The sequence below is a fragment of the Cannabis sativa genome, chromosome 5 (assembly GCF_029168945.1).
Source record: "Cannabis sativa cultivar Pink pepper isolate KNU-18-1 chromosome 5, ASM2916894v1, whole genome shotgun sequence".
NCBI classification, from domain to species: Eukaryota; Viridiplantae; Streptophyta; class Magnoliopsida; order Rosales; family Cannabaceae; genus Cannabis; species Cannabis sativa.
Window position 1 is genome coordinate 13539603 of NC_083605.1, and position 72089 is coordinate 13611691.

Below are 72089 nucleotides of genomic sequence, written 5' to 3' on the forward strand. Positions count from 1 at the left end.
GGTATTTCAACAAACTGATACAGTGTCCCGTTTAGGCGAGAGTCAAAGCATCATCCATTGAATAGAGTTGTCAGCTCATCTAAAATGATAACCATTCTAGAAACCTTTTATTCGATCAAGATTGGAATTCAGCGTTGTCCCGTTTAGGCGAGAGTCAAGGCAATTCTATCTTATGAGCTTCCACCATTGTTTCATAACTTGCAAGTCAAGTATGGTCGCCACCATTAGGGTGATCTATACCATACAAAACACTTACAAATTACTTATCATGCGAGGTTAAACAGTGCGAAATTGCTAATGAACGTTCCTCCATTAGGGAGGATTACTCACTAAAACAAACGCGGTGTAAAACCCACAATGGAGATCGAATGTCTCTTGATTAAAAGCTCATTATTTAAAAATAATATATGTATTTTGTATAATCATTTAAATTCGATATTATAATAATGAAAAATTACAAACTAAAGTTGGTTTAAATAAAAAATCAACTTTAATTAATTTTCAATTATTATTTAAATTGAAAAATAAATTCAAATAAATATCGAACAAGTTCCATAATATAATAATGAAAAATTACAAATCAAAATTGATTTAAATAAAAAATCAACTTTAATTAATTTTCAATTATTAATTAAATTCAAAAAATAAATTTGAATAATAATGGAACAAACTTGAAAATATCTTGTTTAAGTTGTTTTAGAAGAATCTAAAAAATCAACTTAAATATCTTTCAAATCAGATTTAATTAAATTTAAAATTAAGTTGTAACCACTTAATTTTGAAGATATTCCATTTTAAGTTAATATTCGAAAAGATATTAACCTAAAAAATATCTAAAATATTCCATTTTAAGTTAATATTCGAAAAGATATTAACTTAAAAAATATCTAAAGAATCTTAATAACCAATGCCTAAAATTCCTCAACTTAATTTTGAAATTTTGAATTCAAAAGATATTCAGATTTAAGTTGGTTAGTTGTAGATAACTAAATATCAACTTAAATAGGAATATTTAATGAAAAATTTAAATTAAGTTCCAGAAAGAATCTAGATGGTTATTATTCTATATTTAATTAAATACAAGAAAATACATATAGTTTAGCTTAGAATATAAAATTCTTTAAACTATGATTTTCTAAATTAATTTCAAAATAAATGAAATTAATTATGTTGCTAATCAATTTTAATTAGGTTAAACTAGTGTAATTAACCTTGTACAGTCATTCAAATCATGCAAATGGGCCTTCACAATTGGGGTGGTTCATGTGAGGGGGTGCTGGGTTCAGTATGTCGTACCCATTTCTATGGCTCCCAACTCTCACACAAGGCCCAAAAGAGAGGAATTTAACCTTAATAAGAATAACTGTTATTAATTGAATAGGCCCAAAAACTAAATGGGCCTAAATAAATTCTATCAAGAACTATGATAATTTATTTTAGCAACAACAACCTATATGCATCTATAATAAAATTAAACACATAGGCTCACACAGGCACACTTTGGATGGGTCCTATCATGTTGCTAGGTCATACACAGATGAAAGAAGATTGTAAATTATACCTGTTACAAATTATTATCTTGACCAAGGGAGCCATCAGATCATTAGATCTGGCAAAAGGTAACCATGGCTATTTGCAATCAAGTAATAATAGGTTTTGAAAACTTACACACAAGTTAAAACACACACTCCTGCAACAAGGTTAGTTGGATAGTTTGATGTAGGACTTATTTAATTTTTAAATTAAATATTTAATTTCGAAAATAATTAATTAAATAAATAAAAAAAATTTCGAAAAATTTTAAAAAAAAATTCGAAATTTTTAAATAAAAAAAATTTAAAAAAATAAACCTACAATTTTTGAAAAATTAGGTTTCAACCAACCTAAATATCATTTCAAAAATTTGCTAATATTTTTAAATTTTAAATGTTATTTTATAAATAAAAATTAAATAAAAAATTAGAAAAGATAAATAAATATCTTTTTCAAATTTTAAATGTAATTTAAATAAATAAAATAACAAAATTTAAAAAATTAGCAAAATATCTTATATCATTTAAATATTACATGATTATAAATATCTTATTTTTAAATTTAAAATAAGATAAGATATAATCAAATTTTAAAATAAGATAGATATTTTAAGCAAGAAGATAGATACTAATTCTATTCAAATTCAAATTACACTAATATCTTAAATTAAATTTAAAAAATATTAAATTAATTCAAAATGATAATTAGAATTGAATTAGGAATAGTGATAGTATAAATACAAAACTATACCAAAAATCGGAAGTTAATTCCATGAAAAAGCATGAAAAATCGAAGAAAAACAAAAAAATTCGAAACTGTACGGACAGATTTGCGATCGCAGGAAAATATCAGCACAGCCCCGAATTTTTTTCAAATCTTCAAAAAATAATAACTAATTCAAATAAAATCCAAATTAAGTTCTGTAAAAGGCTAACTTGCTTAATTGTTTCCATACTATCCAATAAAAATAATTCCAGAGATAAAATCGCAATTATTTTTCACGAAAATTTCACAAACATCAATCAATCATCAAATAACACTCAATACAACATGATACCATCCAAAGAACATACAAACAATCGTTTTAAAGTCCAAATTTCTTGCAAGTAAATCAATTACCATGGCTCTGAGGCCAGTTGTTGGAAATTATTTTACCAGGATCTTAGATCTACTCACAAGTATGTTTATTAACATCCTAAATAAGAACTTTCTAAAACGATAAATTAAACACATATAAAGTTTAGGAAACCTTACATTGGGTGCAGCGGAATTAAATGACTCCTTCCATTCAGATCTCTAACCCTTGAATCTTTTCTGTAGCAGAGTATTATCAAGATCTGAACCTGGATCTCTTTCTCTGAATCCTTGATGCTGAATCTCCTTTGCTGATGATCTTTCTTCACGATCTTCCTCACTATGATTGAGGTATTGCTTGATGTGTGTGGGCACTACTCTAATCACTAAAGTAATTTCGAAATTCAAAGGAAGAAGCAAGAGAGAGAGTGGCGGCTAGAGAAGAGAGAGTGGAGGCTTAGGTTTTTCTGATTCAGAAAGTGTAATTTTCCTGAAGCCTTCACTATCTATTCATAGCATTCCACTAGGGTTAGATTTGAATTATATGGCATTAAAATAATGAAAAAATCAACTTAAAATACCTATAAAGGTGGCCGGCCATGGCTAGGTGGACTGGGCCTTGATTTTTGCAATTTTGCAATTTTAACACCTTTTGTATCTGATTTTCTCAAAAATGCCAATATCCTAATTCAATCATTTAAATGCCAATTCTAACTATTTAATAACTATAAATAATTATTAAATAATATTGTCATTTATCATATTTATTAATTGAACCATACAAAGTATCATAATTAACAAATATGCCCCTATTAACTCTTTCTTTACAATTTTGCCCTTACTTAGTGAAAATTTCACAAATAGACATAGTCTAATTCGTGAATTATAATTGATTAATCAAAACCAATTACATGAGTCTTACAAACAATATTATCTCAACTAGTGGGGGGACCATGGGTCTATATAACCGAGCTTCCAATAAGTAGATCAAGAATTTAGCACTAAAATTCACTAACTTATTAATTCTTCTTCGTTGAATCCACGCAAAGAACTTAGAATTGCACTCTCAGTATATAGAATGCTCTATATGTTCCACCATATAGACACATCATTAGTTATCCATTGTTATAATCCTAATGTGATTAATGATCCTCTATATGAATGATCTACACAGTAAAGGGATTAAATTACCGTAACACCCTACCATGTATTTTATCCTTAAAACACTTGACCCCGTATAAATGATATTTCAGCTTATGTGAAATGAGATCTCCACCATTTATTTTGGTTTGGTCAAGCTCGAAGGAGATCATCCTTTGCTTACTATTCGCCAGATAGAAGCTATAGATTCCATGTTTATGCTAGCGCTCCCACTCAATTGCACTACCGTGTTCCCAAAATGTACGTATCACCCTGACCTAAAAGTAGGCTTAACTAACAAATCAAAGAACACGAATAGCCTTTCAAGATTGAGCCTAATCATAACAGGATTAAGATCATTTGATCTAGGATCAACTTGGCGATATTGACTTGAATAGATTTTACGGTAAGTTTAATTAAATCTAAATCAAAGTTCAATATCGGTCCCTTCCGATGCATACTCCATGCATCCAACCTGAGCTTTACTTTAACCAATGTTCTGGAAAGAACATAGTATTTCTCCAAATACAAGTAAACTCTTGTTGTAGATTATCATATCAGTAAAACCCTGTGTCTGATAAATCTAGGAAACTTTATTCACATAGTCATGTTTACTTTCCAATGTGATGACAGCACAATAAACATGATCAAGTATGTGAAAAGGGTTTAAGATGAATTTATAAATCAATTAGACAAGCAATTGATAAAGTGAGCCAAAACATACACAAATGAATGAAAAATACTTCTGTTTCTTTATTGATGTTGAATAAAATAGATTACATTGAAATAGAGTTTTATTTAGGGCATAAAACCTAACAAATTTATAATCTAATTATAATGGAAAATTTTATTAATAAAACATGATAAAACCTCCAATATTAAAATTAATATTTTCTACTAATTTGTACAAAATAATACCATTATTTTTCTAAACTACTCAAAGAAGCCAAACCGGTGCGATAGAAACCCACCCCAAACGCAGGCAACTCTCTCTCAATCACCCATATGTTTCTCCCTCTCTCTCTCTCTCTCTCTCTCTCTCTCTCTCTCTCTCTCTCTCTCTCTCTCTCTCTCTCTCTCTCTCTCTCTCCATTTCCCGCAGGCGACCCACGACGATGAAGAGAACCAGGACGACCCACAAAGAACCACATCGACCCACGACCACGAACCACCAAGAGAACTCGGAGTCAAACCGTCGCCACCACCAAGCTCAGTAAAAAAAGTAAGTTTTTTTTTTAAATAAAAAATTAGAATTTTCATAGATTTGGATGCAAATTTGTGTATGATCTTCAGATTAGTTGAATTGTTGTAGATTTTGGATAATGTGTATTTTTCTGCATGTTCATCAGTGGTGTCTATTTGTTTTAACAATGTTATCGATGAGATATTAATAGGTTATCAATATAATGTCGACCAAAATTGAAAGTAGTTTGAGCTTAAGAATTTTTTGTGTTGTTACTGTATATCGATAGGTTATCGACATGTTGTCGATTGTTTGTTGACATTTGATTAGGATATATTTTTGAAAGAATTTATTTGTTATATCGATAAGATGTCGAAGGTGTATCGATAGGATGTCGACACTATAAGTACAATAATTTTTTAACCTAATTTGTCGATAATTTGTCAACAGGATGTCGATATGTTGTCGACAATGTGATTTGATTGTTTTCTGTCATTTCTAAGTGTGATAATATTGATAGAATATCGACATGATGTCAACATTTTGTCGACAATTTTTTTTAGGGCATCAGTGATATTTTTTTTGTTATATATTTTTTTAGATGGCTCCACGACTCATAGTTCTAGCATCCAAGCATTTTACTGGCCGCGTGACATATAGAAGCACCAGTGCTTTTGCAAAAATCAAATCTCAGTTTGAGGAGTACAATTTGAATAACACGGTGAAAAAAAGCGGTTTCGACAACTTTTGAAATGTCGTACCCCTGACATTCTCCTCAGTGTTATTTCACCAAGTCATGTTGCACAAGATGAAGGTTGATGTTAAGGAGGATTTGCACATGCGGTTTTACATTGGTCGAAAGGAGCTCAGATTTAGAGTGGTTGAATTTGCGCTCATTACAGGCATGAACTTCTCCTCGGGGCCAACGATAGAGGAGAAGGCTGCACAGGTTGCCCGCTCGGGACCAGACTGATTGATCAACAAATATTTCAACCGATCTGATAGTGTGAAGACAGAAGCACTCCAAGATAAGTTCACGATCTGTCAGAACTCGGAAGACTTGTACAAGCTTGGCTTGTGCTTGTTTGTTGAGGTAGTAATACTGGGTCGTGAGGCTAACACGTTGATTACGGCTGACATACTTAGATATGTCGAAGATCTCGAGTTCTTGTTCTGGATTCCTTAGAGGAAGCACTCATTCGCTAGACTTATGCACTCGCTTTAGAAGGACATGTTGAAACAGAAGGCCAACTATGAGAAGAAGTTGAGTTTGGAAGTACAACATGAGTGTAAATAATAGCTTATGGCTTCGCACCTGCAGTACAATATTGGGCGTTGAGACTATTTTAGAGGTTGGGAAGAGGTATGGCACGAATCATGGGATTCGATTTCCCAGAATGCTTAGCTGGACGAGCAAGAGTGATATAGTGAAGAAGGACCTTTGTGTATTATTTTCTAGACGGGTATGAATTTCTCTTATGTTCATAGTAATTATTTAAGATAAATGTTTGTAATAAATGCTACATCATTTTTCTCTTTTGTTTTTTGAATCTCAAACATCTTAAAGTGATGAAAGGGTCTAAAATTTGATATGGAGTATTTTATTATGGTTGAATAGTGAAATTTCCCATTATAAATTCCAGCTCATGTTCTAGAACATTATATAACATGTTCTAAACTCAAATAGATATTCCCTGTGCTAATTACATCCTAAAGCTAAAAGTAATCAAGAGAATGTAAAAAAGACAAGTGAAGAAATAGAAAATGGAGGTATAGATACTACTAGTAAATGTAATCATATTTTACTTTTCAATTGAGAAATTAATTAGTATTCGACTTAGAAGAATATGGCTTTTATTTTTTCTACTATCTACTCTACTTATTAGACTTAACAAAATTTACCCATGTATGACTAAGACTCTGCTGCTAGTAACATTTACATCTGATGTTTGATTAGTAAAGGGTGTCACTTTAAACATCTATCCTTCCTTTACTTGTGACTGTGACCAAGATATGGAGTATCTGGAGCTCTGTATCTTTGATCAAATTGCAAGAACGAAGCTGAATGTGAATGTTGGATATCAAGATCCATTTCCTACAGTGAAAACAAAATAAACAAATTATAATTCGTACATAGGGTTTCAAAAGAAAAAATAGAAAATAATTTGCAAGTCAGTTCTCATTTTTCGATTTCCTACTTTTGATTACCTGCCTCAGCTGCGTAGTGTTTGATACAGATTCTGGATACGTATTATGGATTAGTGGATCCTGCATGAAGAATATGAAAGTCACATATAACAACCTTACTTCAAAATTCAAATTATATTTTATGCTCGAAATAGGGTTCAACAAACAGCTAGCTCACCTGTAATAGTTGGGATTGGCTGGGTGAATCCTGTTGGTTAGCATAAAAGTTTGGTGGTTGGTACAAATTACTATTGGTTTGCAGGTCAATAACATGATTTGGCTGTTCATACATGCTCTTAACCACCTGATTTGCTTCAAAATTGTATAAACCCTGCATGTTCATATGGAAGATAGGATACATAAAATTTATAACCAAATATGGAAGTAACAGTCCTAGCAAATTAGTACCTGCATAATGTGATTTCCTGTTGTGGCTGAAGGTGAAACATAAACAGCCAGGGAGTTAGAAATACAGCTAATAGTACTTTGAGGAAGCACTTCTACATTCGAAATTCCTTCTGTAGCAGAGCTTTTTTCATTTAAAATAGTTAGTTGATCTCTATCCAATACCGCTCTCTCCCCGTGGTTTGCTTTATTGTTATCCTTATCGTCAATTGCATTTCCATCTATGAAAACCTGTGATTGTTCATTTTCAGAGGCATTTGCGCCCATGCAACTTGAAGTTACTCCTTGAGCTTCTTCAGGTTTTAATCTCAATATTTTCTCAACCCCTTCTATCACTTCATCAAGATGTCTATATGCGTATACATATGCTTCTTCAGATTCAGAAGCCCTAGCAGACAAGGTTAGAATTTTGTGGCACAAATCCTTGTAACGGTTTGCTACAATAGTTTTAGGATTATCATGGGTGGGGGGGAGTTCCTTGCACTCTTTCATGCTCCCTAACCTTGCATCTTTTGTCCACCTCTTCAATATATATGTGGAGGGAACTACTTTTATATTTCTGTGGTCAAGAACTTTCAATGCATGACTACACAGGAATCCAACACATTCAAACTTTCTACAATTGCATATCACCGTATCATCCTCAGAGTTAAACGTAACGTTGTATTCTCGACTTTGCCCGAATTTCTTAGTTTTGTACTCAAATGATGGTCCATTCTCACTCCACTGGTTAACAACAACATTTAAACACTTCTCATATCCTTGCTGAAAAACTTCAAATGCCCTTGGGGTGTAAACATCACTTGCATGCTTCAGGATAACCACATTCCCCATAAGTTTTGGCATACATCTATCCATTTCATCACTAGCTTCTGTTTCTTTGTACCGTTGCTCATCTACCACCCTCTCGAAGTGCTTAAAAAATTGAAGCACATCAAGACTAGAATTTAGGTAGTCTCTCAAATTATTAAATAAACTTTCACCAAGATGTGAGCCCTTTGTGTCAATAAAAAATGAATTTTTGCAATATACCACAGCCCATTTTTCTTGTTCTCTAAACATCCACTTTAGCCACTCATTTTGTTGAAGACTATACTTTTCCAACATGGTCTCCCACGTATGAACGAAGTCCTCTTCATCCTTCGAATCATAAATACAGCTCTTTAAATCATTAGCAAATGATTGAGCATCTTTTACAGCACGACTCAGGTTTTTGACAGCATTCTCATACATTTGCCACACACAAACACAATGGTTCGTTTCTGGCAAGACTGACTGGATTGCCTCGATAATTGCCGCATCCTGATCAGTGTGTATGGTCTTTGGAGTCTTTCCAGACATAATCTCTAGAAAAGTTCGAAGAAACCATTTATAAGATTCCACAGTGTCATCATATAAAAGCGCAGCAGCAAAGATTACCACTTGTTTGTGATGATTCACTCCTATAAACTGTACAAATGGAAAATGGTCTGCCTTTGTTCTGCAAACTGTGTCGAAACAAACAACATCACCAAAGTGGTCATAATCTGATACCATATTATCATCAGCCCAGAAAATATTACTCAATTTATCATCAATATCAAGCTGTAATGCATACAAGAATGATGGATTTTCAAAATGTTGCCTTTGAAAATAATGCATCAAGCGTGCTGCATCTCCCTCTTTCATATCTCGTGTTCTTTCCGTTCTGAGATAATTATCAAAATTGAAAGAAAAATCATCTAGAGAATCTCGGACTCTAAACTGCCTACTCATAGAAACAGATGCTTCTTTTGACTGTGGTCTAAAATCTTCTATCAAATCAGCTGCAGTATATTGATCTACACTTAATTCTCTTTGCAGTGGAAATGTTTGGACATTACACGGACTGACATTATCATGATTGTGTTGAGCTTCGAAATGTGTGACACGGTATTTACCATCAGGTTGACGAGTAATAATCATATGTGCCAAGCAACCAGTTCTTGTTTCCTTCCGATGTTTCCTCACATTTACATCTCTTCTGTCTTTCCGACGATAACCCTCCTTAGAACAGGTGAACTTCCTAGATACCACCTGACCATGTACCTTACTCCTATTTACCCAGTCTTTTCTAACACTAAACCCAACCAACCTAGCATATTTGTTGTAGAATTTGTAGGCATGTTCATCAGAATCGAACTCTGTGCCAATTTGTAATATTGAATCTACACCAACTTCATCTTTTGAGGAAAAAGTGGAGTGAGTACTGCAACTAGCATGTGCCACTTTTTGACTGCGATTGTCCTGCTCCACATTCAAGTCCAAATCATTTGATGTTTTAAGTTGGACATCCATGTTTTCTTGATGAAGAGTACCAAAATCGTCATTATCACTGTCCATTGACCTTCAGTTTAAACAACTTACATTGTCATAGCAGTACAGTTTTAAAAGAGAGAAAGTATGCAAAACATTGGGTCTATAAGGACAAATGCATAAGAGTTTATAGTTTGTAAAGTAAAAGAGTATAGCAATCACAATACAATAGTACTACAATTCTTGTATGTCTGTAAAGTCTATTTGCATATAACCATTAGCAGGAAAAGGAGATCAAAGTGAAAACAATATGGAAAAAAAGGTTATTTCTCTGTTAGTACTTAATAGTATATGCAGCAAAAACATTATAACTGTCAAAGATCACTCATTTTACAAGGAGAGATAAATAATTCATGCCTTACAAGCCAAGAAATGAAAGCTTTGTGTTTTCTTATTTAATATTTCTTCTTCCTACTTTAATATGTAATATGAAGAGAAATATAATATTGCCCATAGGATGAGCAAAAAAATTTCCAATGGGACTATCTTTCAGATATTTTCGTTCACCAATTTTACATGATATCCAACCATTTGTATTCCTATAATTTAACATCCAAAATTTGCAAAACTTACATCTCGAACATCAATTTTGGAAGAAAAAAAAACGAATTTTCCTTATTATAACCATACTAATTCCATAAATATTATCTTAGTTCACAAGCTTTAAAGTTTAAACCTCTACTTTCTCAATCATTCCTTAATTGGTGGAAGACATAATTTATTGATTAGAGCTATAACTATAACAGTTCATTGTGAAACAAATTTCAAGAAGGACTGAGCAAAAGGAAAAGAAAATTCCTCTAAAGAAAAAAGAAGCTTTGAGATTGGGCTTAGTATTCATACTAAAGCCATAACCAGTTTCGAACCAAAAATTAAGACACAACCTCACAATGTGTTAGGAAATAAACGAAAGGCACATCTCAATAGACTTGTTATGTTTATAGATAAGAAGATGAGGCAGAAAATCCCAAACAAGAATACTGTAGAATTAGGATGGAGTACCTCAAATGTTTGAGCTTGGAACCGAATTAGGTTTTGGGTCGTTTTCGGGTAGCGGAGCTAGTAGCCATGGGAACTAATCGTTCTTTCTTCCGACAACAGAGACAAGGACCCAGAAAGTGAAACACACACTTGATTTAGGTTGGGCTGTTTTGTCCTCTAAAAGGAAAATAGCTGAGATGTAAAATAGCTCAAAACTTTGGAAATTATTTTGTTTTCAAAAATTAAAGTAAAATTTTTGTTTTTAAAATTTTACTTTTAAAAAATAAAAAAAGTGTTCTATAATTATTTTTGTTTTTTAATTTAAAAATAAAAAAAAATGTTTCAGTAAATTTTATTTTCATTTGTTGATTTTAGTTAAATCGGATCTGGAAATGGGTTCGAAGTTGGGATTGGGGGCGGGTCCAAGTTTGGGACTAGATCTCGGTTCGGTTTTCAACGTTTAAGTTGGGGTCAGAGTCCTAAATATTAATTAAAAAAACTGTTTAAAAAATTTTTGAAAGTTTTTTTTTAAAAAAAAAAAAAAATTAGATTCTTTATTACGAAATTGAAAAATAAAAACAGTTTTATATAACATGATTTGAAAAATATTTTTACTATTCTAATATTAAAAATAAAAAATTAATTAAAAAAGTGTTACCAAACACACCCTAAAATGTTCACTTTTAAAAAAAAAATTAATAAAAAAACTAAATATAATAAATTAGTTAATAAAAATTATAACATATTTACTATATGTTGATTGGATTTTTAGCTAAACGACGCGGAGTCGTAATAAATGAGATTTAAACTAAAATCGTAACAATAAATGAAATTAATGACACCGAAATTTACAATAAATATAAAGAAAGACACTGGAGACAGGCTTTTGAATGCAAAGAATGAAAAAGTTTTTTCTCTAAGTGCTCAAAATTGCAGATTTCTTTCCCAGGTCATGGGTGACCCCTTATATAGAGGAAAGGGTCGGTGCTTCTCGCTTTAGGAGACGCGACCAACGCGGAGCTATCTTAACTGTCTCCTTGATTTTTGGAGGTAGTTGAAGTCTAATTTTTATGATAATATCCTGCTATTTCGTGGGTTGATAACTGTCTTTGAGCTTTTCGTGAGATTTGAACATTTGAAATAGTCACTGACGATGAGGGTCTCCTAAGGGTGTAACATGGTTGTTGACCACCTTCGTGGATAGAAGCCAATACTTTGGGGTGACACCCCCAAGACCCAACTTGGGGAAGGTGACAATTGTCATCTCGAGGTGACCCTCGAGACCCCTTGTACGTTGTTAGTAGTCATACTGTCGTGTGGATGTCCCCATATACCTTTGAGAATGTCATTATGTCTATGGTGGGGGTAATATCATCTACCCCTTAGACTAACTTTGTATGTAGGTGTGTGGTGATTGTTCATCTCACTTATGAAGGTGTTAATCCATCATTTTTCCTTCTTGGAGACACCCACCTTACTCAAGTTAGGGGTAAGGATGACAGTCTAACTTCCATTCTAACGGTCATGACCACCCTTCATGATTAACGGTTACTCCAACAGTCATGACTTTACAAATTCTTCATTAATTTAGCCCTAGTATTTTCGTGCCACGTGTTGTTACTCTTGACACGTCATCATCGTTAAAATTTGGATAAACATTTGCTCTCAAGTTTTTAGCGGTATGACCATACATTAGGAACTTTCATGTGTAATCCGGATCTCGCTTTAGTTGTTGGCGACTTGGCGCTGCAGCACTGAAAATACTACGCATATACTAAAATTACATTCCAAAAACCCAAAAAATACTTTTCTCAACTATTACACTTTTCCCAAGAAAAATAAATTACAAGGAAGAAAGAAATTATTTACAAGGAAATAACTTACAAAAAAATAATTAAATTGTCTTTTAGCCCCCAAATGGTAGAGAGAGGTTATAATAGCAATTTTGAGGTAAATGGCGTTTTTTTTTTTTTTTTTTTTTTGGTAAAAAAAGCCTTATGTAGATGAAGAGTAAAAACCCTTGAAAATCATAACATTTAAAAAATTACAAATTTTTTCCATTCTTGACTACCATTTCGGGTTGGGCATATCCTTCACCATTGGAGGAGATTTTGAAGCTCTTGATTGATTCTTGGAAGCTTGGTGGATCATCTCTTCATTGTGCGTAAGTCTACAATATTTTTATAGCAATTTTTTGCATGGAAATCATGTTTTTGTGATACTTTTGAAACTTTTTTTTGACATTTCTTGCTATGGCCGAAAATGGTGTGATTGATTGGGATTTTTTGATTTTTTTGATGAAATGTGAGTGTAACGTCCTTTCCAACAGGGACGCCATGTGTGTGCTTTTATAAATTTTCTTACTAATTTATATAATTATATCAAAAAGTGTGGTTAATTAAAATTTTGCCATTTAAAACAAACTCATAAAATTTCTTCTTCTTTTTTTTTTTTTTTTTTATAAAAGATAAGTACTAACATCTACGGGGACCCCCTGTTATCAAAACATTTACAATCTGGATTAAGAGTACTTTTACAAAATAAGTTTATATTTCAAAATACAATCAAAATAGAACATCCTGTCCACCCAGCTGATATGTACACTGCTGTTGCGACCTCAGACTCATGACTGCTCAACTTTGGCCTTCCCTTTACCTACACCATATAGCATCTGTGAGTCACAGAGAATTAACAAGAAAAGTGATTAAATCTATAAAGAATATAAAATTCATTTAATCACATCATACAAAACATGCTTAAACAATTACACAATCTTGGTACTTCATAAAGTACTCTTACCACTCGTTAACCACGAGCTACGTATGTCACCATCGTTGCCTGGTACAGCAAATGATAAGTAAGAAATCTATCTGCGGTTTCAAGAGTAATTACTGGTAACGGTTATGACCGTTTTCAACCCTCGGTCATAACCGAGGCTTAGCAAACATATATTCAGGTTCTCGATTATAATCGAGACTATAACAACACAATGGTTAATTGCTTGACCCTAAGTGATGCATAATACTTTTCTTACCTCTATCCAGAAATCAGGTGTGTGGGCCGACTTGAGTAGAAACAAAGCTGGGTGATCCCGTTCCTATGTCACGATAACCAAAACTCAATGAATGTCTTAAATCAAAACTCTGGACAAAACCCTAAATCTGACATCTAACATAACCTAACTTCCAACAATCCCAAAATAGGCTACACAATACCTAAATAACCTAAAACATGTGATAGGTACCACCCCAAGCCAAAAACATGTTTTGAAGAAAACCTAGGAATTCCCCCTGCAGGTCAACCGGTGGACCGGTTTTGGTGCACCAAAACCAACCGGTCGACCGATTCTAGCAGACCAAAAAACTTGGGTTTCTTCCTCAATTTCGACCTAAACCTCCTCCAAACCTAATCAAACTTTCCATAATAATGTAATATCACAAATACAACATATTTCAAGCACTAATTTACAACAATTCAACAATTAAGTTAAAATTGCATACTCAAGTGAATTAAATGTTGGAATTTTATTTTACCAGGATCTTAGATCTACTCACAAGTATGTTTATTAACATCCTAAATATGAACTTTCTAAAACGATGAAATAAACACATATAAAGTTTAAGAAACCTTACATTGGGTGCAGCGGAATATAATGACTCCTTCCGTTCAGATATCTAGCCCTTGATTCCTTTCTGTAGCAGAGCATTATCAATATCTGAACCTGGATCTCTTTCTCTGAATCTTTGATGCTGAATCTCCTTTGCTGATAATCTTTCTTCACGATCTTCCTCACTATGATTGAGGTATCACTTGATGTGTGTGGGCACTACTCTAATCACTAAGAGAGGTTCGAAATATTGAGGAAGAAAAGAGAGAGAGAGTGGCGGCTAGAGAAGAGAGTGGAGGCTCAGGTTTTTCGATCTCGTAAAGTGTGTTATTTTCCTGAAGCCTTCACTATCTATTTATAGCATTCCTCTAGGGTTTGATTTGAATTATATGGCATTAAAATAATGAAAAAAATCATTTAAAAAAGCTACAAAGGTGGCCGACCATACACTTAATGGATTGGGCCTTGGGCTTTGCAATTTTGCAATTTTAACACCTTTTGTATCTGATTTTCTCAAAAATGCCAATTTCCTAATTCAATCATTTAAATGCCAATTCTAACTATTTAATAACTATAAATAATTATTAAATAATATTGTCATTTATCATATTTATTAATTGAACCATACAAAGTATCATAATTAACAAATATGCCCCTATAAACTCTTTCTTTACAATTTCGCCCTTACTTAGTGAAAATTTCACAAATAGACATAGTCTAATTTGTGAATTATAATTGATTAATCAAAACCAATTACATGAGTCTTACAAGCAATATTATCTCAACTAGTGGGGGGACCATGGGTCTATATAACCGAGCTTCCAATAAGTAGATCAAGAATTTAGCACTAAAATTCACTAACTTATTAATTCTTCGTTGAATCCACGCATAGAACTCGAATTGCACTCTCGGTATATAGAATGCTCTATATGTTCCACCATATAGACACATCATTAGTTATCCATTGTTATAATCCTAATGTGATCAATGATCCTCTATATGAATGATCTACACTGTAAAGGGATTAAATTACCGTTACACCCTACAATGTATTTATTCCTTAAAACACTTGACCCCGTATAAATGATATTTCAGCTAATGTGAAATGAGTACTCCACCATTTATGTTCGTTTGGTCAAGCTCGAAGGAGATCATCCTTTGCTTACTATTCGCCAGATAGAAGCTATAGATTCCATGTTTATGATAGCGCTCCCACTCAATTGCACTACCGTGTTCCCAAAATGTACGTATCACCCTGACCTAAAAGTAGGCTTAACTAACAAATCAAAGAACACGAATAGCCTCTCGAGATTGAGCCTAAACATATCAGGATTAAGATCATTTGATCTAGGATCAACTAGGCGATATCGACTTGAATAGATATTACGGTAAGTTTAATAAATCTAAGTCAAAGTTCAATATCGGTCCCTTCCGATGCATACTCCATGCATCCAACCTGAGCTTTACTTTAACCAATGTTCTGGAAAGAACATAGTATTTCTCCAAATACAAGTAAACTCTTGTTGTAGATTATCATATCGGTAAAACCACGTGTCCGATAAATCTAGGAAACTTTATTCACATAGTCATGTTTACTTTCCAATGTGTTGACGGCACAATAAACGGGATCAAGTATGTGAAAAGGGTTTCGTATGAATTTATACATTATGTACATATAATCATGAAATAAATCATGTGAACCATGCAACATTAAATGTTATTTCTGATCTATATTAATAAGTAAATCTGATTATATTGAAATGAGTTTTATTTAGGGCATAAAACCCAACAAACTCCCACTTGCACTAATATAAAACAAAAAGTGCGTTTTCAAATAATCTCAACACCTTGATATACAAATCAAGTGTAGTAGTAGTAAACTCCTCGTAATAGGATCTGAAAGGTTGAATTAAACACAACCTTTTCTCCACCATTACTCTTCCTTTAATCACAAAATCATTGATAATGTGAAATTCCTCTCTATATGTTTACTCTCTTGGGATACTGGATTCTATACCTTTGACAACTACTTTTGGTTAATCAGGAAATTAACACTAGTAGTTTAAGGCAATTTGGAATGGTGCCAAAGATGTATAGAACTTTCCTTAGACTGAATAAGTAACTTTCCTGCAGCTTTAACATTCAGTCCCTTTCTGGTAGACCTAGAGACTTCGTATAGGTTTTTACACTTCTCCAAAATCACTATTCCACCCCCGCAGTAATCACCATCTTATCAGAAATATTTACTAGCACATAGGCAAATTTCGAAATCTGATATGGTGTAGTCTAAGAGTTTTAAACACACCCTTATAGACTAACATATAGTTCCTCTTCTTAATCTTAAAATTTACTTGATTGTCTTCCAATGTTCTTCTCCTGGATTAATCTGATACCTACTCATTACTCCCACTCAACAAGAGTGTCTGGTCTAAGGCATACAAAAGCATATCTAAGACCTCTCACTGTTGATGTAAGAAATTCTTTCATGGCTTTATCTTTTCTGGAATAGTTAAGACTTTTCCTTAGATAAATAAAATCTATACCTAAGAAGTTGTGAAGCTTCTATAGATTGCCATTAGAAAGAAAATGCTTCAGCATCTTACTAAAGTAAGTTGCTTGCATTAGAGTAAGTAATTACCAGGTATACCACAAGCCATAGGTTTAGATAAACTCAAACCTATAATACTAGGAACAGAAGTTTTGTTAAGTCCATAGAATAGACTTATTAACGAAAATTTCCTTTTATGTCCTTGTAATAGAAAACTTTAGGTCATTCCATGTGAATGGATTAAACCATAGTTCTATTGGCTTTCTTCTTAGTTTCTTATCTTGACAATCCATTACTTGTTTAAACTCACAATGGATTTTAATCACTAGTGTCTCCCAAGTCATAAGAAGGTGAGTTCCTAGAAACTCTCCCACTACGACAAGGTACCGCGAATTATGTCGAAGAAAACTAAATGGTATTAACCTCTTTGGTTGTGACAAGACAACAGAGGCAGTGGGATCATCATATGTCATATAAAATGATAGAACACTTTTGGAATCAAGAATTAAATATCTCCTTTGTTTGCTACTTGTTTTCCAGACTTAGTCATTTTCTTAGAAAATTAGTATTTGTTTGAACAAACACTTTCTTATCTATTGACAATGGGATGGTCCACCCCTAATCACTTAGAATAGCTAAGAAACCATGGTTAACAGTTCTAGCTTTTCTTAAGATTTTGATTAGGTCATCCATGAATCTAGTAATGATTTACATTAAGTATACAACCATTACATCATTCTGAAATTGTATTACCATAGAAGGATTTAGGCAACGACTAGTAACTAATCATCAACATGCAACTCGAAATTTCTGGGGAGGTAAGTTTGGATATAATTCAAAAATCAATTTAATGATCTTTGAACTGCATATCTACTAACTATTTCTCCACCCCTATCAGTTCGCAAGATCTTTAACCACATACCTTAATGGTGTTTAACCATTGCTAGAAATTGATGAAATTTTTCAAACATTTCAAATTTCTTTGCATAAGGTATAATCTAGAGTTATCGTTTTAAGAATACAACGAAAAACTCATATCCACCCCTGAATGTACATCCATCTGCGAATGAGATGAACTACTTTCAGTGGATATAGGCATATTAACTCTTTGCAGAGATTGATCTTGTCAAATCCATTATGAACAAGATACAAATACCATAGATTAAGAAAATGTGGTAGTGTCTATGATGACATAGGTTTAGTTACATCAAAGAGTTCTCAGAATACTTCAAGTGGATCCTGGTCACAGAATACCTAACTCATATTCCATACAGTTTTAATCCATTAATAGAAGATGGATATTAAACACTTGAAAAAGTGTAACTGTATTGTATTCTGGAATTAGAAATATAAGAAAATTTCTATTTGGAATCTAAAATTAAAGTCAAAGACTTAAATTTATACCAAATATTATGAGTAATTCTATCTTGGACCGACTACTAATACAAACTCTAAGTCAGATTTGCCCATACAAGTAGGAGATTTCTAAGATTGAGGATTTATATCAATTGGGAATAGAATTTCGGGGTTATAATCATATGCGTCATTTAATTTCTTAAGAGAAAATATAATGACATGAAATGATTCATAGACCATTCATCCAATGATATATTTGAAAGCTAATTCGAAATGAATAAGCTAAGAGGAATTAGGATAATTTCGTTTAAAATAAGAATCCAACGATGCTTCGATTAGCGAAAGTCAAAGTAATCTTATTTATATAATCTTCTTGTTTTATATCGTAAAAATACTAGTCTAAGGTGTCATCAATTGATGAACAAATTAGATGTCGCATATACAATATTCATCTTTCGAGATCTAACACTATTATGTATGTCTAATGGTGAAAATCCACTAGGGATTTATCTCATTAGATAAACAAGCCAAGTTAGACCAACAATGAAGATTCGAAATTAAACTACAACTTAATAACAGAAAATAACATGGTTCAATATAAATTCATACACAATTCGTAAATTATAAACATATAGTAAGTAGGAATGACAAGTGAAAATACTAAAACTTACAATCCTAAATAATTTCCAAGGTTTTCAACAAACCGATATCAGTGTCCCGTTTAGGCGAGAGTCAAAGCTACCATTCATTGAATAGAGTTGTCAGCTCGTCTAAAATGTTAAACATTCTAGCAACCTTTTATTCGATCAAGATTGGAATTCAGCGTTGTCCCGTTTAGGCGAGAGTCAAGGCAATTCTATCTTATGAGCTTCCACCATTGTTTCATAATTTGCAAGTCAAGTATGGTCGCCACCATTAGGGTGATCCATACCATACAAAACACTTACAAACTACTTATCATGCGAGGTTAAACGGTGCGAAATTGCTAATGAACGTTCCTCCATTAGGGAGGATTACTCACTAAAACAAACGCGTGTAAAACCCACAATGGAGATCGAATGTCTCTTGATAATAAAGCTCATTATTTAAAAAGAGTTGTATTTTCTTTTATTCTCTTTATTTATTCTATTTATTTTAAATATATATTTATTTATTTAAAATTTCCAATTTAGAATGAAAAATTCTAAATATAAATTTTAATTTAATATTTATAAATTTTACTTAGATGGATATGAAAATAACATGAATTATTTCCATCTTAGTAATAATTTCCAATAAATATTTAGAAAAAATATTTAAGTTGTTACAAAATTAATTTAAATTAATTTACAACTCAAATTTAATTTTCTATAAATATATATTGCATTTCGAAAAATTAAAGTATATAAGAATACAATTTTCGAAAAATGCATATTAAAATAAAAAATAAATCCTGGAAAAATTATTCTAATTTAATGTTGGCCCAAAATTAATTAATAAAATTAATTTACAACAAAAAATATAATTTTCCTATTTAATTAAATATATAAGAAAAATTACAAATATTTAAGTATGATGATGAAAATCAACTTAAATATTAATTTTCTATTTAATTAAATACACTAGAAAAATACTTCAAGCAAAAATATCACCTATCTAGATTTTCCTTTGACTAATTAATTCTATTTCTAATAATATACTTTAATTCAATTTATTTTAAATTAATCAATAAATGAAAAAATCATTGATTTAAGTTGATCCAAGAATTAATTAAAATAATTAATTTACAACTTAATCTATTTTTCAAGATAAAATTCGAAATTCTAGCATTTAAGAAATACAATTTCGAAAATTGATTAATAAAATAAAGAAAAAATATATTTTGAAAATTATTTAAATTTAGTTAAAAAAAATAAATTTCAACTAAAAATAATTTTCTATTTAATTAAATGTCATGAAAAAGAAATATTTAAGTATGATGATAAAAATCAACTTAGATATTTAATTTTCAAATTAATTAAATGTATTAAATTCAAGAAATAAATAATTAAGTGTAGAGAAGGCTTAATTATTAATCTCTAGTTTAATACTAGGAAAAAATATATTTAAAATAAATTGTACCAAAATTAATTAATAAATAATTAATTTCACAATTTATAATATTTTCCTATTTAATATTAGAAATAATAAGTAGTCTATAAATAACTATCTAGAAAATATCTTATTTGACTAAGTATCTTTTCCACAAAATTTGAAAAAATATCTAATTTAAGTTGTACTAGAAAAATCTAGAACTTAAATATTTTCAAATTTAAATTTAATTAAATATCAAAAATTAAGTTGTAACCACTTAATTTGAAAATATTCCATTTTAAGTTAATATTTGAAAAGATATTAACTTAAAAAAATATCTAAAGAATCTTAATAACCAATGCCTAAAATTCCTCAACTTAATTTTGAAATTTTGAATTCAAAAGATATTCGCATTTAAGTTGGTTAGTTGAAGATAACTAAATATCAACTTAAATAGGAATATTTAATGAAAAATTTAAATTAAGTTCCGTAAAGAATCTAGATGGTTATAATTCTATATTTAATTAAATACAAGAAAATACATATAGTTTAGCTTAGAATATAAAATTCCTTAAACTATATTTTTCTTAAATTAATTTCAAAATAAATGAAATTAATTATGTTGCTAATCAATTTTATTAGGTTAAACTAGTTTAATTAACCTAGTACGATCATTCAAATCGTGCAAATGGGCCTTCACAATTGGGGTGGTTTGTGTGAGGGGGTGCTGGGTTCAGTATGTCGTACCCACTTCTATGGCTCCCAACTCTCACACAAGGCCCAAAAGAGAGGAATTTAACCTTAATAAGAACAACTGTTATTAATTGAATAAGCCCAAAACTAAATGGGCCTAAATAAAATCTATCAATGACTATGACATTTTATTTAGCAACATTAACCTATATGCATCTATAATAAAATTAAACACATAGGCTCACACAGGCACACTTTGGATGGGTCCTATCATGTTGCTAGGTCATACACAGATGAAAGAAGATTGTAAAATTTACCTGTTACAAATTATTAACTTGACCAAGGGAGCCATCAGATCATTAGATCTGGCAAAAAGTAACCATGGCTATTTGCAATCAAGTAATAATAGGTTTTAAAAACTTACACATAAGCTAAAACACATACTCCTGCAACAAGGTTAGTTGGATAGTTGGATGTAGGATTTATTTAATTTTAAATTAAATATTTAATTTCGAAAATAATTAATTAAATAAAAAAATAATTTTTCGAAAAATTTAAAAAAAATTTGAAAAATTCGATTTTTAAAAAATTTAAATTTAAAATTAAACCTACAATTTTTGAAAAATTAGGTTTCAACCAACCTAAATATCATTTCAAAAAAAAATTTGCTAACTACTTTTAAATTTTAAATGTTATTTTATAAATAAAAATTAAATAAAAAATTAAAAAAGATAAATAAATATCTTTTTCAAATTTTAAATGTAATTTAAATAAATAAAATAACAAAATTTAAAAAAATTAGCAAAATATCTTATATCATTTAAAAATTACATGATTATAAATATCTTATTTTAAATTTAAATATGGTCAAAATATCTAAAAAGATTTAATTAAAAAATCTTAAAAGATAAGATATTTTTAAAATATCTTAAAAGATATTATAAATATCTTAAAATATCTGACCTTAAATTTAAAAAAAAATATAATCAAATTTAAAAATAAGATAGATTTTTAAGCAAAAAGATAAATACTAATTCTATTCAAATTCAAATTACACTAATATCTTGAATTAAATTAAAAAAAAATTAAATTAATTCAAAATGATAATTAGAATTGAATTAGGAATAGTAATAGTATATATACAAAACCATACAAAAAATTGGAAGTTAATTCCATGAAAAAGTATGAAAAATTGAAGAAAATTGAAAAAATTCGAAACTGTACGGACAGTTCTCATGATCATGTTAAAACTATCAAGACAAATGTACCCCCGATTTTGTCAAATCTTCAAAAAATCATAACTAATTCAAATAAAATCCAAATTGAGTTCTGTAAAAGGCTAACTTGCTTAATTTTTTCCATACTATCCAACAAAAATAATGCCAGAACCGAAATAACAATTATTTTTCACGAAAATTTCACAATCATCAATCAATCATCAAATAACACTCAATACAACATGATACCATCCAAAGAACATACAAACAATCGTTTTAAAGTCCAAATTACATGTAAGTAAATCAATTACCATGGCTCTGAGGCCAGTTGTTGGAATTTTATTTTACCAGGATCTTAGATCTACTCACAAGTATGTTTATTAACATCCTAAATATGAACTTTCTAAAACGATGAAATAAACACATATAAAGTTTAAGAAACCTTACATTGGGTGCAGCGGAATATAATGACTCCTTCCGTTCAGATATCTAGCCCTTGATTCCTTTCTGTAGCAGAGCATTATCAATATCTGAACCTGGATCTCTTTCTCTGAATCTTTGATGCTGAATCTCCTTTGCTGATAATCTTTCTTCACGATCTTCCTCACTATGATTGAGGTATCACTTGATGTGTGTGGGCACTACTCTAATCACTAAGAGAGGTTCGAAATATTGAGGAAGAAAAGAGAGAGAGAGTGGCGGCTAGAGAAGAGAGTGAAGGCTCAGGTTTTTCTGATTCAGAAAGTGTGTTATTTTCCTGAAGCCTTCACTATCTATTTATAGCATTCCTCTAGGGTTTGATTTGAATTATATGGCATTAAAATAATGAAAAAATCATTTAAAAAAGCTACAAAGGTGGCCGACCATACACTTAATGGATTGGGCCTTGGGCTTTGCAATTTTGCAATTTTAACACCTTTTGTATCTGATTTTCTCAAAAATGCCAATTTCCTAATTCAATCATTTAAATGCCAATTCTAACTATTTAATAACTATAAATAATTATTAAATAATATTGTCATTTATCATATTTATTAATTGAACCATACAAAGTATCATAATTAACAAATATGCCCCTATAAACTCTTTCTTTACAATTTCGCCCTTACTTAGTGAAAATTTCACAAATAGACATAGTCTAATTTGTGAATTATAATTGATTAATCAAAACCAATTACATGAGTCTTACAAGCAATATTATCTCAACTAGTGGGGGGACCATGGGTCTATATAACCGAGCTTCCAATAAGTAGATCAAGAATTTAGCACTAAAATTCACTAACTTATTAATTCTTCGTTGAATCCACGCATAGAACTCGTAATTGCACTCTCGGTATATAGAATGCTCTATATGTTCCACCATATAGACACATCATTAGTTATCCATTGTTATAATCCTAATGTGATCAATGATCCTCTATATGAATGATCTACACTGTAAAGGGATTAAATTACCGTTACACCCTACAATGTATTTATTCCTTAAAACACTTGACCCCGTATAAATGATATTTCAGCTAATGTGAAATGAGTACTCCACCATTTATGTTCGTTTGGTCAAGCTCGAAGGAGATCATCCTTTGCTTACTATTCGCCAGATAGAAGCTATAGATTCCATGTTTATGATAGCGCTCCCACTCAATTGCACTACCGTGTTCCCAAAATGTACGTATCACCCTGACCTAAAAGTAGGCTTAACTAACAAATCAAAGAACACGAATAGCCTCTCGAGATTGAGCCTAAACATATCAGGATTAAGATCATTTGATCTAGGATCAACTAGGCGATATCGACTTGAATAGATATTACGGTAAGTTTAATAAATCTAAGTCAAAGTTCAATATCGGTCCCTTCCGATGCATACTCCATGCATCCAACCTGAGCTTTACTTTAACCAATGTTCTGGAAAGAACATAGTATTTCTCCAAATACAAGTAAACTCTTGTTGTAGATTATCATATCAGTAAAACCCTGTGTCTGATAAATCTAGGAAACTTTATTCACATAGTCATGTTTACTTTCCAATGTGTTGACGGCACAATAAACAGGATCAAGTATGTGAAAAGGGTTTCAGATGAATTTATACATTATGTACATATAATCATGAAATAAATCATGTGAACCATGCAACATTAAATGTTATTTCTGATCTATATTAATAAGTAAATCTGATTATATTGAAATGAGTTTTATTTAGGGCATAAAACCCAACATTAAAACCTATCTAAACTTTATTTAATTCAACCCAAACCAAGCTGCCATAACAAAATCACTCAATCCCAACGCTAACCTACTCTAATACAGACCTATAAACTCAACCTTAACTCATATAAATCCTACAGCCAATAAGTCATAAAACTCTAACCCTAAACCAACCTAACAACTAAGAAAACTTAAATTCATGAAGCAAGAAACTTACCCCAAAGCTTCTAGGCTGAATTGAATAAAGATGTGCTAGAAATCAAAGAGAATTTGATGAGAAATCCCCTGCTTCTAGGCTGGTTCTTGGCTGCTCGAAGGAGGGAGAGGGAGAATATGAATGTAATGTTCTTGTTTCTTCTAATCTTTTCTATGTTATTACTACTATTATTATTATTTTTTATTTTATTATTAACTTAATAAAGACAGTAAAGTTTAGCCACTAATGCATATAAGACAAAGAAAATATCTAACATCTCCAAATGACCATTTTACCCTTCAAGTTAGCCTTAAACCTAAACACACTCAGGTGCAGTTTGGTAGTTCTAGCTAGTCCCGCCAAATCAATAATCTAACATTCTAAAGTAGTCTAGTATAATTTCCATTTCGATTCGTATTTCATCATCGTGACATTTCCGACCACTCTGCCAAGTTTCCACGGTTGCCTAGCCCGAAAAATATTTTATTCCAGAAATGGTATCTACGATACCCATACATCCCAATAAAATCTCTGTTACGCTTTATTTAATCATTTATTAAATTCACACTAATTAACCTAAGTAAGATCATAATCTCACCTCAATACCAGAATAATTACATATCTAATACAATATGTCCAAGTAAATACCATATTATTTTTCCGAGATATTACAACTATCCCCTCCTTATAGAAATTTTGTCCTCAAAATTTACCTGAATAGCTCGAGATACTGCTCTCACATCTGCGACTCTAACTCCCAAGTCGCCTCTTTAACCTTGTTGTTCCGCCACAGCACTTTAACTAGCAGAATAGTCTTGTTCTGCAATACCTTTTCCTTCCTGTCAAAGATCCGAACTAGTTATTCTTCATATGATAGGTCAGTTTGAAGCTCGATGTCCTCATAACTTAAAATATGAGTTGTATCAGACACATACTTTCGAAGCATTGAAACGTGGAATACATTGTGAGCCTCAGATAGAGCAGGAGGTAATGTTAGCCGATAAGCTACCTGACCTACTCTTTCGAGAATCTCGAATGAGCCAATAAATTTGGGACTCAATTTCCCCTTCTTTCCAAACCTCCGAATTCCCTTCATTGAGGAAACCCGTAGGAAAACAAAAGCCCCAACCTGGAATTCAATATCTCTATGCTTTGGATCTGCGTAGCTTTTCTGTCTACTCTGTGAGGCAAGCATACGAGCTTGAATCTTTTCAATGGCCTCACTCGTTCTTTCAACAACCTCGGGTCCAAGATACCTACGTTCACCGGCTTCATCCCGGTGAATTGGCAAACGACACTTCCTCCCATAAAGCATCTCATATGGAGTCATACCAATAACACTCTGATAATTATTGTTATAAGAAAACTCGATCAGAGGAAGATACTTGTTCCAAGAACCTTCAAAATCCATTATACACACTTTCAAAATATCCTCAAGTATCTGAATAGTCCTCTCAGATTGACCATCGGTTTGAGGATGAAAAGCTCTACTAAACTTTAACTTAGTACCCATTGCTCCCTGCAAGCTTTCCCAGAACTTGGATGTAAACTTTGGATCTCGATCTAAAACTATTGACTTTGGGGCACCATGAAACCAAATTATCCCCTTGATGTATAAATCAGCATACTGGTCCACTGTATACATTGTCCCCACTGGTAAAAAGTATGCTGACTTTGTATATCAATCCACAATCACCCAAATAGAGTCATAATACCCCATCGTTCTTGGCAAACCCACCACAAAATCCATGGTGATGTCTTCCCACTTCCACTCAGAAATCTTCAGAGGCTAAAGCGAACCCGCCGGCCTCTGATGTTCTGTCTTGATTTGCTGACAAGTTAAGCATCTCGACATGTACTCAACAATGTCATCCTTCATACCTGACCACCAGTACATGGCCTTCACATCATGATACATTTTAGTTGTCCCTGGGTGTAAAGAGTACGGTGTGGTATGAGACCCATCAAGAATCTCCTGTCTGATACTTTTGTCGATCGGTACACAAATCCTGCTCTTGTATCGTAATAACCCATCAGATAAAAGTGAAAAGTCTTTCGCCGATCAAGTTTCCAACTTTTCTTTGTACCCCTGTAGCTCTGAATCATTTTGCTGGGTCGTTCTAACTCTTTCTAGCAAATCAGACTACGTGGTAATGTTAGCAAGTTTTCCGACCACAAACTCAATTCCCGCTCTGGTCATATCTTCAGCCAACTTTGCTGAAATCTTCTTTAATTCATAAACTTGCCCTGGGCCTTTTCGACTAAGAGCATCCACTACCACATTTGCTTTTTCAGGGTGGTAGAGAATCTCGCAGTCATAATCTTTGACCAGTTTTAACCATAGCCATTGCCTCATATTTTAAACCCTTCTGAGTGAAAAAGTACTTGAGGCTCTTGTGATCGGTATAAATCTCACACTTTTTATCATATAGATAATGACGCCAAACTCTTAGTGCAAAAATGACTGCTGCCAGTTCAATATCATAGGTAGGATACCACTGCTCATACTCTTTTAAGACAACCTAAAAACCAAGAATGAATTTTTATGTATTGAAATACATGAGTGGCATTGTTGCACATGCAAACCCTAACCATTATTTAAACTATCAAATAATTGTAAGTTTTAATTATTAGTTATCTTATTTATTATATTAACAAATAATAATATATATACTAATATACATATATACTTCTTTTTACAGTTTGGGGAAAAGAAGACATATGATGCAAAAATTAAATTATTACTGTTACAGTGCAAGTGGATAGAACAATTGCTGGTAGTGATTCACGAAGGCTTGGACGATTGATGCTGAAATGTATAAGAATTTATCTTCCCTAGCTTATTTTTGTAGGTTAACTTGTAATTTTTATATGTTTAATTAGATATATTAGCTTGTTAACACTTGGACTAATTTTAAAATATATTTGTGTAATATAATTGTAAATTTTTAATTGCTTTCATGAAATTAATTTAAGTATATTGGGTAGTCATGAAATTAATTTAAATAATATTTAATTTAATTTAAATAATAAATATTTAATTTAAGTAAATTACATTTTTGAATTTATACTAGATTTTAAATTAGAAAAATAAATTAATTTTTAACACTATGACGTCGATTTTTAACCCTATGTCGTCGATTCTGATTACACTATGGCATCACTTATTACATAATAACCGAATATGATTTTGGTTATGTTTGATTCTACAGCGTCCTCTAGATTAGCGTCAGTAGCGAATTTTACTAAAATTGATGCCGAAAAGGGTTAAAAACTGCCTTTAAAACTCATAATTAATTATAGTAGTGACATATCAATACCAAAAATCATATCAATACTCAACCTAAAAAAGGGCCACATAAATAGACAAACAGAAACGACTTCGACTTTCGTAATTCTTGATGATTCCGTAATTTGACTTCGTCCCTTGTTGATTTCGGCTCACTCCGGCTTCTATTTTGACTTTGGCTTCAAATTTGGCTTCGACCTCGCCATCCGTTCTGTGACATTAATAATCAGGTTGATGATTAGGGAAATTTGATGAAGAAGTTTCAAGAGCGGACGTCACCGACTCTGATTTCGCGATCTTGAACGAATGAGCTCTCCTCTTTTTTAGTTTTTTATTTCAATTATTAATTTACTATTATTAGTTTAATTCTAATTAGTATTTTTATGGGATTAGAATTATAAGGAGTACATTCATTAATTGATTGTAAATGTTGTGATTGTGTTTTATGTGTTGAAACTAATTAAGATTTTCCATTAGTCTTGTCTTTTGACATGGTTCTTTAGTCTTTCTCTTTAGTTTTTTCTGGTTCGATTCTTGTTGGTTATTGTCTTCTATTTTTGCTTTCGGGATTCTGCTGGTTGTGGTACGATTATGGAGGACGGTACAAGGGTGCATATTTCTATTGAGGATGAGGAGGATGCTATCTTATCTTATGATGGTAGTGCTACGGATGGTAATGACTATGATGATAGGTGGTGTATCGTTGGAAGGTTCTTGACTGAAAGAAAAATTGATTTTGAGGCTATGAAACATATGATGGCTTCATTGTGGCAGCCGGGGAAAAGGATGTTTGTCAAGGAGTTGGATACTAATTGCTATCTCTTTCAATTTTATCATGAGATTGACATCCAAAGTATGATGAATCGATGCGCTTGGACTTTTAATAGGTTCTTGTTAATCTTCAAAAGGTTGCAGCGGGGGGAGGATCCAAGATTAGTTACCTTGAATGAAGTTGATATGTGGGTGCAATTGCATGATCTTAGATCGGGTTTGAAACTGCTACAGTGGTTAAGGATGTCGCAAACTATATTGGGCAGTTTGTTTAATCGGATGAAAGGAATTTCATGGGCTTATGGTGGGATTATCTTCGTGTTCGTGTGACTTTAAATGTTACGAATCCATTAAGGAGACGTATGAAGCTTCGCAATACTGCCGGGATCGATTTATGGACTAACTTTAAGTATGAACATCTCCTCACTTTCTACTTTATTTGTGGAATTATAGGGCATTCTGAAAGATTTTATCCACGGTGTTTCGAGGTTGGAGAGAGTCAGATAATCAAGTCGTATGGGGAATGGATGTGAGTGAGACATATACGTAAAAACCACATGATCGGAGCTAAATGGCTCAAGCAGTTTAATGCTACCATGGACGACGATTCTGTAGCAAAAACCACGGGTCATGGTGAGGTGTCTCGGTCAACGATGACAATGGTTGAGGGGAATCGTGGTGTGCTGGGGTGAGCTTCGATGATAGTAGAGGTAACTTCGGGGCAACGTGAGGCAGGGATAGGATCATCAAAGGTTGTAAGTGGGGACCCTATAATTGTGGAAGATATTTTACCAACTGCTAAGAATAAGAAAATATCTAATCATATCAATGAGGAGGCTTGTCTTTTGGTTCTTGATACGAAGAGGAGAAGAATGGTTTTGGAAGATATTGATGGGGCCCATGTGAAGGGTGATGTGGCAACGGGTCAAGAGGTAAATGGTTCAAAAAACTTGAGTTTGGTGGGTACTGGTGTCCAGGCCCACTAATCATTATGAATATTTTATCTTGGAATTGCCATGGGCTTGGGAACGCATGGACTTTAAAATTCCTTAAGGATCTTGTGATCCAAAAGAAGCCCAGTATTCTGTTTCTCTGTGAGACTCTCTCCAATCATTCTCAGATGGAGAGAGTGCGCGTGACGTTGGGATTTGATGGCATGATAGTCATAGATGTCAATGGTAGGAGTGGAGGTATTGCGTTGTTATGGAAAATTGAGGATGAAGTGTCTTTGCTTGGGTTTTCTAATGCTTATATAGATGTGAGAGTTGCTTTTGAAGGTGTGCAGGAATTGTTGGAATAATTTTACCAGGATCTAGATTTACTAACAAGTATGTTTTATTAACATCCTAATATGAATTTCTAAAACAATGAAATAAACACATAAAAGTTATCAGAAACCTTATAGTGATTGCAGCGGAATATAATGACTCCTTCCATTCAGATCTCTAGCCCTTGATTCCTTTCTGTAGCAGAGCATTATCAAGATCTGAACCTGGATCTCTTTCTCTCCTTCTTGAGCCCGATTCTCATTCTTGTTGATTGGATTCTGTTAGGATTTATAAAACACTCAAAGAAATATATAAATCACAGATCCAAACATATTCCTAAAAGTGCTTTAATATAGAAAACCCTAAATCATAAATCTATAAAGCCTTTGCTAAATTAAAGAAGAAGAAGATGATAAAATATGAGCGGAAGCACTAACCTGAAGCCATTGTTGGAGATTGTAGAGAAGGTTTTGATCTTCCAAGAATACACTATTTTCTAGAGTATTTTCTCTGATGGGGAAGGAGAGAATACAGAACCCTAGTGTTTCTTGGGGACCACTACCTATTTATAGAGTCATCTTAGAATAACTCTTGGGTATTTATAATTTGGCCCCTCAACAAATTATAAATTAACTTATGGTATCTACACATTAATTCCATGACACTTTAATACCCTTTTGATACCCATAACATAATTGGTCACTTAATTTCGTATCACACTTTATAATAGCATATACATTATACATATGTGCCCACAAAGGATTTTTTAATCCAACAATCTCCCACTTGGGCAACATATGTTACCTGATAAATGTATAACCTTATGAGCTCAAAATTTGCTATTATGTAAAGGTATTCACAACAATCTCGTCCATCAACTATACCCATATAGGATCAAAGCGATTTTCGTCATATCAATCATGACTAAACCCATCAATGGTCACATATACAAATATAGCCAAATGACATAGATCAATCATGGATGTGTAGCATGGAAATTACATGCAATGTGAACCGAACATGCCTATTTCCAACTGGTCCTCCTTAAACCAAAGTGAGGTCAAACTTAAACATAACAAAACAGAGTGAATAAACTGAAAACTTTATTTCTGATCAGAAAATAACCAAATACATAAATGTCTTAAACAAACATAAAGCAAAGAAAATACAAACTCCCACTAAATCATGATATCCTCAAGCAATACTACACCCATATGAGCAGTGTGCTCATGAAAGACCTTGGGTGGTAATCCTTTTGTGAGCGGATCCGCTATCATGGAGTTTGTCCCAATATGCTCTATGGAAATCTGTCCACTCTGCACTCTTTCTTTCACAACTAGGAACTTTATGTCAATATGCTTTGACTTGGATGAGCTCCTATTGTTGTTGGAATACAGCACTGCTGATTTATTGTCACAAAATATCTTAAGTGGTCTTTCAACATTCTCCAAAACACGCAGCCTAGTGACAAAGTTTCTCAGCCATATTCCCTGATCCTGATTTGATGCCTCATAACACGCTACGAATTCTACTGCCATGGTGGAAGAAGCTACAAGTGTCTGTTTGACACTTTTCCAGGATATAGCTCCTCCACCCAACAAGAAAATGTAGCCTAATGTAGACCTTCTGCTATCTTGGCATCCAGCGAAATCAGAATCAGAATACCCTACGACCTCCAAATGATCTGATTTCCTGTATGTGAGCATGTAATCTTTTGTTCTCTGAAGATACCTCATAACCCTCTTGGCTGCTATCCAATGGTCCATACCAGGGTTGCTTAAATATCTGCCTAACATCCCAACAATGTACGCAATATCTGGACGCGTACATACCTGAAGATACATTAGACTCCCTACAACTGATGCATAGGGAATCTTTTTCATTTCCTGAATTTCAAGGCTGCTTTTAGGGCATTGTCTAAGACTGAATTTGTCTCCTTTAGCAACAGGGGTATCACCTGGTCTACAATCTTGCATGCCAAATCTTTTGAGTACTTTATCGATATAGCTCTTTTGTGATAATCCAAGAATACCCCGAGAACGATCTCGACGTATTTGAATTCCTAATACAAAAGAGGCGTCACCAAGATCTTTCATCTCAAATTGCTTAGATAAAAATCTCTTGGTTTCGTGCAATAAGCCTATATCATTAGTAGCAAGCAATATGTCATCGACATATAGAACCAGAAATATGTATTTACTCCCACTGAACTTGTGATATACACAATCATCAATAATATTCATCTCAAAACCAAATGAGATAATTACTTGATGAAACTTGTGATACCACTGACGAGAAGCTTGCTTGAGTCCATAGATGGATTTCTTTAATTTGCAAACCATATTCTTTGGGTCACCAACCATAAAGTTTTCTGGTTGCTCCATATAAATTGTCTCATCAATGTCGCCATTGAGAAACGCTGTTTTAACATCCATTTGATGTAACTCAAGGTCAAAATGAGCAACAAGTGCCAATATTATCCTAAAAGAGTCTTTCGATGAAACCGGAGAGAAAGTCTCTGTATAATCAATGCCTTGTTTCTGAGTATAGCCTTTTGCTACAAGACGTGCCTTAAATCTCACCACATTACCATATTCATCCTTCTTGGTTTTAAGTAACCACTTACAACCAATTGGTTTTACACCTTCTGGTAATGGGACAACTTCCCAAACTTTATTGTCTTGCATAGACTTATTCTCTTCATCCATGGCATCAATCCACTTTTGAGAGTTAGAACTTTTCATGGCCTGATGCAAGTTGATTGGATCATCTTCCATCATTCTAATTTCATCCTCATGTTCTTGAAGAAATACAAAATAGTCATCTGAAATAGCATTTCTTCTCTCTCTTGTGGACCTCCTTAATGGCTCTTGTTCTTGAGGGTGTTGAATTTGTTCTTCTGGAACAATAGCCTCATTTTGATTTGGGAGTTGTTCAACATTATCTTGTTGAGGTTCCGGATTCATTTCTTGATCAATGACAGGTGTGGAAGCCTGAACATTGTCTAAAATGATAGTAGGAACTGAGTTTGAATTCAATTCCTCCTCAAAAACAATGTCTCTAACCTTATTTCTCCCCCCAAATTCAACATCCTCAAAAAATGTTGCAGTTCCCGTCTCAAAAATATTTCTGACAGTGGGATCATAAAACTTATAGCCCCTAGATCGCTCAGAATAACCAATAAAGTAGCTGCTAACTGTTTTGGAGTCCAATTTATTTGGGAAATTTACACCCACTACTGTTTTTTCCCATTTTATTACATTTATACTGTTGCACGGCAAATACAACATTTATACTGTTTTTTTTTTTTTTGGCAGTTTACTGCCTTTTAAACTTTAGCCGTGTGTTTGATTTTCATTGCCACTTGTCACGATAGGGTTTTGCCACGTTTTTTTTTTTTAAAAAAAAAAAATTAATTGTTTTGATTTGACGGTTATGTGTTCTGATCAAAAAGTGTTGTATTTATGTATTTTTCTTTTATTTTTTTATATTATTTTCGAATCTAAATTTTGTAATTGGTATTCTCTCTCACCTCAACTGTTCATCTTCTTCCCCATTTTCAGTTTGCTTAGACGGTTGTAATAGTGGGTAGTTTTTTCATTTTAAAAAATTTCAAATCCCATCCCACTATCTTAAACTTCCCTCTCATTTTCCCTCCCATTTTTATTATTTTTGTCTATAAATACCTTCATAGTTCTTCATAATGGCCGTTACTCGTTCATCACCATCTCCGGCCAAAGTTACAAAACCTACAAAACAATCGCAGAAAACCAGACCCAAATCAAAAATGGGTAAAAAAAATCTGAAAGAGAACCCTCCTAGCCCCACTTCCCCTTCTGTTAAAAGAAAAACCATTGCTGGACCTTCGAAGAACACTCGAGGAAAAAGACCTCGAACTGTTGTTGAAAATTCAGACTCAGATTTTGAGTTGGATTCTGAATTTCTTAAGTCGCCTGTTTCTGTTAAGGTATTTTACTATTTATCTGTTGTTGTTTTTGAGGTTTTTTGTTTTTTTGTTAAATTCGATATTTGAGGTTCATATATCTGGGTATTTGTTTGTTTTTGTTTATGTATTTGTAATTGTTTTATATATATTGTTCGATTTATTTATGTGTTTTTGTTAATTTTTTATTTGTTGTTTTGTTGGTGTTGTTATTTTTTATTTTAGGGCAAGGGTAAATCCCCTGTGAAGGTGTTGCCATCATCAGGTGTTTCTGAAGAAATTCCTGTTAATAGGATTGTTGAGGTTTGTCATGTTATGCATTCTGTTCTATGTTTTTTTGTTGTTTTTTTGTTGTTGTTATTTTCGTAGTGTTTTTTGGTGTTTTATCAGTGTTTTCATTGTTCTGTTTTTTAGGATTGGGAATGCAAGTACACTCGATCTCAATTTTATCATTCTAGAGTAGTAACATCTGGTTATTACTCTGTACTTGGTGACATTAAGAGAATTTTAACTGAAAGCCAATTGGAAATTTTTTCAAAATCTGTGTTTGGTTATTTTCTTCGAATTCCTGAGTACATAATTCATTACCAATTGCTGCATTGTTTGCTGTTGAGGGAGGTTCAGCAGCCTAATGGGTTGGAGTTTTGGGTTTGTGTCCAAGGGAAATACCTTAGGTTTAGTATCGAAGAGTTTGCGTTGGTCACGGGGTTAGATTGTCATGTTGATTCTGATTTTTATCAGTTTAAGCAAGATGATAATGAATTGGTCAAATCTTGTTTTAAGGGGTACAAAAAAATTACCAAGGGTGCTATTCAGACTGCTTTTATTGCTGACAATCTTAAGGATAACGACGATCTTGCAGTCAAGTTGGCTGTATTGTATTTTGTGCAGTGTTATTTGTTAGGTGGTCCCCCGGGTAAAGTTGTTTCGTCTGAGGAAATAGATGTTGTGGATAGTGGTCGATATAATGAATTTGGGTGGGGCAAGCATTGTTTTGATATCACTATGCATTCTTTGAAGGGTAAGATAGATTCTGGTTATAAGAGGGTAGTTCGTAGTGACGAGGATGGTGGGTATTACAGGTTATTGGGTTTTCCTTTGGCTATTCAATTCTGGTTTTTCGATTGTTGCCCGTATGTTATTGGGAAACTATCCTTGTACTCAAATGTTGGCATTCCAAGGATTTTGAATTGGCCTAAATTACCCAAGGACAAGGAGGGTATGGTGAAAATGGATGTCATGAACACCCTCATTTTCGATCGGTCTTTGAAAGAGGTAATCCTGTTGTTTTTTATTATTTTTCCACTGTTGTTTTAATGTTGTTTTTGTATACATTATTTATACTTTATGTTTTTATTGTTGTTGTTATTTTATAATTTCAGTTTCATGTGCATATTGTTTTTTGTTGGTTTTTGTTGTTTCAGTTAAAATTAAGAAACCTCACTCCAACTTCCGTTGAGAGATTGAGTTTGAGCCTCACTGATTTTTTCTCTGGTGAGACTACTCCCGAGGCTGTGAAATTCAAAATTAAAGGTGGTTCCAAGCCTGCTGGTCAACCTGGCTTGATGGGTTCTTCTTCATCAACTGCTCATGAGAATGTCTCCCGAGTTGAGTTTGAGGAATTTAAAAAGTGTTTATCTGTTGTTGTCAGCCAGCAAGGGATTCTTATGAAATCTGTTGCTGAGATGAACAAGAAGCTGGACATTCTTATTGAGGTTTTTTTTTTTTAAATTGTCATTACTTTTTCTGTTATTTTTTTAGTAGTGTTTTTATGTTGTTTTATACAGTTACTTAATTTTTTTTTCTCAGTCATCCCAAGGTGGTCCCACTCACAATGGATCTCAGTCTGAAGATGCTCTTCGTACTTCAGAAAATGAGGATGATGAAGATTCCACTTCGGAGGAAGACGAGGATGATAAATTCGACGATGACAAAGGAGATGATCATCATGACGATGAAACTGATGATGATGATGATGATCTGGGTGGAGATGGTGTTGGTGCTGGTCAGGATGAGGCTCACACGGGCGATGTTCGTAACGATGAGGGTGTTGTTGTCCCCGCGGTTGTTTCGAGGGATGATGATACCGGCAAGGTCGATGATGCCAAGAATTCTGACCCTGTGGAACCTATTGCAGAGATCAAACAGGTGTGTTTCTTGTTTGGACATCATTTTTGGTTTGTGCTTTTTTTTGTGTGTTTCTGTGTTTTGTGTTTGTTTTAATAGTGTTTTACTGTTTTTTTTGTTATCAGCCTGATCAGTCTCAAGGTGGGGAGGAGAACATTGATGTTGATGCAACAATTGCATCTGCTGTTAAAGCTGTGGAGAATTTGGTTTGTGTTTATGTTTTTTTTTTATATTTGTATTTATTTGGTATTATATTGTTGTTTTTATGGTGTTTTTATTGTACTGTTTGAAATTTAAAAATAAGTCTTTTTATTTATCCTTTCTCTTTTTTAGATTGGTTCCTCAACTCATGCCCCTGCTCCTGTTGAGACTTCTGAGAAGACTGATCTTGAAATGGTTGTTTTTCAAGAGACTCCTATTTTACGTCCTCAAAAGAGGGATCGGAAGAAAGGAGCTGTTTTGAAATCCCCATTCATTGAGCTTGCTTCTGGTGCATCTAAATCAGGTTCATCCTCGGTTTCTCCTGATGATTCGTGTATAAGGTCGTTAAATATGTGCGTGGTTTGTGCCCGTTGGACAACAAGATTGGTGAACCCGTTGATCCGCAATTGGAAGAAATTTGAGTTTGTCAAGTGGGTTGATTCGGGTCTTAGAAAGCATAAATCTAAGTAAGTATTTTTGTAGGTGTTTTCAGTTGTATATCTGTTATTGTTGTCTATTTATTTTTTATTTTTTCATTTCTGTTTTGATATTTTTTTATTTGTTTTTTTTTTAGCACAACAACTAATGTGTATTGTAAGGGTAAGGACACTATATTTCCGCCATTTCGTTTTGGTGTTGAGGACATCAGCAACAAGATGTGGTTTCACAACCTTGCCTACCCTAATTGTTTCCTTACCAATTTACGTAAGTTTTTATTTTATTATTATTATTATTTTACATATTATTTTTTTTATATATTTTTTTTTTAATGTTTTTAAGTGTTGTTCGTTAGTTTTTTATAAGTTTGAATGTTTTTTCACTTACTTTTTTATCTCGTTTGTTCACACATTGACATCATTTTCTATTATCTTCGTAAGAAAATAATGTACTCACCGAGCCGAAAATCAAAGTCACCACAACCGATTGCCTCTTTTGTTCTAGCATAACAACTTTGTATGAGAGGTTTGTTGGAGAAAAACAACGATATATCGGTGTTGTCTCTTTCTCACAATGTGGCCCAGTACATTCAAGGTGGTAAGATATTATGTGCCACTCCTTGGCATTTGGTTGATCATGTTGTTATGCCTATCAATGTAAAATTACAGGATCATTGGATTTGTGGTCGTCTTAACATAGTTGACAGGCGCATATATCTGTACAATTCACTGCGTTCTGGGAGGTATATGACTGCTGCCAAAGAGGCTTGCAAGCCTTTCTCTGTTATTTTACCATATTACTTCTCTATGTTAGACTTCAAAGGCCTTCGCAACGAAACTAAGTTTAGCACTATGGAACCGTTCCCTATTGTTGCTGTTGATGATTTACCCGAGCATGTCACAGCGTAAGTTTTATGTTTAGTGTTCAATGTTTTTTCACTGGTTGTTTGTATTTTTATTTTTTTGTTGTTGACTTTGTTTTTTATCAGTGTTCTCATAGTGTCTTTTTTTGTGTTTTATTGTTTTTTTTTCCAGTGATTGTGGTGTTTTTGTTGCATCATTTGCTGAGTATTTCATTGATGGCAAACCCATCCCATCCTCTGATTTTGATGTGGAAATTCACCGCGATCGTTTGGCTGCGTTATTTTATCATTATGGGATGAAGAAGCAAACTGAGAACATTGAAAGTGAATCCGAGGCCCCTCCCAGCCTTCCCAAGAAGTGATTTGCTTTTTCAATCAGACTGTCATTGTTCTTATAGTTTTTTAATGTTGTTTTAATGTTTTTCATGTTGTTTTTCGTAAACAAACATTGGTGTTCTGCTGTTTTTCCTTACGCTTTGTGTGGACAATATGTAATCTTTTATTTTTGTATGTTTTTTCTTATTATTTTTATGTACAAACAAGTTGGTATGTTAAAGTTGTTTGTTTTTTCATTTCACATCCATTCTTTTTTTGTTTATTTTTTCTTATAGTTTCTCTATTTTTTTGAATCCAAATATTCATTTCAGTATTAAAAACACAAACTGTTTCAATAACAAACTTCATATATATATTCAATTTAGTATCCAACATCTTTTAATATCCAATCTAGAGTATCAACAATTCCCAATGTAATCAATGTTTTCCCTGTGTATTTCAGAAATTTAAATTCCTCAATATCTAATTCTCATAACGTATGTGTAGTTTTCTTTTGTTTTTCCACTGTTGTTCTGTTGTTGTTTTTATTCCCTTCTACGTCTTCTGCTGCATGTTCTTTTGTTAGGCCCCAGTTCACCACATTTGCTGCACTTGTTGTGTTGATCCCTTTCCCATCCAGCCTTCCTTCTTAATGTTTTTGGTCTTCCTGATTTTACTCTTTCATGTGGAGGCAAGACTGTAATATTTTTCACTTCTTCCGGTACCTCCCATTCACTTTGGTGTCCTATTGGGTAAACTGTCCCTGAATAAGTTGCCAGCCAATTTTTTTTTGTGTAGTAATCAACAAGAGGTGTACGGGTCCATGTTCATCTCCCTCATCACGGCCACTGCGTGCCCGCATGGCATTTCATCTATTTGGAACCTGTTGCACGTGCATGTTCTTTTTTCTAGGTCTACTTCCCACGATTCTTTCATTCTTGTTACCTCAAACAAGTAATCTGTTGTTGCTTTAACCTGTTTTAAATTTTATTGAAAAAAAAAAATCAAACATAGCTGTAATTCCTACAACAACAATACAAAACTATTGAAACAGCACTACAACAACACTACAACACTACAAAAAAAACATAATTAATATTTTACCTTCAGATTCAATGAGTATGTGTAATTTTTCAACAGTATGTCTTCTCCAGTTGGTGATAGCTTAGTGAAGGTGTTTTGTGCTTTTGTCCTATTAGTATGCGTCCATTGTTGCACCAATGCTCTCAAGCATTCTAGCAGCGTTGTAATTGGTAGCTCCCTTGCTGCCAAATTTGCAGCGTTCAGTGATTCTGATATGTTTGAGGTCATTGTGGAATACCTCTTGTTTTGGCTATGAATTCTTGACCACTTTTCATACCCGATTTTTTTGAGGTAAGGTCTTATGCGTTTGTCCAATCCATCCAATTCAGCCATGTGGAACTCGAATTGCTTTTCTGTGTAGGCTTTCACTGCTCCAAAGAATGGCAGATTGTATTTGGCAGCATGTTGTTTGAAGCTTGTTTTAAGGTTGCTCAAAATGTGGTAACCGCAGTAACTGTGTGCAATTTCTGGATAGATTTCTCTCGCTGCTTTGATGAGGCTTTCATTTCTGTCTGAAATTAGGCATTGGTGTTCCCGTACACCATACGCTTCTTTAAATTTTTTGAAGAACCATTTCCAAGATTGGTCATTCTCAGAATCTGCAACACAAAACGCTAGTGGAAAAATATGACCTGCTGCATCTTGTGTGCATGCGCACAACAAAGTTCCCCCATAAGCTGCTTTGAGGAACGTTCCGTCCACAACAACTATCGGTCTGCATGCTCCCCACCCTTTTATGGATGCATCCAACGCCATGAAAACAAAGAGCAAGCTGTTGTCTTCTGCCGTTTTCAGATCCACAAATGATCCAGGGTTTGTTTTTTCCACCATGTGTAAGAAACTCGGTATTAGAGCATACGAGTCACTAGCATTACCTCTCAAGTCGTTTACTGCATGTTCCTTACTTCTCCAAGCTTTCATATAGTTCATTTTGATGCCAAATCTGTATTTCAACTCCCCTTTTATGTCCATCGCTGTTGCCTTGGTCTTTATGTTCAAGAACTTCGGTTTTATGCATTCCCCTATCAGTTTCGATGTTGCTTGCCTTTGGTCTTCATGCCTTATATTTATGGGGCATGTGTGCATATTTGAGAACCTATTGAAACAAAAAAAAAACAACAAAAACAACATTAAAAAACTATTAAAACAAACCTGTTGCAGATACCAATCATGTGTATTTCAGTACAAATTGTGAAAACAGGTCATTTGTTAAGGCTGACAACAAAAACAACATTAAAAAACTATTAAAAACCAACCTCCTGATTATGAATGTGTTTGTTGGCCCATTTCTCGATGCTCTTAGTGACCAATTGCAGCTTTCGTAAACACATTTCAGACTGTATTCTTGAGAGCAGGACTTCCACACTTTGTACTGAAAGTTGTTTTTGATTGCGTAGTAGCTGAGGACATTTTTTAGAGTTTCTTTGTCTTTGTATGCCTGTCCTTTTTCCACTTCGGGGTGTTGCTTGTCTGTTATTAACTTTGCATTGTTGATGTCAATTTCTGGATCCAGTTTTTTACTGGTGTTTTCAAGTTGTTCTACCATTTCTTCAAGAACTGTGATTTGCATAGTCAATTATGTCGAATTTGTCCTCCTCATCTTCTATTGTTTCTGACTTTTCCCCTTCTTCCGTTTGCTGTCCCGTTGTGTATGATTCTGTTGTTGTTATGTTGTTTTCAAGCGTTGTTGTGTTGTTTTCGATCATTGCCACATTATATTCATTCGGTGTTGTTGTGGATATCGAATTTGGTGTTGCAGCACGTGTTGTGTTGTTGTTTTGCTGGTTCACACATAGTGGATATGTCGTGAAATCTGTTTCCTTCATTTTCAATTCCAAGTAAAAGTAGAGGCTTCGATCGTTGCATATTTTGATCGGTGGTATTCCTTCTTTAGCTTGGTACTGTATTTGTAGTGTTGTGCTGGTGTTTTCGCACCCCAATGAAGTAACCAGTATTTGCAGTAGCTCTTCGTACTTGCATTTTGTTGGTATGAATTCTCCACTAGCCACATAGTTCTCATAATTGTGATCTTCATTCCATTGTCCATTGCTCTTGATGAGTACTGGTAGACGTTCCATTACCTGTCATTCCAGGGTCTTATTTAATGTTAAAATAATTGTACAACAACAATAAAACAATAGCAAAACAACAAAAAAAAAATCAACAAAAAAAAAAATAAAATAACAACAATAAAACAACACAAAAACAACCAAACAGAAATACCCATTATTTTTTTTTAAGTTTTTATTATTATATTTGTCTGATACATATATGTATGAATGTTGTTGTAGTACTGACCGCAAAACAACATTTGAACAACCCTGATGTTGTGTTTGAATAATTGTACCAATTTATCGATTTTTTTTTTTCGAAATCATTTTGTGTTGCAAACGTCAAATTAACAATAGAACAACCCTCATTTATGTTTTTGCATCATAAATTAAAGAATATCACAGTTGTGTTTTCGTTTTTTTGTTTAAAACTTCAGATCTAAATCTTGTTTTTTTTTTATTTTTAATTTTTTTTGGTTTCTTAAGAATTAAATTATTTTTTGGGTTTGTTGTGTTTACCTCTGTTATTTTGTTGGGACAGTTTTCTGTACGTCTTGTTCTTCAATTCTGATTCCTTTTCAAAAAACTCTTCGCCGGATTTAATGGTTTTTTCTTGGTGATTTCCGTCTCCGGCGTCTCCTCACACACGAACAAGGTTGTTTCCCGTGTGTTTTACTGTTCACAGTAGAAATGAAATGATGTTGGGCTTGGGCAGTACAAAAGTAATGAAATTGGGCTGGGGCAGTATAAATGTTGTTTTTGCCGTGTCCCAGTATAAATGTAAAGTTTTGGTCCAAAAGCAGTATTTTTGTAAAATTCCCATTTATTTTCATGTGGCCTATAAGGCCTTGCCTCAGCTGGACATCCCCAAATGTGGAAATGCTTTAGACTAGGCTTTCGACCTGTCCAAAGCTCATAAGGTGTTTTTGCAACTGCTTTACTTGGTACTCTATTCAGAATGTAAGCTGCTGTCTTTAATGCTTCTCCCCAGAGGGACTCAGGTAAGGTAGAATGAGCGATCATGCTCCTTACCATATCCTTAAGAGTCCTATTTCGTCTCTCAGCAACACCATTCATGCTAGGTGATCCTGGCATGGTGTACTGTGGGACAATACCACATTCCTCTAGGAATTTAGCAAATGGTCCTGGACGTTGTTCACCTGAGCCATCATATCTACCGTAGTACTCACCACCACGATCAGATTTGACGTTCTTAATCCTTTTGTTGAGTTGATTCTCAACTTCAGCTTTGTAAGCTTTGAACACGTCCACAGACTGAGATTTTTCATGAATGAGATATAGGTACCCATAACGTGAGTAATCGTCTATGAATGATATAAAATATTGTTGACCATTCCAAGATGCCGTAGGGAATGGCCCACAAATATCTGTGTGAATCAATTCTAAGACTTCTGAAGCTCTATTGGCACCTAATCTCTTAGTTTTGGTCTGTTTTCCCTTGATACAATCTACACAGACATTGAAATCTGTGAAGTCAAGAGACTCTAAAATGTCATCAGAAACAAGACGCTCAATTCTACCTCTTGAGATATGACCTAAGCGTTTATGCCATAATGACGCTGAATTTTCTTTATTTAATTTGCGTTTAGTACCTCGTGATTCCACATGCAAGGTTTCATTATAGGATGCAATTGTTTCTAACAAATAAAGATTGTCATAAGTATTCAAATAACCAGTTCCAATAATATTTGAATTTAAAGACAAAGTAAACTGATTGTTTCCAAATGAACAACAATATCCAAATTTGTCCAACAAAGAAACAGAAACTAAATTCCGCCTAAAAGACGGCACAACAAAAGTGTCTTTCAAATCCAAATAAGAACCAGTTCCTAATAACAATCTGAAATGCCCAATTGCTTCCACTTCCACCGATTGACCATTGCCCACAAAGATGTATCTTTCACCATCACTTGGCTTTCGGTAGCTCAGGCAACCCTGCATAGAAACACTTATGTGAGTAGTAGCACCGGAATCTATCCACCAAGTGTTTCTAGGTACCGAAACTAAATTAACCTCGTAACGTACCAAAGCAAGATTAATACCTTTCTTTACACGCCATGCGTGATATTTGGCACAATCTTTCTTCACATGTCCAGGTTGGTCACAAAAGAAACAACCCTTAGAATCCTGTTGTTGTTTCTTTTGAACTGGACCCTTAGCAGCTTCATTCTCAAATTTCCTTTTCTTGCCCTTATCCTTAGGAGTAGTGGCCAAATGAGCACTTTCGGTTTTGTCCTTTTTCAACCTTTCTTCCTCTTGCACACAATGAGAAATAAGCTCGTTGAGAGTCCATTTCTCCTTTTGACAGTTGTAACTAATTTTAAATTGGTTAAACTGTGGAGGAAGCGTTAACAAAACCATGAGTACAAGTACATCATCTGAAAGCTCAATTTTAAGTGTCCTTAATCTTGAGACAATATGATGCATTTCCATAATGTACTCCCTTACATTTCCTTGACCCTTATACTTCATGTTCATTAAAGAACCAAGAAGTGTTGTCATTTCAACCTTATCGTTTTTAGCAAAACGTTCCTCAATTTGTTCAAGGAAATTTTTAGCCATAGTAACCCCTTCGGATTCTGTGCCCCAAAAGGCTTCTGGAATGCTGTGTTTCATAATCATTAGACTCATGCGATTTGAACGATCCCACCTCTCAAATTCCCTTTTATCATCATGGGAACTTTCCTTAGTGAGAGGTGCAGGTTGTTCATTCCTTAGTGCATGGTCTAAATCCATACATCCCAGAACTATAAGTAGGTTCCTTTTCCAATCCTTGAAATTGGTCCCATTAAGCATAGCAGAAGATGAACTAGCTGAATATAGAACAAATAAAACAAGCTCACATTAATATGCATAATTAAACAATAAATTCAAAATTTGGTTAATCCCATCTCAAGATACCAAACACACATTAATATCAAGTCTTTGGACAGTAATATTAACTGTAAGCGGTACTCTCGGTGTAGCAATCAAATATTGACAATAAAACTGTGTCAAACAATAGATTAATCTTTGGACTAACGTATTGCTCACACAAAATACCTTATAATTGTCACACATTTATCGCCACAGGTATGTTTGAAATCTAGCAAAATATTCACTTACCTTTGGGCTAGTCAATATAAGCATCAATTACAAACACACAACCAACCTAATATTTAAATAAATTAATCTACACAAAAGAGGTCACTTTGGCGACGTATTGTTTTAATTAATTTATTCAAAATATTAGTCCTAAACCAACACCAAAATTTAAATTTAATTGTTTCCAAAATATCTTAATTAAAATAAATTGTACCTTAGCATATATACTGTAATATATAATAACAAAAATAAAACTGTATATGTATATAAAATAGGTAAGCTAAAAAAAGATTATATATTTATATATACAAACTTATGATCTTGCTTTCAATTGCAAGAAAGGCCACATTAACATTATATATGTACATATCTTACTGAAGCCATTTAACCGCAGGAAGGAAAAGAAAAAAATAAATAAATAAAATAACATCAGGAAGATGCAATTCAAAAAACTGAATAGATATTATATAAACCTGACATACATGTAGCCGAACATACATATATGGGGAAGTTACATACACATATATCCAAGCCAAAATAGTACACACATATATAAAATATGACTCAATGATCCGAAACTGGTAAAGCATAACAGTCAACGACAATCAACAAAATATATATATTCACTTTTAATTGTATATAACACCACCCAACACAAAATTAATCACCCAAAATATTTACACCATACGGAAGAATAGAAAATTTATGATCAAGAAACCTTAATTTAAAAAATCCCAAATTTCATAAACAAAATCATCAGATCTTCAATCAATTTAACAAAGGTGGCTCTGGTACCATTTGTTAGGATTTATAAAACACTCAAAGAAATATATAAATCACAGATCCAAACATATTCCTAAAAGTGCTTTAATATAGAAAACCCTAAATCATAAATCTATAAAGCATTTGCTAAATTAAAGAAGAAGAAGATGATAAAATATGAGCGGAAGCACTAACCTGAAGCCATTGTTGGAGATTGTAGAGAAGGTTTTGATCTTCCAAGAATACACTATTTTCTAGAGTATTTTCTCTGATGGGGAAGGAGAGAATACAGAACCCTAGTGTTTCTTGGGGACCACTACCTATTTATAGAGTCATCTTAGAATAACTCTTGGGTATTTATAATTTGGCCCCTCAACAAATTATAAATTAACTTATGGTATCTACACATTAATTCCATGACACTTTAATACCCTTTTGATACCCATAACATAATTGGTCACTTAATTTCGTATCACACTTTATAATAGCATATACATTATACATATGTGCCCACAAAGGATTTTTTAATCCAACAGATTCTTCATAGTCTTACACACTATGATTGAGATACCACTTGATGTGTGTGGGTACTCACTCTATCACTCAAGGAATGAAAATATGAAGAGAAGAGAATGTGGTTTCGGCTTAATAGAAAGAAGGCTCAGGAAAATTTTTCTGAAAGTGAAATTTCATCAAAAAATCTCTTAAGTGTGAGCCATCACTATCTATTTATAGGTAACCACCTAGGTTTAGGTTAGATTTATTTGGCATTAAAATAATGAAAAATTAAATGGTAAAATCTACACTAAGTGGCCGGCCAAGGAATGGATAATGGGCCCCATTTTGCAATTTTGCCATTTTGTCATTTTCCCATCTTATTTTCTCAAAAATGTTAATTTTCCAATTTAACCACTTAAATGCCAATTTCAATTATTTAATAGCTAAAAAGTAATTATTAAATAATATTGTCATTTAATATATTTATTAATTAGACTTAATAAAGTCTCTTAATTAATAAATAAGACTCAGGATCTCTTTTCTTCACATTTAAGCCATTGCTTAGTGAAATTTCATAAACTAGACATACTCTAATTATAGAATTATAATTGATTAACTAAAATTAATTAACTGAGTCTTACAAGCAGTATGGTCTCAACTAGTATGGGGACCATGGGCCTATATAACCGAGCTTCCAATAAGCAGATCTAGAATTTACCAAGTAAATCCACTAACTTATTGATTCCTCATTGCATCCACTCATAGAACTCAGAATTGCACTCTCAGTTACATAGAATGCTCTATATGTTCCACGATATAGATACGATATTAATTATCCATTGTTATAATCTCAATAATCAATGATCCTCTATAGATGATCTACATTGCATAGGGATAAAATTACAGTTACACCCTTTCGATGTATTTATCCTTAAAACACGTGACCACCTATAAATGATATTTTAGTGAAATAATATAATCACTAAAATGAGATCCCAATCATTTATCTCTATTCATCCAAACTCGAAGGAAATCATTGTTTCACTTCTAAATACATATAGATGGAATCTATATTTAGTGCTCCCACTCAATTGTACTATCGTGTTCCCAAAATGTACGTATCACCCTGACCAAAAAGTAGGCTTAACTAACAAATCAAAGAACACAAATAACACTCTTGAGATCGAACATAATCATGTTAGGATTAAGATCATTTGATCTAGGATCAACTAGGTGATATTGAATTGAATAGATTTCACGGTAAATTTATCATATCTAATCAAAGCTCAATATCGGTCCCTTCCAATTTATACTCCATACATCCGACACTGGTAAACTTTGCCAATGCCCTGGAAAGGACATAACACTTATCCATGGTGTAAGCATACCTATCACTGATTATCATGCCAGTCTAGATCCAGTGAACTGACAAATCAGGGAATTAAACTTTTGAACATATAATCATGATTATATTCCACTGTGCTGACAACACTATAATCATGTACAAATACATATGTTCTGGACCTAATAGAATTTATAATCATGAAATAAATCATGTGAACCATGCAACATAAAATGATTTCTGATCTTTATTAACTAGTAAATCTGATTATATTGAAATGAGTTTTATTTAGGGCACAAAACCCAACAGGAATGGCATTACACTGGTGTGTATGGGGAACCGAATAGGAGTAGGCGTGCTTCTACTTGGAACCTGTTACGTACTCTTGCTAATCGTTCTAATCTACCATGGTGTGTGATGGGTGATCTTAACAATGTTTTATCTCATGATGACAAAAGGAGCAGTAATAAGTACCCTGATTTTTTAATCCAAGGCTTTCAACAATCTTTGGTTGATAGTGGACTTCAAGACATGGAGTTATGTGTTATCCATTTACTTGGGAGCGTGGGAGGGGGGGGGGGGGTACTAATCATTGGATCGAAGTGCGTTTGGATAGGGGGCTAGCTAATCTTGCTTGGTTGAACTTGTTCACTTCTGCTAAGCTCCACAATCTTGAAACTTCAACTTCAGACCATGCTCCGATTCTTATGGTCATGGTTCCTGCTGCTGGCCACAATTTTTGGAAGTGGTTTCGGTTTGAAAATGCATGGTTGAGGGACCCTCTTTGTTATCAGATTGTTAAAGATAGTTGGGAGATTTGTGGGGCTGATGATGTGATGAATAAAATTCAGTTTTGTGGGGAAAAGCTGGCCGATTGGGTTAAGGAGGTTACTGGGAACTTTAAGGAAAGATTAAAAAAGTGTACAAATGAGATGCAAAGGTGGAAATTGGGTCGAGATGAAGTCTCCGTTGCCAATTACAAACAAGCAAAGAGAAATTTGGCTGAAGGTATGTGCAAAGGGAAGTTTTCTGGCGTCAAAGATCGAAGCAATTATGGATGCAAGAAGGAGACAATTAAAGCAAATATTTTCATGCTTATGAAACTATAAGACGAAGAAATAATTTTGTGGCAAAACTTAAAGACCATTCTGGTGCGTGGGTTGACTGGGATAGTGGTTTGGACTAACTTATGGTTTCTTATTTTAACGAACTTTTTTTATCTTCTCAAACTGATTGGAGAGAAGTCACAAGCAGTGTGCAAACTCGTGTATCATCGCAGCAGAATGCCGAGTTGTTGCTACCGGTTTTAGATGAGGAGGTTTGCAAACCTTTGTTCCAAATGCATCCTGATGAATCCTCAGGGCCCGACAGTATGACCCCTGGCTTTTTTCAGAAGTGTTGGCCGATTGTTAAAGATGATATCATCAATATGGTCAAGCAATTTTTTAATAATGGGTTTCTTCCTATAGATCTTAACAAAACCATTTTGGTCTTAATTCCTAAGAAGAAGCAGCCTATGGATATGGTGGATTTAAGACCAATTGCTTTATGCAATGTGTTGTATAAGATTGTGTCCAAAGTGGTTGCTAATAGACTCAAGAGTGTTATGTCGTCTATCATATCCCATACTCAAAGTGCATTTTTATAAGGCCGCTTCATCTCAGATAAAATCATGATTGCCTATGAGATTATGCATCATTTAAAGAGAAAACGAAGAGGGACGGATGGTTATATGGCACTTAAACTTGATGCTAGCAAAGCGTATGATAAGCTTGAGTGTGATTACCTCCGTGCTATGATGGTAATCGTGGGCTTTGATGGTCGTTGGATTAACTTAGTTATGCAATGTGTGTCTTCTATTTCCTATACCATTTCACACGGAGGGAAGGAATTGGGGCCCGTTGTTGCTCAAAGAGGATTACGTCAAGGTGATCCTTTATTACCATATTTGTATATTCTTTATGCTGAAGGTTTCTCTAGTTTGTTGCGTAGTTATGAATAAAGTGGTTTACTCACGGGGTGTAAAATTGCTCGAGCTGCGCCGATAATCTCTCATATGCTTTTTGCTGACGATAGCTATATTACCTGTAAGGCAACTGAGGAGGAAGCGTAGAATGTGAAGGAGCTGGGTACTTATGAAGTGGTTTCAAGACAAAGAATTAATTTCACTAAGTCTTCTGAGTTTTATAGCAATAATACTGGTAATGAGGTGCGAGATTCTATCTGTGCTATGCTGGAAATTTATGAGGCTGATGAAAATCACTAATACTAGGGCCTACCTTGTTTGGTTGGGAATAATAAGAATGCTATCCTTGATTTTATTAAGGATAACCTTCGAAAGAGAATTCAAGGTTGGGAAGGGCGTATTTTGTCTCGTGCGGGAAAGGAGGTATTGCTGAAATCTATTGCTCAAGCATTGCCGAATTGTGCTATGAATGTATTTCTCTTGCCTTTAGACACTTGTAAGGAGTTAGAGCGGCTTATGGCTAAGTTTTGGTGGCATTCAGATTCGAGTAGTGGTAAAGGTATTAATTGGATGAGTTGGAGCAGTTGTGTCGCCATAAACATACAGGGGGACTGAGTTTTCGAAGCTTGAGAGACTTTAATTTGGCTCTTCTGGAGAAACAATATTGGTGATTGTTGGTTAATGATGAATCTTTAGTTAGTAGGATCTATAAGGCAAAATATTATGCTCATGGTAATTTGGTTTCTGCTGAATTGGGAGATAATCCTAGTTTCATCTAGTGAAGTATTCTTGAAGCTAAAGATCTAGTACATTCTTGTGCTCAAAGAACAATCGCTAATGGGGAAAATGTATCCATTCTTGCAGATCCTTGGCTTCCACATAGTTCTAATAGCTATGTCGTTATAAGGCATCTTGCTCTTGTGAACAAATCGGTCAGCTGCCTCTTTCAAGTTGACACTCGCGCTTGGGACAAGGATGTTGTGAGAGACTTGTTTGTTTCACGTGATTAGGACCTTATTTTGTCCATTCAACTTAGTGATTCGGCCGTAAATGATGGTTGGAGCTGGAGACTTGAGACTTGTGGAAATTATTTGGTTAAAAGTGTCTATAAATTTTTGCAAGAATCTAAAGGTTCTTGGTGTCGTGATGCCAATACTTATTTTTGGAAGCGCCTTTCGTCGTTACAAATACCTCTTAAGATCAATAACTTCTTATAGAGGGCTGCTTCGAGTGGGCTTCTAACTTGTTTCCAGCTCCAAAAATGTCATGTTCTCGTCAATGCCGACTGTCCGCTATGCAACTCTCATGCAAAAATCGTTCAACATGCGTTGGTGGAGTGTGAGTTTTCTAAAGCTGCTTGGAATCTCAGCATGGTCCACGTCAGGGCTGGGGCTGCAACATTCAGCAGTTGGCTGTTGGGGATCTTTGACAGAGGGCACGAAGATGAAATGGAGGAAGTGGCTGTGGTGAATTGGGCTATTCGGCGCGCACGGAATGAATTTGTTTGGCAAAAGAAGAGTTGGTCTGCATCAAATATTGTTGCATCAGCTAGAAACATGCTTGATCAGTACAAATTTTCTCAAGGAAGGAAGGGTCTTTCGTTGTCTTCGCTGCATGATGGGGGTGAAATCTTGAGCGTTGGATTGCACCTGAGTTAAACAAGATCAAAGTTAATGTTGATGGGGCTTTATTTGAACAAGAGGGGCGCTTTGGCATGGGTTGTGTAGCTCAGAATCATCATGGTGCTATGGTAGAAGCCGTCAAGAAGGGGAAGATTGGTTGTGTTCAACCCGAAATTGCTGAGATAATAGGCATTAAAGAAGCTTTGAGTTAGATTGCAACTCATTCGTGGGATAGAGTCATGTTGAAAACAAATAGCTTGGTGTGTGTCCAAGCGATTCAGAGCGGTATTTTTATGCCTTCACAGTTTGGTCTTATTGTTCAAGATGTTCAAAATTTGCTTTTGGCTTTATCTTTTGTTGATTTGTGTTTTGTAAAACGATCTGCAAATAAGTTGACTCATTGCTTAGCAAGAGACTCTTGTTTCTCTACGGGTTGTGTACTTCAGCTGGAGGATTGTTCCTTTGAAGTGCATTCTATTGTTTTGAACGAATTTATTAATTAATAAATCTTATGATTTTTATTCAAAGAAATATATTTTGCTAAATTTTTACATTTATACTCCAATACATAAATATAAAATTAAATCTACCACTTAATGTTCTTTCAATATTCTTCTTCCCAACAAGCACCTTTAGATTCTTGCAAGAATTTATCAACACTTTTAACCGAATAATTCCCACAAGTCTCAAGTCTCCAATTCCAACCATCATTTACGACCGAATCACTAAGCTCAATGGACAAAATAAGGTCCTGATCACGTGAAACAAACAAGTCTCTCACAACATCCTCATCCTAAGCGAGAGTGTCAACTTGAAAGAGGTAGCTGACTGATTTGTTCACAAGAGCAGGGTGCCTTGTAACGACATAGCTGTTAGAACTATGTGGAAGCCAAGGAAATGCAAGAATGGATACGTTTTCCACATTAGGGATTGTTCTTTGAGCACAAGAATGTACTAGATCTTTAGCTTTAAGAATACTTCGCCAGATGAAACTAGGATTATCTCCCAATTCAGTAGAAAACAAGTTGCCATGAGCATAATATTTTGCCTTATAGATCCTACTAACTAAAGAGTCAGCATTAACCAACAGCTGTCAATATTGTTTCCCCAGAAGAGCCAAATTAAAGTCTCTGAAGCTTTAGAAACCCAGTCCTCCTGCATGTTTATGACGACACAACTGCTCCCAACTCATCCAATTAATACCTTTACCACTTCTCAAATCTGAATACCACCAAAACTTAGCCATAAGCCGCTCTAACTCCTTACAAGTGTCTAAAGGCAAGAGAAATACACTCATAGCATAATTCGACAATGCTTGAGCAATAGATTTCAGCAATACCTCCTTTCTCGCACGAGACAAAATACAACCTTTCCAACCTTAAATTCTCTTCCGAAGTTTATCCTTAAGAAAGCCAAGGATTCCCAACCTTGAATTCTCTTCCGAAGCTTATCCTTAAGAAAGCCAAGGATAACATTCTTATTCCTCCCAATCGAACAAGAAGGCCCAGATAATAGCCATTTTCATCTACCTCATAAATTTCCAGTATAGAACAGATAGAATCTCGCACCTCACTATCAGTATTATTGCTATAAACCACAAAAGACTTAGTGAAATAAATTCTTTATCCTGAAGCCACCTCATAAGTACGTAACAGCTCCTTCACATTGTACGCTTCCTCCTCAGTGGCCTTACAATAAATGTAGCTATCATCAGCAAAGAACATATGAGAGATTACCGGTGCACCTCGATCAATTTTACATCCCCTGAGTAAATCACTTTGTTCATAACTACGCAACAAACTAGAGAAACCTTTAGCACAAAGAATAAACAGATATGGTGATAAAGGATCACCTTAACGTAATCCTCTTTAAGCAACAATGGGCCCCAACTCCTTCCCTCCGTGTGAAATAGTATAGGAAACAGAAGAAACACATTGCATAACTAAGTTAATCCAACGACCATCAAAACTCATTCTTACAATCATAGCACGGAGGTAACCCCACTCAAGCTTATCATACGCTTTGCTAACATCAAGTTTAAGTGTCATATAACCATTCTTCCCTCTTTGTTTTCTCTTTAAATGATGCATAATCTCATAGGCAATCATGATGTAATCTGAGATTAAGCGGCCTTGTAAAAATGCACTTTGAGTATCGAATATGATAGACGGCATAACACTCTTGAGTCTATTAGCAACCACTTTGGACACAATCTTGTACAACACATTGCATAAAGTAATTAGTCTTAAATCCCTCATATCCATAGGCTGCTTCTTCTTAGGAATTAAGACCAAAATGGGTTTGTTAAGATCTACAGGAAGAAACCCATTATGAAAAAATTGCTTGACTATATTGATGATATCATCTTTAGCAATCGGCCAACACTTCTGAAAAAAGCCAGCGGTCATACCGTCGGGCCCTGGAGATTTATCCAGATGCATTTGGAACAAAGCTTTGCGAACCTCCTCATCTGAAATCGGTAGTAACAACTCGGCATTCTGCTGTAATGATACACGAGTTTGCACATTGCTTATGACTTCTCTCCAATCGGTTTGAGAAGATAAAAAAATTCGTTGAAATAAGAAACCATAAGTTGGTCCAAACCACTATCCCAGTCAACCCACGCACCAGAATGGTCCTTAAGTTTTGCTACAAAATTATTTCTTCGTCTTGTAGTTGCAGAAGCATAAAAATATTTGCTATTATTGTCTCCTTCTTGCAACCATAATTGAGCAAAATATATTATTTATTGACTTTTTGTGTCAAATATGGATCAATTTTAACATCTTTCATTAGAAATAATCTTATATATCATGAATTAACTTATTTATTTAATTCGCCTGCTATTATATTTTTTTTAAAATAATTACTCAAAAAAATTCAAAATACTTAAAATAAATCAATGAGTGATGAATTGGCAATTAATTAATAACAAATTATTCGTTATTCTAGATTATTTCTTAAAATGATGTATACAATATTATAGAGATTCTAGATGTATAAAGCTAATTTAGCATAGTTGTACTCATAGAAAAAGTAGTTTTTTCTTTAGTTTTTATTTTTACACTTAAAACAGTTTTTTTTTTATTATTTTTACGGAATTCCATACAGAAATCCCTATAACAACTAACAGAGCAATCTAAATTGCAACCAAAATACATATAGCAATTCACATAGAAACTACCGGAGCAACCCAAACCGTAAATTTGAAAAAAAAAAGTTAAGAAATAGTATGTGAGGTAATTCTTTTTTTATATATATATATATTAAAAAAAGTAATTGTAGTTGTATTGTGAGAAAAAACAACTGTGGCAGAACTTAGAAAAAGTTGAGTTAAGTATTTGGTAAATTATAAATTTTAAAGTATTCTAAGTTGTTGATATTCTATTATAATAGTAATGATAATTCTATAATTTAATTTACTATAATCACAAATATATAAATAATTATGCTATATAATAATTTTGTCAGTTACTAACTAAAGTGTTGGACTTTGGTTAGTATGGGTTGTTTTGAATTATTGTTCTTCTTTTATTGTTTTTATTGTAATTTCAGTTTGGTGTTGGAGGGGTTTCATTTTGGTTGTTAATTAGTCTCTTATTGCTTTTCTCTAGTTTGTAAATACTGTGTTCTCCAACTTGTAATAATGTTGTTTTGTTTGTTTATTGTTTGGTTTTTTTTTCAAGTAGTATTACTGTTTTTCAAGCTGAAACTTTTATCTTGCTGACTTGACTAAATTGGGCTCATTTGTGTGGGATTCTCCTAGAAGCAGTTAAATCTGATTCTCTCTCCATAGTGATGGCTATCAATAATAGGAAAGTATTCGCAAATGAGATGGGTGTGCTTAGGGGTGTTCATTAAACTACATCCAATGTTTTTAGGCCTATCCAGATCCGATCCAATTATATATTAGATGTTAGATTTTACCATGCGATCCAATCCAATTAATTTTAGTCACCCAATCAATCCAACATCCATTGGATATTGGATTGGATCGATTCTATCCGTTGGATGTATTTCATATATATTTATTAATTTAATTTGAGTTTATTCAATATTTTAGACCTAGTATTTTTTGGATCGGATCGGATCCATCCAATATTTCAGGTCCAGTATGTATTGGATTGGAATGGATCCATCCAATCCAAGAAAAAGAGAATAAAATTTCAATGTCAATTTTTATATATACATGTATATCTTACGTATAACAATATAAAATCTAATTAATCATCCAAACTAAATGAAAATACTAATTAGTTCGATTGGATGTTGGATGTATTGGATTTTTGAACACCTCATCCAACATCCGATCTGATCTAATTGGATATTCAAAAATAACATCAAATTCGATCCGATCACAATTGGATATCCAATGTTCAGCGGTAGGTTGTAATTGGATCGGTCGGTTGTCATTGGATTAGATGATTTATGGACACCCCTAGACTGCTGTTAGAGGATGTCATAGCTTTATTGTCTAAATTTCTGAGAGCAGTTTTGTCTCATGTGTCCCCCAAAGATAATACTGCGACCTATGGTTTGGCTAAACATGCCCTTAGGCTAGACAATAAATTATGCTGGTTTGAAGAGGTTCTGGCACCGATTGTTGAAGTCTTCTCTAGAATGTCTTAATGTGTCCAGATCACGTTTTTTTTTTTTAAAAAAAGAAAAAATACTTATGCTACATAAACTTTTTATTTTCAATAAAATTTTAATTATTTTTTTCCTAAAATATATAAATTTGTTTATATTTGATAAAAATATTTATAGTACTTTTAAATTATATTTTTATCACTTTAAAATATAAATTAAAAAGGGCTTTTTTCATAAATGTACAATAAAAATAAAATAATTACAAAAAATATGCAAAAAAAATTATTTGAAAAACTTATACATTTTGAAAATTTATTACATAAAACTATACATTTTAATCATTAAATAATATAAATCATTAATAATTAAACTAATTACCATAAATAGAAAACTGTAATAAATGTTTCTAATATTATTTTGTAATATTTTATCCTTATGTTTATTATATTAATGTTTTAAAAATTATTAATAATAAAACATGTTTATTAAAATTCAAAACAAAGAATTCTGTAAAATTAATTAAATAAATAATAAACAGTTTTATAAAAAAAAACAAATAAAATATTTTTTTTATTAAAGAAAAAATTTTAGTATGAATTATTATAATTTAATAAATTTTTTTCAATAAAATACAATATCAAAATTATAAGCATTAATGTATATAAATATAAATCAATGCTTAAAATTACTAAAAATAAACATGACACACATAGTGATATAATAATGAATATTATTATTTTGTTTATTAAATTAGTAGGTTTAATAAATAGAAAACAAAATAAACATATATACACAAAGTATTTTATATTATTAGTATGTTTATTATAATTGTAAATATAAAAATAGATATAGCCAATTTATACTATACTAAAATAAATATATTTTCTTTTTATTGTTTCTATATATTCATTATTTTCTAATGAGTAAGTAAACGAATTAAATACAATTCTTACATCAAAAAAATAAATAAACAAATGGAGGAGGTTCTAATGGTTACATTTTTATTGTAACCATCATGGTTACATTTTTTTTTAGCCATTGGATTACTATTAAATGGTTGTGATTAATTTGGAAATTAAATAAAAATAAATAATAAATAACTTGTAACCTGAAAGTAACCTAATCATTTATTTCCTTATAAAACTTTAATTAAGATTAATTATATTTTAAAATTAAATTAATTATAATTATTAATTAATTTTTTTCAATTTATTATTATATAAGGATCTTTTAGCAATTTATTTTTTTAGACTTAAATTATTTAAAATTTATAGCAAAACTTTTTATAATTTAAAATTATACACATATAATTTCATAATTTAAATTTTATTATACTTGGAATCTTAATTTTAATTATTACACTTAATTATTAAATTTTTTTTATTTAAATATTTAAAAAGTAAAAAATAAAATAAGTTGAAGGATTTTTTAGAAAAAAAATGGCTGCACTTGTTATCGATTGATTAGCTTGAGACCTCATACTTAGTTCATATAATTGTAACAAAATAATTAAATATTATTTAAAAATAATTAATTATTTGAAAATTTATTATAAGAAGAGAATTTTCATTTGTGTCAAAAGAAGTTTAATTTTTGTAAAAAAAAATAAATTTTATTGTAAATATTATAATTAAATGGCTTAATTATTAAAATAATTCAAGTAAGGATTTAAATATAAATATTAATTGTTAAAAGAGGTCTTGTTAAATATTTAATTAATTATTTTAAGAAAATAGTTAATTATAATTAAATAATTCTAAAAAAAGAATGTCTATTTAATTAATTATTTTAAGAAATTAGTTAATTATAATTAATTAAATCTAAAAAAGGAAAGTCTACCTATTAGTAACCTACTATTATAGGTTAAAGAAAAATGTAACCATATGGTTACAATAAAAATGTAACCATTGAATAGTCACCCATAAACAAATATAACTTTATAAACTCCAAATATTATTTAATTAAAAAAAAAATAAACAGGACACAATAAACAAAAACAAAAAAAAAAGATAAACAATTTTTTTATATATATTATTTATTTTATAAAAAATTACTAAAAAAATAAACATGACACACATAGAGTAATATAATAAACCTATGTGAATATTATTATTTTGTTTATTAAATAAGTATGTTTAACTAATAGAAAATAAAATAAACACATATATACACACAAAATATTTTATATTATTGATATGTTCATTATAATTGTAAACATAAAAATAGACATATCTAATATTTATACTATACTAAAATAAATATATTTTTTTTCTATTGTTTCTATATGTCGATTATTTTCTAATGAGTTAGTGAACGAATTTATCTATTGAAAAATAATTCTTACATTAAAAAATAAACAAACAAACATAACTTTATAAATTTCAAATATTATTTAATTAGAAAAAATAAAATATAAATTGTAGATAAGTGGAAATTAAGATTTTTAAAAATCACCTAATAATGATATTGGACATAGTTAATCAAAAAATTATGATTATATATGTTTTGAATTTTAAAAATATATCATTTATGTTGTTGACGTGATTTGTATGATAAATACAAATTTTATTGTTTATTATTAGTATCTTATTATGTTTTGTAATTATTAATTTATAATTTTATGTAATTAGTAGGCTTACTCATTAATACTATATAAATTAGTCATAAAAATAGTTATACAAATCTAGATATAGTAAGTTGACTCATTAATATATCTATTATAATTTAATTAAGAATTTGTATGAATTTTTGTAAATATGTTTTCAAATGTGTACATTTTTAAAATTGTGTTTTTTTGCACATTTTTTGTAATTATTTAAGAAAATGTATACATTTATGTAAAATGCCCAATTAAAAACTCAAGTATATAACAAAATCTAAATTGACGGGTTTGTTAATATTAAAAATAAAATATTAAATATTTTTTTTATAAAAATAAGAGATTTAAATATTATTTATTTTATAATTAATTTATTTTAAATATTTTTATTTTTTTTTGTAATATATAATAAATAAATAAAATAAATTTATTATAGAGTTTTTTTTTTTTTTGAAATAATTATAGAGTTTTTTAGTTGTACCAGCTTTAGTTTTGAAATTTTTACATCAAAAATCCAATTTACACAATTTATTACAAAAAAACCTCTACACGCTTACATCATCATTTTTACCTTTCCTCTTTCTTTTATTACAATATACCACTTATACATTAATTTCATGCATCCAGCCACACACGTCATTGATTGATGACTTATATCAATCACACCTTACATCATTCACTTATCTTTTTCTCTTCTTCTTTTTTTTTTTTATTATTTTCAATTTCTTTTCATTTTTTTTAAATAAAACCTTCATAGCTGAACTCTTCTCCTCTCCCTTTGCCAAAGAAAAGTTCTAAAATGGGGTTGAAATCTGTAGCTAATAGGAATAAGACGATGACTCCGATTTTGCTTCTCAATTGTCGAAACGTGAGCGAGCTCCTCCTAAAAAAAATTAAAGGTTGCTGCCCAGGAAAAAATTCATCAAGATAATGCTCAAAAAATGATTAAGATGGAGCTGGTCTTCGATCTCAGGTTTGTTTTCGGTTTCTTTTTCGTTTCTCCCATTTTTGAATTTTTTTTCGTATTTGACATTAGTGTGTTTTGTGTTTATCGATTTTAATATTTTAGGTTTTTCATTTTAACATTTCTTTTAGTTTTGTTTGGTTTTTTAGGGCTTCTATTTTTTTAGTTTAATTTATCTGTTATTTTTATGAGTTTTTCATTTTCGTTTGTTTAGTCTTAATTTCTGTTTTATTTTGTTGTTTTTTTTCTATTTTTTTTTTCGAGATGTTTTATTGTTTTTCATTTCAGTTTCTTCATTTGATTATTTCTCATTTTGTAATAGTTTTTTAATAGTGTAAACACCTTCTGTATGTATTTTTTTTAATATGTTTTTTGTCCAGTTGTTTCCTGTCTATTTTTATATCATCAATGGGTAACAATGAGATTTATCATGGATGTTGATGTTCAAAGAGTTTTTCCTGTATTTTAGTTTACATACAGTTGTTTTGTAGTTTTATTATAGTTTTGCTACTTGCATATGTTATTTCATTATAAAACTAATATGCGACTATTTGCACAAAATTTACTATGTATAACTACTATTTCTGAGTTCCCGTCAAATTAAATTCCTGCATAATATATAAACTATTATAAAACGATAATGCAACTATAAGGCAACCAAAACAAAAAATAAACAGACTTATATGTAACTGGTTGTACCTTAATTCGAATTTGCTCTTCTTATTGTGTTTTAAAAAAAATATATTCCATATTGGAAACCAGTAATCAATCAAAATACAACTGTATATAACGTAGATCTATTATTCATGAGATTTTTTCAAAAAAAAAAAATTCACAGCATATTGTTTTGGATTCAGTGCATGGGAGCTCCAGATCTGTTTGTTACAGATCTACATTTCATGAATTTGGATTTCGATATTAGGGGGAGTTGTTTTGATCGAATAAAACAGAAAACAAATGTGTAATTTCAGTTTCTTCATAGTTTTTCTGATTTTTTTTCGTCATTTTCTGTTTAGATCATTGCAGGTCTTCTTTTCCAGTTTATTTCGCCAGAATTAATGGTTGTATTTTTCTCGTTTTGGTTGTTTTGCGGTTTTGAAACGATCGAGGCATGTTCACCTTCAACGTTCGCTCTGTACAGCTGAAGGCTTAGTGCATGTGGTATTTTTGTAAATATTTGTATGTGGACTGTATAAATGTTTAATGGGCCGGCCCATAGTATTTTTGTAATTTTTTTTCTTTTTTTGTATTTTTCTGTTTTTTTCCCTTACGGTGACAAATGTGTCATAGTAAATACTTAAAATATATTTATTATTCAATAAAACGATCTTCTAAATATTCGTATATAAACGATCTTTCTTTATGTTTGATCACTAATAAATTAAAGATCACAAATGTACTATTACTTTATTCAATAATATAAGTTGTTCGTCTTCTGGATCCCCACAACATCAGCAAGAGATCACAAAGACATTTGGCCAAAAAAAAAAAATACAAAACAAAACAAAAAGACAAGAAAACTACTTAAATATAACTTCCACATTATTCATTTCGAATGAGTAATTTAGTAGTTGGTATCCATTTCATTCTTCAATTCGCAGCTGCATTCATCAAAATAAAAACACATTAGCCTAAAAAGGAAACAAATGAAAATGTATTATTATACAAAACAAATTAAAATATATACATATAGCATACCACAAGGGACAGCAGGAATGTTGCAAAGGGATGGAAGCTGGGAAGCAATGCGCATGGTGTTGCAAATGCAGTCATGATTGAGGGCTCCCAACGCCACGCAACATTCAGAGGTTGGGTGCGGCACAGATGCCCCGGGCACCACGAATGGCGCGCACACATTTAGGTTGCCCAATTGAGTGGAGCACACCTGAGCTTGAGCAGTGTGGTCCATCATGATCACAACTACTACTGCCATCACAAACACTACAATAGTAGAGTACTTAAGGCCAACCATGATGATGATGATACGAGATGTTACTAACTATTTTGACTCACACTCAAGTTGAAGGTAGAAGTGGTAAATTATCTAGTGATATAAACCCCTTTTTATAGGGTAGCTTGGTATGGTTAATGTGGGGTGTTTTTGCATGAGTCACCTATAATGAGAGATTTGTGTGCTCATCACATTTGTGTTGGCTAGCTATGTGGCGAATCAAGATAAGGGGGGTAAACTACATGTCACATAATATTTTTGTGTTGATGAATATAGCATTTATATCAAGGTAAATACTATTTTGGACTTAGTATTTTGTAAAAGTTACTAATTGGACCTTCTATTTTGTTAAATAACAAAATGGACCATGTATTTTCTAAAATTGTACAAATAGGACCCTGAATTGATTTTTTGTCAAAATAAAACTTAATAATAATTCGATCGAGAGATCTTATGACAAAATTAGTTACATTTTCTGTATCTGTTCGTGTTAGAAATTGTGTTAAAGTTGGTTATATTAAAAAATAAAATTATTAAAAATTGAGCTCAGGGTCTTATTTTTACCATTTTAAAAAATATAAGATCCATTTTGTTATTTAACAAAATAGAAGATCCGATTAATAATTTTTGTAAAACACAAGGTTTAAAATAGTATTTACCCTTATATCATTCCATATCTTAGAAAGATAATAAAAAACAAAGGAAAAAAATAAATTATTTACATGAATTTCCATCAAATTAGAAGAAAAAAAAATGTAAATAGACAAAGAACATAGAAGAAACTCTTTCCACAACTTAATTGGTAATAAAGAAATATGCACTTTATTAAATTATTATGTTTTTCTTTGAAAGAGAAATGTCCACTTTAGTATATAAAAATCAACCTGAATTCCACCTATTAATTGTTTAAAAAACAATTCACCTATTAAATATGATTTTTTTTTTTTTTTTAATGTGATGCAACTACACAAAGAAAAGAGAAGAAACAAGAACACAAGCTGCAGCAACACAAAGAAGAAAGAAAAAATTAATCTCTCAAGATGAAGTCATCATCTCGCCGAAGGGCTTCCCTAGAATTTTGGTGAGCTTCTTTGTTATCATTCCTGGGTATATGATGGAGGGAGGCATTAGGGAAATGGGAGGGACTGACTGATCAACTCCACAAGATTAGAAAGGGCAAAGTTATCTTTCCAGTTGCCGTTAACTTTGGTTATTAGCTGGTAGCAGTCATATACAATAAGGCTCGGTTGAAGATTAGCAGTCTTGCACCAGGTTAAACCTTCCAGGAGGGCTTGGGCCTTAGCATATATTGGCGTTGATGCTCCTGGTTTGGGTATAGAGAATGCTGCAACCACTTGGCTAGAACCATTTTTAACGGCAGCTCCCAAACCTGTTTTGAGGGCTTTAAAATCCAAAGCAGCATCCACACACAAATAAAGGTAGTTAGGGAAATGGCAGGGGTAATGATAGTGCTTCCTATGGTCTTATGTTGATGCCCTGCTCTTGAGGGTTCAGAATCTGCATTAAAATGTTGAGCATTCTTGTAATCCTGCAATAATCTAATAACAAAATCTTCACCATCATTAGTTTTAGTGTAATGGTTATTAAAAATGATTTGTTACATGCTATCGAAAAAAAAAATTGTTACATTAATGTTTGAGTAATTTATGTGAAATAACACTATTTTAAGGCCATAGATATTAAAAAACAAAAGTTTCGGGCAATTATTTATTAATTTGATTTGTTGATAAGCACTTCAGCAAGTGATGTCAAACACTTCTTGACGACAAATTCAAGTTTATCGATCTCCTTGAAGAGGCCCATTTTCATGGTAAAAAATTGAGATTATTTCATAAATACCCAAAAATAACAAAATTGTTCGCGGTGCAGGTGGTGCGGTTTATGATCATTTTTTCAAACTAACCTGCACATGCAGATTTTCTAATTTCTCAAACCATTCCAGCACCGTGAAACTAAAAAACTGCGAAAAATCGCACCGCAAAAAATAGTACGGTGTTGTGCGGTTTTTACAGTTTGGACTATCACCAAATAATTAAACTATCACAAATACAACAAAGCTTGAGCAACACCTGTAAAAAATACCATAAGGCTTGAAAATAAATATAAAAAAAAGTTTCAAGTTTCAACAATACAATAATTAGTTGGCTTTGGGCTGGGCCTTCACATATTGGACATAAATAAATATAAAAATTAATATTTTTATATTATGTGGTGCGGTGCGGTTTGAACTGCATATTAACAATTCAAAACTGCAAACCGCACCACCCCGCCCAGTTTAGAAAAAATTCAAACCACGACCGCACCGTAAAAAAATTCAAATCGTATTTTTTTGCGGTGCAGGCAGTTTGAACAGTTTGATGAACAACCCTAATATTTTTACGTAATAATATATTTTTTTCTACTATCTTATGGATTTTTTTCTTACAGATCGTCGTTTTTAAGTTGTTTTAAAAAAAATTATTTACACGTTGTTTTCACGTTTCGGAAATATAGTATAACGTTGCCGCAACATAAAAATAATATTTTTTTCACAAAAAAAAAACACAAATCTATAAAAATGTAAAAAAACAAATAAAAAATTTGTAAAATTGTAAAAAAAAAAATAAGATTTTAAGTAATTTAGGTAAATTTTCCTAAAAAATTCTACTATCTCTTCCATCAGTTATTTATTTGAGCAATAATTGCGGCAAAAGTTCCCAAGAACTTAAGGTTGATAAAAATTAGTCTCCAAATTCAAAAATTGGTGACCTTCAGTAAGTCTGTTAATCCTCTTTTCTAACAGATCCATTTACTAATTAAAGATGCCACGTGTTGCTGACAACTTATTGGTCAAATCATATTTTTAATTTAAATAAATAAAAAAAATTAATTATTTTATTTTATTTTTATTTCTTTTTCTTATTTTCTTTCTTCTTCTTCTTCTACTTCTCGCTGCCCACCACAAGGAACTCCGACCCCAAAAACCCACCACCAGGAACTCCCACCCCAAAGTCAGCACCATTCCCACTCTGACCCTTTCTTTTCTCTCCCCCTTCGTCTCTTCCTTTTACTTACCTCCATAACCACCATAGCCAGAAATTGATGAACAACCAGGAGCTTTCGATGAGAGGGCTTGAACGATGTAGACAGTTCGGACGGGAGGACTTGAATAACCATGAGCTTCGGCTAGGAGCTTGAGCGACGTCAATCGTGTAATATCATGGGATTAGTAAATAGATTAGCATCCCTAATTAAAATAAATTAACTATAATTGAGTAATTATATTATTATATAATTAGTTATATGAAATTATTTAAGAATTATTGTATTTAAGACCCCATTTATGAATTAGGAGTATTTTTATAATTTTGACTTATGAAGGATAAAATCATAATTTTAATATTTATTGTGCTAATAGACCATATTATTATATAGTATGTTTATATTTTCTTATTGCATGTGATTTTTGATAAGTTACCGCGACATAGTCACAAATCGGTATTTTGGCTTGAATTGAATTTGGGGTCCAAAATTATGAATAATGTGATATGACATTAATGTGCGATATATATGATGATTTCAGAATTATGTGTGTGATTGGAGTTGATTTTTATGCCCTTGTATGTAAAGTATGTTAATTTTTGGCCCTAAGAGCAAAATGGGCATTTGACCCCAATTAAGTAAAAAAAATAGGGTAATTGGCGGTGAAGCCCCTTTATGTCTCATTTTGTATACAGTTAATTCCCTTTTATTTTTTTTTTGGTGGAAATACCCCCTCAAGTCCTATTCTATTTGCAATGTTACAGTTGACTTGGTTTAATCTCGTTATGTGTCTAAGTGCTATATCCAACACAGTAAAAAAATGCCACATGTTAAATTAAATTATTTATGTATCAATTAATATTAAATAATAAAAAGAAAATAAATGAAAAATTAATCGTTAAAAAAAATAAACCCTTAATCAGGTCCCAATAGGAAAAAAAACCCTATTGTGCAAATCCGTAAGAAGAAGGGAACGCAACAGAGGGTCGAAGACTCCACTAGAATGTCGAAGGCACGTGGAGAAGATGATGGTCCAGCTGATTACGGTAAGGATTTGTTACTTTGTTTGAACGGTTTTGTGGTTTCAAAGATGTTTGAGTTTCATCTTGTGAAAAAGAAAAAAAAAGTTGTTTGGCATTTGCTCGTTTGTTACTTTGTTTAAAGAAGAAGATGGTCCTCATAAACATGTAAACAATTATTGTAGGGATTTAACTTTTTAGGTTGTGGGTAGTTGGTAGTGGGTTTTCTTTGAATTTATTTAATGGGAAATTTTGATGTGGTTCGTCCATTTGTATTAAATTACATTTGAATATTGAAAAATCTAATTAAAATATCATCTGTTAAGTGGGGTACATATTCACATGTATTTCTTTTGTTGTCTATATGTGATGGAATAGGGTAAAAAGTTATGGGAATTTTACCGATGACATATGCTTTGTTTATTTTTTTATATTTTGACTCAAGTTAAGGTATGTTTTTCTTATAATATTATAAATATTTTAAATGGTACATGAGATAATGAACAAGAAAGCCAAGAAAATTGAAGGTGATGCACCTACTACTCAACTGAACATCCAAACTGATGCATTTATTGTACATTAGGCTGAAACAAAGGTTGGTGAAGAACAACCTATTGTAGATGACTTTGAACTTGAAGAGGAAGAGTTTTTTTGTAAAGACCGCTTAGTTTAATTTGGAAATTAGCAGTTAATTATGATTTAATTATGGAAAATTATTTATAGATATTTAAATAATTATTTATGTTGTTGTTTGAATTCAGAATACATTTTATGTCATATAGTGAAATTTCATAATTTTGCATTTCCGGTGCCCGGCAACATGGAACTCGGTGTTTGGCTCAGTAGAATCGTAATTTAGTATGTTAGTACATTGGGGCAGTTTATTAAACATTGGGAATGTCGAGATTGGTCGGGAATTTAGAATTTCCCAAAATACCCCTTTAGTACCCTTTTATGTTATTTGCCCCAATGATATTTTGTCCTTTAGTGGACTAAGTGTAATGTGATTATGTGATTTATGTGTTGTGTGTTGGCTGAAATAAGAAGGGAATTATCTTTTATTTTTATTTTTTTCATTTTATTCAAAGTTAGAAAAATTGGAAAATTGGTGAAATTCAAGCTCTCTTCCTCTCTCTCTCTCTCTCTCTCTCTCTCTCTCTCTCTCTCTCTCTCTCTCTCTCTCTCTCTCTCTCTCTCTCTCTCTCTCTCTCTCTCGGCTTGGTGTGAGCTGCTAGGGCTGGGAGTTTTTCTTAGTTTTTCAAGCATTTTCAACCAATCTAAGTGTAATTCAAGTTGTTGGTAAGGTTCTTGAACTTGTCTTGATGTTCTTGAAGATTTTTAAGGAATAATAGTAGGTTGCATGCTTAGTTGTGGTTAGTTGTTGCTACTGTGATTTTATGTTATTTTTAGAAGGTTAAGCATGCTTGATTGAGTACATTTGAACTGATTATGTTGTTAGTTGTTAGTCTATGCATGTGTGAAGCTTTTAAACTCAAAATCTTGTATTTTTCAATGGTGAAATGTTGATTATGCTACTGTAGTTGTGGATTATGTTTGGGTTTGTTTTCTGGAGTAATTTTATGGTGATGCATGATGAATTGAGCAGGTTGTGTTGCTTGTTGGTGAGCTTTAGCCAAGTTTGAGTTTTGAACTCAAAGCTTGGAGCTCACATGGTGATTTGTGTATTTTTTCATGAAGCTTGGTTTTGATGCTTTGAAATTGTTCCTTAGGGTCTAAATAGCAGGTCTGGAAGTTTTGGAGTGATTTGGGGTTGATTTGAGCGAGTTATGAAATTTGTTTATTTCCTCGGTAACCTAATTCGGTCAAAGAACCGAATTCCTGGGATGGTGTTCCAGTGCTTTTCCCCAGAACCGGAATTCCGCTGTAGAACCTGGTCACGGTTGGGGGATTTTTGGGAACCCTAGTTCTTCTCATTTTTATGTTGTTTAGGGTATTACCATGCTTTTTATCGATAGGGAAACTTCTAGTTTCTAGTTTAAGTCCCCGGGAAGTGATTTAGCGTATCACTTATATGTGTTGTGATTGTTATGGTTTAGGAGCCTGTAAATCACCGTGCAGTTCGTTCCACTCAGGTTGACCGGCACACCTGAATTCGGAATCGAGGTAAGATTAGTATAACAGTATGCATATGTATTACATGTTTAGCGTGCATGTTAGGAAGCCTGTTAGATTACATTAGATATGTATGTTGGCTTCGTACCATCCGATAATATCACATCGGTAAAGCTAGAGTATGACTAGCAGCTGGAGTATGACCAGTGTACCGAGTATAAGCTGATAATATGGTCGGTGGTACTGGACTGTTTGACTGTATCACATCGGTAATGCTAGAGTATGACTAGCACCTGGAGTATGACCAGTGTACCGAGTATAGGCTGATACTGTAACACATCGGTAAGGCTAGAGTATGACTAGCAGCTGGAGTATGACCAGTGTACCGAGTATAGGCTGTTACTTTGTCAAAAGTACCGTCGTACGAACGTTCGGGACTCAGTATCGTGTGGGACACGACAGTTAGGGTTATGGTCAGGGGTATGGGCGTCTGATCATAACCCGGGATTTATGTAAGATTATGATTTATGCTTTTCTTACTGAGTCTGTCGACTCACAGTGCTATGTTTATGTGTAGGTAAGGGCAAGGCCAAGGCTGAGGAACCGTGAGGACGAGCTGATGAAGATTGTACATGTCGGGGCGGTTAGGCCTGGAGCGTACGATCCTCGGGACAACAACGCTTTTGTAGTTAGTCGCTGGGCGACAAGTATTTTTTATTAGACAGTTAACTTTTTGTAAAGTATTTTGTAAATGGGATCCTAAAGTATTTTGTATGAAATATTATATAAGTTTAATTAAAAGCAAAAAATTTAATTTATCACGATTTCCATAAACCTCGTTCATTAGCAACGAGTTGCACAGTACGTTTAAAAATCACGTAATACGCCTATGCTAGTTAGGGTGTTACATTTTTGGTGAACCAAAAATTGAGAAGCAGAATACTCGAGAGCCAGAAGTTTGCAAGTGGTCGGCAGCTATAACAGATTTGCATATCGACAATGATGGTGAAGATGAAAGACTTGAATTTGAATTTGATTTAGCAAGTGTAGATAGTGATGAGGATAGTTCGAGTAAGACAAAGTTAGAACATAATCCAAGCACCAACATAGCTGACTTCAAGTGGGATGTTGTCTTGGAATTTGGGAATGTACAATTACTTAGGATTGCCCTAAAGGAGTACTTCATACACATTGATGCAGAATATAATTGCTAGCGAATGATTTAGGAAAATTTAGGGCTGAGTGTAGAGCGTCGAGGTGTCATTTCTTTGTACATGGACATATTAAAGGAGGTATATATTTATTCTAATTTAATTTCTTGTCATTGCTTTTGTATAGCTGTGTAGAATATTTTTATTTAAGCAAAAAAAATCACAATATAATTTTTTTTATATATACTAAAGACTATATCAAATCATTATAAATCAACAAGTATGGTAACTTGGATTTACAATATATCTTTTATTCTAATAGAAAAGTTGTAACTTGGATATCTTCTATTTCAATAGTTGGCATCATGTTGTAATTATAGTTTACTAATGTTAAAATTATCTTGTTTGTTTTGGTTCTTGTAAATAGAAAAACCTTCCGAATCAATCGTCTTAAGGACACTCATACATGTGTTTGAGTCTTGAATAATAGGCACATTGATGCACAATGGTTGGCAAAGTATTTTCTTGACCAGTTTAGGATGCACCTCAACATGGAGTACTCAGCATTCAAGCATTTTCAGAAGTGACAAACTGGCAATTCTACCGGGCTCGAGCAACTGCAAGGGAAAATTTAGAGGGGTCTGTTCTTGATCAATATGTAATCTTAGAAGATTATTGCAAACAACTATTAGCAACCAATCCTGATAGTACTATAAAGCTACAAACTCGGCTAATTGATGAGAAAAGGATGTTTGAGAAGGTTTACATTTGTTTAAAGGCATGCAAGGATGGATTTATCAGAGGATGCAGGAGGCTGATTGGGTTAGATGGAGGTCACTTAAAAGGATACTGTAAAGGAATTCTACTAGCTTCCATTGGGGTTGATGGATCTAATTCAATCTTTCCCATTGCATATTTAGTGGTTGGGAAAGAAAATACAGAGAGTTGGACTTGGTTTTTGGAGTTTTTGAAGGAAGATTTACATCCAAGAGAGGTTTGCATTTACGATGTGATTAGTGATAGGGAAAAAGGGTTGCCGAAATGCTGTTGGAAAGATTTTCATTGGTGCTGATACTCGTTTTTGTATAAGACCCATGCATAGTAATTTCAAGAAGGATTACCCTGGCATTATTTTGAAGCAGTTATTATGGGCTACAGCAAGAGCCACAACACCAGCTGAGTTTGAGAGGAAAATGAAAAATTTGAAAGAACTAAATGAGAGGGCCTATAACTGGCTTGCTGCAGAGACCCCATCAGAGTGGAGTAAATCACACTTAAAAGAAGGAGTAAAGTGTGACATGTTGCTTCGGGTCGCCTATCCCTAGCGGCTTGAAATTGCTTCTTGAAATTCCTGGACAGCTGCTCCCAGGAGATTATTGAATGACGAGTGAACTTGTTAAACCAGCTACTCGCTGCTCCACAAGCGAGATGGGGTACAAAGTACAACGTAAATTGTTCGTCACGTTACTTGCTCGAATTATCGTGTTAAAGTTATTCAAATGCGAGACAGGATCTGTGGTTCCATCATAGGACGAGACATGCAGGTTTTTGAATCCCGAAGGAAAAGGGGTATTCATAATATCTGGGTGATACGGCTCAACCTCCTCGTCAGAGTCGTATCCAGATGATTTCCCTATTTCTCCCACTTGATATCTCCTGAACTTGTCCTCCACCTTGTTTATCTGCAATTGGATTGGATCTTCTTGCTTTGGACCAAGTTGTTGGCGAAGGTCAGGTTTCTTTCGATTTAAGTGCTCTCGTAGATCCGGTTGGGAATAATTGTTGGTAGATCTCGTCTTACTCATTGACCGCGTACTAATTATAGATTTTGTTCTTAAGTGGCTCGCGCATTTACTTGTTCCCATACTCTCCCGATCATTAACTCGTTGAGTACTTTCTCCTTTTCGAGTTGATCGGCTATAAGTTTTGGATCGCCTCGAAGTTACACTTGTCTCTTCACGCTCTGTTCTATCCCCCCGAGAGCAGTTTGTCGTATTTAACCCATCAGGATACGTACGAGTTCTCGCTCTATGGGTTTGGAAAGAACGGTGGTGATTTCTAGCAGGTGATCTCTTGTTCTTCCGACTGAGTTCCAAGATCCTCCTCATTTTCATGAGGGATTTCTCGTTCATCAGTTTCTGGTTGTCTCATTTCTGGCTGTTCATCTTGATTCTCAGGGGGTGTCTCATTTTCCCCGGGTTGTTCTTCCCGGGCCTTTTCCAGTCTCCTGGTTCGTGAACCATGAGGTCTGCCTCATGGTCTTCTCGCTCTAGGTTCAAGTTGGGTCTGAGCGTTCGTCCCCTGCACCGCCCTGGCCGAGGCTGCCTCTCGTTCTAGCTCAGTGTTTCATCGTTGCGCCTCTTCCAGACAGTGTCTCAGGTGACGGCTTTCTGTCTGATAAGCTCTTTCTCCCACAGATTGGGCACCTTCACGATTGAGCTCTTCATCCCTCGTCCCGGGATTCTGACCATTCCCACGCTGAGTTCTCTTTGAGCGCGTTGTCTGCGTACTAGGACCAACGTCAGGTTGAGTTCTCTGGGGACGTGTGGTTCGAGCACTGGGACCATCCTCAGGTTGAATTCTCTTGGAACGGGTGGTCCTTCTGGACTGTGGATTGGTAGATCTCCTAGAGCCCATGGGCTCTTTTCTAGAACGATGGTTAGTTTCCTCATGTGGGGTGTTAATATTCTTTGGATTTTCAACCATAAAGGAGAAGGTTTTCTTTTAAAAGAAGGGAAGGCTTTTTCTGAGCTTTTTCACAGAGGCTCTCAATGAAAGCACCAAACTGTTAACGCAGATTTTCGTTAACCAAATTTGAGCCTCACGATGGTAATTCAACATAGAAAAAATAAAGCTATAAAAAAATTAAAAAAAAATGAACACCAGGGTTTTTTTTTTACGTGATTTTGTACTTAAAATTCTACATAGTCCACGAGTGAATCTTATTTAAATTTTTGAGTATGATTTTTCAGGGCCTCCCGCGTAAGAGGCCTTTTTTTTCATCCCTTTTTGAGATTGTTTACCACTATTTATAATTGCATAGTAACAGTTAAATACAAAGCTGACCAAAATGTAATTTACAGTCATTCTCCCTTAAATTGTGGGATCTAATTACATATTATGAAATGTAAATGCGGTGTATGATTTTGAAAATTATTTAGCTGTAATTTTCTCGCTTTTACTAGGTCAGAAATATCATATTTTAAACACGTCTTTAATAGTTGAATCTGGAGATGTCTCGACAAAAACTAGACTGAAGTGATTCTAACGGCGAGCTGGAACCATCCTTCTTTTTGAGGTCAACTTGATATGTTTTACATCGATTGTGGGTATATGAAAATCTTCTGACTTACCAAGGTTATGAGCCTCGCTCCTGTTAGTTGTATGTGTTGGGTTTTATGCCCTAAATAAAACTCATTTCAATATAATCAGATTTACTTATTAATATAGATCAGAAATAACATTTAATGTTTCATGGTTCACATGATTTATTTCATGATTATATGCACATACTTGATCCTGTTTATTGTGCAGTTAACACATTGGAAAGTAAACATGACTATGTGAATAAAGTTTCCTAGATTTATCAGACATAGGGTTTTACTGATATGATAATCTACAACAGAGTTTACTTGCATTTGGAGAAATGCTATGTTCTTTCCAGAGCATTGGTTAAAGTAAAGCTCAGGTTGGATGCATGGAGTATGCATCGGAAGGGACCGATATTGAACTTTGACTTAGATTTATTAAACTTACCGTAATATCTATTCAAGTCAATATCGCCTAGTTGATCCTAGATAAAATGATCTTAATCCTGATATGATTAGGCTCAATCTTGAAAGGCTATTCGTGTTCTTTGATTTGTTAGTTAAGCCTACTTTTAGGTCAGGGTGATACGTACATTTTGGGAACACGGTAGTGTTGGGTTTTATGCCCTAAATAAAACTCATTTCAATATAATCAAATTTACTTACTAATATAGATCAGAAATAACATTTAATGTTGCATGGTTGACATGATTTAATTCATGATTATATGTACATAATGTATAAATTCATCTGAAACCCTTTTCACATACTTGATCCTGTTTATTGTGCCGTCAACACATTGGAAAGTAAACATGACTATGTGAATAAAGTTTCCTAGATTTATCAGACATAGGGTTTTACTGATATGATAATCTACAACAAGAGTTTACTTGCATTTGGAGAAATGCTATGTTCTTTCAAGAGCATTGGTTAAAGTAAAGCTCAGGTTGGATGCATAGAGTATGCATCGGAAGGGACCGATATTGAACTTTGACTTAGATTTATTAAACTTACCGTAACATCTATTCAAGTCAATATCGC

General features: G+C 33.0%; 6 protein-coding genes across 7 annotated transcripts; 2 read left to right on the forward strand and 4 right to left on the reverse strand.

Annotated features, from left to right (window-relative positions):
• Positions 1-6688: 6688 nt before the first annotated feature.
• Positions 6689-11026, reverse strand: LOC115717393 (protein FAR1-RELATED SEQUENCE 5-like). Of its 2 annotated transcripts, none has more exons than XM_061115449.1 (5): positions 10859-11026; positions 7526-9887; positions 7296-7448; positions 7139-7198; positions 6689-7025 (listed from the first exon to the last, which is right to left on the reverse strand). In XM_061115449.1, the coding sequence occupies exons 2-5, from the start codon at positions 9881-9883 to the stop codon at positions 6921-6923; spliced, it is 2676 nt and encodes an 891-aa protein (XP_060971432.1). In that variant the 5' UTR covers positions 9884-9887; positions 10859-11026; the 3' UTR covers positions 6689-6920. The 2 variants fall into 2 exon arrangements, with proteins under 2 accessions (XP_060971432.1, XP_060971433.1); XM_061115450.1 differs by having other exon boundaries at positions 7129-7198; positions 10859-11016.
• Positions 11027-33499: 22473 nt separating this feature from the next.
• LOC115717734 (uncharacterized) lies at positions 33500-37969 on the forward strand. The gene is made up of 8 exons (XM_061116228.1): positions 33500-35254; positions 35404-35694; positions 35789-36127; positions 36232-36312; positions 36440-36774; positions 36882-37012; positions 37271-37649; positions 37780-37969. The coding sequence occupies exons 1-8, from the start codon at positions 34985-34987 to the stop codon at positions 37967-37969; spliced, it is 2016 nt and encodes a 671-aa protein (XP_060972211.1). The 5' UTR covers positions 33500-34984.
• A 498-nt stretch (positions 37970-38467) lies between these two features.
• LOC133038167 (uncharacterized) lies at positions 38468-40551 on the reverse strand. The gene is made up of 4 exons (XM_061116229.1): positions 40262-40551; positions 39027-40101; positions 38933-38945; positions 38468-38685 (listed from the first exon to the last, which is right to left on the reverse strand). Exons 1-4 carry the CDS (start codon positions 40549-40551, stop codon positions 38468-38470), a joined length of 1596 nt encoding a protein of 531 aa, XP_060972212.1.
• Positions 40552-40555: 4 nt separating this feature from the next.
• On the reverse strand, positions 40556-41849 carry LOC133038168 (uncharacterized). Its single transcript, XM_061116230.1, has 2 exons — positions 41576-41849; positions 40556-41086 (listed from the first exon to the last, which is right to left on the reverse strand). The coding sequence occupies exon 2, from the start codon at positions 41081-41083 to the stop codon at positions 40556-40558; it is 528 nt and encodes a 175-aa protein (XP_060972213.1). The 5' UTR covers positions 41084-41086; positions 41576-41849.
• A 7933-nt stretch (positions 41850-49782) lies between these two features.
• On the forward strand, positions 49783-50563 carry LOC133038169 (uncharacterized). Its single transcript, XM_061116231.1, has 3 exons — positions 49783-49860; positions 49947-50352; positions 50430-50563. The coding sequence occupies exons 1-3, from the start codon at positions 49783-49785 to the stop codon at positions 50561-50563; spliced, it is 618 nt and encodes a 205-aa protein (XP_060972214.1).
• A 9322-nt stretch (positions 50564-59885) lies between these two features.
• On the reverse strand, positions 59886-60663 carry LOC115715872 (protein MEN-8). Its single transcript, XM_030644542.2, has 2 exons — positions 60203-60663; positions 59886-60105 (listed from the first exon to the last, which is right to left on the reverse strand). Exons 1-2 carry the CDS (start codon positions 60474-60476, stop codon positions 60095-60097), a joined length of 285 nt encoding a protein of 94 aa, XP_030500402.1. The 5' UTR covers positions 60477-60663; the 3' UTR covers positions 59886-60094.
• Between the last annotated feature and the right edge of the window lie 11426 nt (positions 60664-72089).

Coding starts and splice junctions, on each gene's coding strand:
- LOC115717393 (XM_061115449.1), bottom strand. CDS start 9,883: ATGGACAGTGATAATGACGATTTTGGTACTCTTCATCAAGAAAACATG. Junction 7,449..7,525: donor CAGGAAATCACATTATGCAG/GTACTAATTTGC, acceptor ATGAACATGCAG/GGTTTATACAATTTTGAAGC. Junction 7,026..7,138: donor ACACTACGCAGCTGAGGCAG/GTAATCAAAAGT, acceptor TTTTCACTGTAG/GAAATGGATCTTGATATCCA.
- LOC115717734 (XM_061116228.1), top strand. CDS start 34,985: ATGCATTCTTTGAAGGGTAAGATAGATTCTGGTTATAAGAGGGTAGTT. Junction 36,313..36,439: donor TTAAAGCTGTGGAGAATTTG/GTTTGTGTTTAT, acceptor TCTCTTTTTTAG/ATTGGTTCCTCAACTCATGC. Junction 36,775..36,881: donor CTTAGAAAGCATAAATCTAA/GTAAGTATTTTT, acceptor TTTTTTTTTTAG/CACAACAACTAATGTGTATT.
- LOC133038167 (XM_061116229.1), bottom strand. CDS start 40,551: ATGGTAGAACAACTTGAAAACACCAGTAAAAAACTGGATCCAGAAATT. Junction 40,102..40,261: donor AACACATTCATAATCAGGAG/GTTGGTTTTTAA, acceptor TTGTTTCAATAG/GTTCTCAAATATGCACACAT.
- LOC133038168 (XM_061116230.1), bottom strand. CDS start 41,083: ATGGAACGTCTACCAGTACTCATCAAGAGCAATGGACAATGGAATGAA.
- LOC133038169 (XM_061116231.1), top strand. CDS start 49,783: ATGGTTGGAGCTGGAGACTTGAGACTTGTGGAAATTATTTGGTTAAAA. Junction 49,861..49,946: donor ATTTTTGCAAGAATCTAAAG/GTTCTTGGTGTC, acceptor AACTTCTTATAG/AGGGCTGCTTCGAGTGGGCT. Junction 50,353..50,429: donor GTCTTCGCTGCATGATGGGG/GTGAAATCTTGA, acceptor TATTTGAACAAG/AGGGGCGCTTTGGCATGGGT.
- LOC115715872 (XM_030644542.2), bottom strand. CDS start 60,476: ATGGTTGGCCTTAAGTACTCTACTATTGTAGTGTTTGTGATGGCAGTA.